This window comes from Drosophila busckii, chromosome 3R (genome assembly GCF_011750605.1).
Source record: "Drosophila busckii strain San Diego stock center, stock number 13000-0081.31 chromosome 3R, ASM1175060v1, whole genome shotgun sequence".
Lineage (NCBI taxonomy): Eukaryota > Metazoa > Arthropoda > Insecta > Diptera > Drosophilidae > Drosophila > Drosophila busckii.
The window spans coordinates 14,893,067-14,963,741 of NC_046607.1; the positions used below are offsets into that span (position 1 = coordinate 14,893,067).

General features: G+C 41.4%; 6 protein-coding genes across 9 annotated transcripts in view; 2 read left to right on the forward strand and 4 right to left on the reverse strand.

Moving 5' to 3' along the window:
• Positions 1-3,362: 3,362 nt before the first annotated feature.
• On the forward strand, positions 3,363-8,065 carry LOC108602302 (V-set and immunoglobulin domain-containing protein 10). The gene is made up of 6 exons (XM_017990384.1): positions 3,363-3,701; positions 4,332-4,450; positions 6,154-6,513; positions 7,219-7,476; positions 7,553-7,767; positions 7,836-8,065. Exons 2-5 carry the CDS (start codon positions 4,366-4,368, stop codon positions 7,708-7,710), a joined length of 861 nt encoding a protein of 286 aa, XP_017845873.1. The 5' UTR covers positions 3,363-3,701; positions 4,332-4,365; the 3' UTR covers positions 7,711-7,767; positions 7,836-8,065.
• A 24,426-nt stretch (positions 8,066-32,491) lies between these two features.
• On the reverse strand, positions 32,492-40,530 carry LOC108604774 (hemicentin-2). Its single transcript, XM_017994371.1, has 6 exons — positions 39,584-40,530; positions 37,841-38,122; positions 37,550-37,704; positions 34,481-34,691; positions 34,081-34,338; positions 32,492-33,724 (listed from the first exon to the last, which is right to left on the reverse strand). Exons 2-6 carry the CDS (start codon positions 37,938-37,940, stop codon positions 33,453-33,455), a joined length of 996 nt encoding a protein of 331 aa, XP_017849860.1. The 5' UTR covers positions 37,941-38,122; positions 39,584-40,530; the 3' UTR covers positions 32,492-33,452.
• Positions 40,531-50,871: 10,341 nt separating this feature from the next.
• On the forward strand, positions 50,872-53,078 carry LOC108604089 (8-oxo-dGDP phosphatase NUDT18). Its single transcript, XM_017993368.1, has 4 exons — positions 50,872-51,113; positions 51,360-51,701; positions 51,772-52,088; positions 52,151-53,078. The coding sequence occupies exons 3-4, from the start codon at positions 51,839-51,841 to the stop codon at positions 52,921-52,923; spliced, it is 1,023 nt and encodes a 340-aa protein (XP_017848857.1). The 5' UTR covers positions 50,872-51,113; positions 51,360-51,701; positions 51,772-51,838; the 3' UTR covers positions 52,924-53,078.
• Positions 53,079-53,160: 82 nt separating this feature from the next.
• LOC108604090 (putative tricarboxylate transport protein, mitochondrial) lies at positions 53,161-56,695 on the reverse strand. 4 transcript variants are annotated; one of them, XM_017993371.1, is made up of 5 exons: positions 56,558-56,695; positions 55,599-55,747; positions 53,997-54,181; positions 53,606-53,933; positions 53,161-53,547 (listed from the first exon to the last, which is right to left on the reverse strand). In XM_017993371.1, the coding sequence occupies exons 2-5, from the start codon at positions 55,737-55,739 to the stop codon at positions 53,248-53,250; spliced, it is 954 nt and encodes a 317-aa protein (XP_017848860.1). In that variant the 5' UTR covers positions 55,740-55,747; positions 56,558-56,695; the 3' UTR covers positions 53,161-53,247. The 4 variants fall into 4 exon arrangements, with proteins under 4 accessions (XP_017848860.1, XP_017848861.1, XP_017848858.1 ...); XM_017993372.2 differs by having other exon boundaries at positions 53,424-53,552; positions 56,558-56,691; XM_017993369.2 differs by lacking the exons at positions 53,161-53,547; positions 53,606-53,933; positions 53,997-54,181 and adding exons at positions 54,392-54,967; positions 55,026-55,353 and having other exon boundaries at positions 55,414-55,747; positions 56,558-56,673.
• A 1,126-nt stretch (positions 56,696-57,821) lies between these two features.
• Positions 57,822-60,265, reverse strand: LOC108601663 (probable fatty acid-binding protein). Its single transcript, XM_017989564.1, has 3 exons — positions 60,129-60,265; positions 58,186-58,457; positions 57,822-58,123 (listed from the first exon to the last, which is right to left on the reverse strand). Exons 1-3 carry the CDS (start codon positions 60,199-60,201, stop codon positions 58,073-58,075), a joined length of 396 nt encoding a protein of 131 aa, XP_017845053.1. The 5' UTR covers positions 60,202-60,265; the 3' UTR covers positions 57,822-58,072.
• An 876-nt stretch (positions 60,266-61,141) lies between these two features.
• Positions 61,142-70,675, reverse strand: part of LOC108602192 (protein hedgehog) — a 13,736-nt gene continuing 4,202 nt past the window's right edge. The window contains exons 2-3 of the mRNA XM_017990240.1: positions 65,849-66,110; positions 61,142-62,168 (exon numbers count right to left, since the gene is read on the reverse strand). Of these exons, the coding sequence (XP_017845729.1) occupies positions 61,465-62,168; positions 65,849-66,110 (966 nt within the window). The 3' untranslated portion in view covers positions 61,142-61,464. The remainder of the gene's footprint in view (positions 62,169-65,848; positions 66,111-70,675) is intronic.

The window sequence follows — 70,675 nt, forward strand, 5'->3', positions numbered from 1 at the left end:
TGAATGACCCTTACAATGCCTTAAAATTGGCGACATACAAAAATAAAAATAGATAAGGTAATTGCAATTTGATACTATACTAAATAAAAATTATATATGAATTTTGACAAAGTAGCAAAGTGTTTTGGCCATGCAATGTTTACGCATACTTGAACATTTTGGTTAAATATTGATTTTAAGGGTGAGGCACAAATAATTGAAAATGTGAAACAAAAGTAAATTTCAACTAATAGCACTAATCAATTAAATTATGTATGCAAAATAATCAATCATTATATAATGAAAATGAATAATTTTGAGTTAGTAATCAGACCGATTACAAATAAATAAATAATAATGCTAAGAATTTTTTGGCACTCGCAATCGCAATCACTTTTAATGCTTAGAGCAGCAGACTAATAAAAAAAAACGGCGATCAGCGATCATGCGACATGCACACAGCTTCAGCTCTACAGATCAACTGAAGTCACCCAGGCTAAGCTGTCGCCTAGCTACGGCCGAAGCTCTCATTTAAACGATGCTTATCGTGTGCGTCGCTGCTTTAGCGCTTGAGCAGCGCAGCTGAGCTAGCGCAAGAACGAGAGAGCCCGCAGGCGTACCTCATGCAGACATAAGAAGATAACGAAGGGCAGCGAAGCTGAGCAAGAGCAAGAGCAAGCATGCAGCCTAACGGAACTTCCGTTTTGACTAAAAAACAAAGGTGACGTGATCGACATTAAGCCAGCAAGCAATACTTTGAATGTTTAACAATTTCAATTTTATTGCAAGTGTTGCTGTTCAATTTTAACAAATTTTACCTAATTAACCGTGAAAGGTCAACCACTCTAATCAGCCGCTTACCCAGGATCACAGCTTTACAGCTAGAGCAGCGCTTCTGAGTGAGCGCAAGTGCGTAATGTTATTGCATATATACATATATGTATGTAAAACTGTATTAGTATACGCAACAGCTGGCAATAATATTGAAATAGTATGTGGAAGTATCGCTTGCCAGCTTAAAGTCGATCACGCCACTTTTGTTGTTTAGTCAAAGCGAACTTCCGTTATCTTGTCATATCTGTAAGCTCGGTTAGCTGCGCTGCTCAAGCGCTAAGGCAGCGACGCACACAATAAGCATCGTTTAGTTGAGAGCTTCGGCCGTAGCTAGGCGACAGCTTAGTGTGGGTGAGTGCAGTTGATAAACAGAGCTAGAGCTGTGCGCATGTCGTGTGATCTCTCGCTGCCTGTTAGTTAAGACTGCATGCGCTCTCGCTCTTGCGCTGCCCTTTCGTTATCTCTTTATATCTGCCTAAGGTCATGTACAATAATATAAAGTAGCGGAGTGCGCTCTTCGATTTGAGTGTTTCGGGTACTTAGCTTTAGTCGCGCTCGCTCACATCGTATACAAAACGAAAAGAGCGAGATTGAGAAAGCAGCAAAAGGGAATAAGAAGCTAAGAAACCCAAGAGCATAATCCGCTACCTTTTATTATTCTACCATGCCTAAGGTGAGCCTCCGTGCTCTCTCGTTCTTAGGCTCGCTCAGCAGCGCTGCTCATTGATTAATAATTGAAAATATTTTACTTGTGCATTATATAATTAAAACAATTATTGCATACATAATTTAATTGATTAGTAATATTGGTTGAAACTTAACAGCTGTGCCTTAAATTGATTTAATCTTTAGCTTTATAAATAACAGTTTTTGTTATAGAAATAAAAAGATTGAGCCTATTTAATTTAATTTGGCTATATAATTGGCTGCTATTGCTCTCATTTGCCACTATTTGTTAATTTAACACTTTGTTTTTAAGTTATTGGCCAAGTTTTTATGCCGCTATAATATTTTATTAAATATTAATTCAACACTAGTTGCAGCCAGCAGGCTTCAAAAATATTTCTGCCCCGCAAAAATTTGTTTTATTTTTCATACTAGGTGTGAGCGAAGAAGTATTTGCATAAAAAAGTCAAAAGTTATTAATAATTGTTGTATAAAAAAGTGCAAACAGATTATGTGCTGACCACATTTATTCTGACCAATAATAAAAAAAAATCCAACTATTTGCGTTGCTAAAATTGTGAATTTTTTCCAAAAAGCTGTGAAACAAATATTTTGTTCATTTGAAAAATGCACGCAACTGATTTGTGTTTGTTTTTTGTAAGTTTAGCCTTTTATTTGGAATTGTTGAGTGAAAATCAAATTACCTTATGGTTGGGCATAGCAAATAATTTAATCAGCAGCTGTGAACAAGTTTATGTTTATTAATTAATCAAATGCAGTTGCATAATCAAATGCAAATCGAATGACTTAATCAGCTGCAAAATGTGATTTGATTTGTTTGAGCATAAACAAAGTTTTTTTGCTGACCCAGCTCTCAGCTCAAGCAAAATGTCGTTAGGAATGTCTTGGCCTTGTTAGCAGCGTAAAATAAAAGCTGCTGCTAAATTGTCAAAGTGGCGTTCGCCTTTAAAGTGCGACCGTCGGCTACGACAAAAACAAAGTGCGATTGAAATTCCAATAAAATTGCATTTGTCTGAAAAATATTTATAATAACTTTGAAATTCAATTTATAAAGAAAATATGTTCCATGAAATTTGCATTGAGGCTAACAAAGTGAGCTGTGTATGTGTGTGTGTGTATTGGTGTCGTTGTCACACTGGCGTTGAGAAATATGTAAGAAAATTAAAATCGACCATATGTTGCCTCATCGATTTTGATAAGTCGCAGCCTGAGCTGAGCTAAAGGCAACACCACTAAGCCGCGAACGCCCGTCCAACCGCCGCCCCCTTTGCCTGACATATGCTTGAACATACTATGGCCGCTTCATATCCGCTTCCGTTGTCATACAATATATTGTCTGCATGTGCTGCTATCTCGCTTGCACGCTGATTCGTGTGTGCGTGTGCTTGCTTGCTAAATTCCTGAACACTTTCCAATTGAGACACCAGCAAGAGCAGCAACTTGTAAAAACGCGTCCTGACATGCATGAATTGTTTGCCTTTTTATTAATATTGAGCCTGTTTCTGCGTCAGTTATTGTTGTTGCCACTGTTGCGTGACACAAATCAAACGACATTGCCAAATGTTTTTCCATATTATGCCCAATGCCTTGTTAAATATTTCATGGGCGACACTCCAGCAACAGCAGCAGCAGCAGCAACTGTCATGAATTTAAAGACAAGTAGATGCTTGGTGGGTGGCAAATGCAGCAGCAGCAGCAGCTCATAGCCCATTGGGTATGTGTTACAATTAAATTAGGTTTCAATAAATGTTGCCGCAACATGTTGCTAGCGCGCCTGCGCTTTAGCAAATGTTGCGCGCTCTGCAGGATTTGCATAGCTTGAACCTATGTTCGGCTAACGTTTCAGTTGTTTACCGCGCCTCAAGCCACACACAACGTGCCGCAATTAAAGCGCAGCTTACAAAAAACACAAACTGCTCACCCAGTGACAAACGTGAACAGTGATAACAAGACAGTGACAGTGACAGTGAAAGTGACTTCATTCGTTTGCGTCCTGCAATTCACTTCGTGCTCGCTATAGAGACATTGCTCGCATTTAATTTGAAATGAACGTGTCGCGTTACGTGATTGCCGTTACGTAAAGTGTTTCAAAAAACGCAACGCGCTCGAGTGCGTTACGTTGCGCATGAAATGGCGGCACGCAGTTCGCGCTACATTGAATCCAAACGCATCACTTACAAATTGTTCTAGCTACGCCAAAGGTACGCCAAGTGGAATGGGAGTGATTGGGATTGGAGTTGGAGTTGGGGCTGGGCGCTTTGCAGCATAAGCACAATTAAGTGTATTAGCAAAACGTGACCAGAGCGAAATTATAGCCAATGGCCATTGAGCAAAGAGTCCAGCTGCTGTTGCTGTTCCCCCACCAACAGCAATTTGCTCAACAGCTTAGTGCGTAATGAAGAAATTGCTCAAGTTTGAAAATGTTCCCCCCATCCCTCAGTACGGCATACATCATTGCTTGTCTCTATTATCCTGCAGGCGGCATGATGATTGAAAACACAACCGCACTGCGGTCCTGTCATCAGTTGGTATAAATGTGTTGTGGTTTGCCGCCACCCCCGCCCCCGCCTTGCTGCCCCACATAGCACAAGCAGCCCAATAAGACTTTGGACTGAAGCACATAATCCGCTGGCGCGGAGTCCACAGTCCCATCCAAGAGCAAAAAACAATATGTATGGCGTTGACTTTATTTAAGTCTTTGTCTCAAGTCTCAAGTCTCGGTAACTTAGGTCTTGAGTTTTTGCGCTTTGCCATCATTTATTTTAATTACTTTTTTGTTTGTCTCTCACTCTCGCTATCTCTCTCTCTCTCTCTCGCTGCTCTGGTTGCAGTTATAATTTAACAGCGTCACAAATTGCGCATGAAATGTTGTTGGAACACTTTATGGCGCTGCTCGTGATCATGGGACTAACCTCAACATTCGACAGCATCCAGCATAAGCAGTACTTTGGTAAGTATCATCAACAGCAACACCCACACACAAGTGCAACACACAACTGCAACCACAACAAGTACAAGAACAAGCATAAATCAACTCAAGGCGATAAGATTTAACGACTATTGCAAGCGCATAAAAAAATAAATAGACAAATAGCAGCGCATGACGCAGAGTCTGAGCGAATCAATAAATTTAAAGTGCATAAGCTTCTACTTTAACAAATTGTTGTTGAGTAAACAGTTTTACTTGTAGATTTTATGTTTGTATCGAAATACAGCGCATAACATTTGCATAATGAGCCGCAGCTGTTAAATATGCAGAAATTGTTGCTGCTGCCACTGGCACATAAAAATAATAATCAAGTGCAGACAACTAAAGAGTTGAGCTGCCAAAAAATTTAACAAGCAACTCAAATAATATACATTAAATTATTTTACATTTGGCTGTTGCTGCTTAACATGCCATTCAAAATGAAATTGAAAATAAAAAGCGAAGCTCAGCTGCTGCCTGAATTTTCGTTGCGGCAGCTTACACGGTTAATTGAAATTATTTTTTTTGGTTTGGCTGCAGTTGCTTATTTATTATTTATGGGCACTGGCTTCGGTTTCGGTTTCAGTTTACTGGGCGTGGCCAATGTGTGTGCTACCATTTTGAAAAACTGAGCAAACAACCAGCAAACTGCTTCACTTTGTATGTAAATACTGTAAAGTTTTATTAAAAATATGCGCGTTGTATATGAGCCGAGCCACACGTGTGTGCATGGATTTTTTTATAGTATGGCCAATGCCAACGCCAACGCGTGAAAAAGCAATTTCATTTGGCAGCAGGACGCTAACACAGGCAGCCAAAAAGGCAAAAGGCAGAGGTAGGGGCGGTGCGTTGGCGGTTGCTGTCAGTTAGCATACGAGCAACAGTTTCAATTAAGTGTTTAACGGCATTTTATTGCTTGATATTTGATAGCAGCACATTTTGATTCATAAGCATGCTCTATTTACACATACACATGTGTTTGTTGTGTGTGTGTGCCGATAAATCAATATTAACACATAAATACTTGCCATACAAGATTCATGGTGTGTGCAGTTGCCTTGTTATTGCTTTTGTATTTCTATTTGTATTTGTATTTGTTTAGGCACTCGTGGATTATTAGCGCATTAGTTGACTAATACGCTCATGTTGATAAAGCATATGTCTGTCTATATAGAAAGCATAACAAGCAAGTTGTTGTGCTAAGCTTATAAATCACTTGCCTCTAGTGCCTCATCGAATGAATTGCCGCCGCAGCAGCAGCAGCAGCAGCTGATGGATCATAATGTTGCTACTGCTGCTGCTGCTGCCAGCAATATGACTGACAGCTTTGGCATAAATTAAGTACGAATACTCGTTAATCAAATAAATGTTGATTTGTCTGGCCACTCACAATTACAGCGCCATAGCATTTCGATTGCTATCAAGACGGACAGCAGCAGCAGCAACATAAAGTTCGTGAGATGTTGAATACAAATGCACATGAATACATTTAGATTGACATTTAGATACAGTTAGTTAATACCCTTTTCAAGTGCTTTCACTTCTGTACGTGTGTGCGTGTGCGTGTGTACATGATTGAGTGTCTGGCTGGCAGCTATGCGTATACTTAATATCTTAGTTGGCAATCATTTAATAGCGCGCGCTCGCTCTAACGTTCTAACTTTTCTCTCCCCCCCACTACGCAGCACTTGCCAGCGAGCTCTCGAACTTAATTCCCGACAACTACGAGGGCTATGAACCGCAGTTCGACAACAGCACAGAGCGTGAAATAATCGCCGCCCTGGGCACCACAGCTCGCATGCACTGCCGCGTGCGCAATCTGGGCGATCGCGCCGTCTCCTGGATACGCCAACGAGATCTGCACATACTCACCATTGGCATCATGACCTACACCAACGATCAGCGCTTTCTTGCCCGCCACATCGACAATTCTGATGAGTGGGTGCTCAAGGTGGTGTCCGTGCAGCCGCGAGACGCGGGCGTCTACGAGTGTCAGGTGTCCACCGAGCCCAAAATCAGTCTGGCCTACAAGCTAATGGTTGTGAGTAAGTATCAAGCAAACAGTCAATAAGTAAATAAATAAATAAACTTTAGACTGCCCTCAGCATAATTCCAATTAATTTATTAATTCACTGCACATTCATTTGGCATCAAATTTCCAATGCTTTCAACGAAATGCCTAACAATTTTGATTTACAATCTTTAGCATTTTTTGCTTCTATTTGCGCAAATTAAACAAAGCTTTGCGTAAACGATAAAGCAATTAGCAACAATATGGCAAGCTAACTGGATTATATTTCCTGCTTACACATTTCTTGCAAAAATCCATTGATACCCAATGTAAAATGCTGATGATGCAAAAATGCACTCGAATAAATTTTCAATTAGTCAAAATACTGAGCTAAAATTTTCTTGCAACCAAAAGTGATTTAATTTCTACTTTGTGTGTGCCAAATTGCAATTTTCAGCAAGCCACGAATACACACAAAAAACTTTTGCGCACATAAAAATAAAGAGATAGAGATAGAGAGTGAGCAAGAGAAAGTAATGCACATGTGTGTGTGCGTGTTTTTATGCCTTTGAGTAAAATTAGGGGACAGCGAGCAAGCGAAACGCTAATGAGTTTATCAAAACATTAGCTTAATGAACCGAACTGTCACCTCCTGATAGGGCGACGAACCATCAACACTAATTCAGCAGCTCAAATTGCTCTAACCATTTGTGACACTCTCTTTTTTTTACTCGCACAGCATCCAAGGCGCAAATTCTGTCCAATCGCGAGCTGTACATTCAAAGTGGCAGTGACATCAATCTGACGTGCATTGCACCTCAGGCGCCCGGTCCTTACACGCACATGCTCTGGCACAAGGACACGGAATTAGTCAGCGACTCGACGCGCGGCGGCATACGCGTCGTATCCGAGCAACAGATGAAGACAAGCAATCTGGTCATATCGCGTGTACTGCACACGGACTCTGGCAATTACACATGCTCGGCGGATAACTCAAGTAAGTGGACACACCCAGCAAACAAGCAAGCAAACTATGCTTAGTCCTTTGCCACTGACGCCATCTCTTATTGCAGACTCCGACAGCGTCTTTGTGCATATCATTAAGAGCGAACAACACGCAGCCATGCAGCATGAGTTGGGCGTGCGACTGGAGCTGCCCAGCCTGTGGCTGCTCATGAGCCTGTTGCTGCTGCTACACGTGGCGCGCCGCCCACTGACGCCGCTGGCATAAGCTGAGCCTGAGTCGCAGCATATGCTCGATGTCCTTTAGTTGCAGCCTTAGCATAAGGTAGACGCCGCCAGCTACTCCACTCCAATTTGTTGCTATTAATTCTGGGATTTCTTTTTTTTTTGCAGCACACGCTGTAGTCGCACTCGAGGCAAATATGTAAATATGTAAATCGATTTGAGCTTTCGTTTAGGCAGCTTTAAGTATTTTTATACGTAATTAAGTGATTAGGACGCATAAGCGACGCGAGCGTTAACTCGATACGAAGCTCCAAATAGTATTCCCAACTGTATTTTAGCATAAGCATTAAGCATCGAAGTAAATCGAAAATCAAACGAATACAACAAGCTGTACATAAATGTTTAAACTTAATTAATAAAAAATAATGTGACAAAAGTTGTAAATGTATTTCGGCTAGCTGTCAGTTGATAAATTGTGGCGCGGGTTGGGGTCGTTTATTTTTACTTATTTTTCCATTTAATGCCAATATGATTAATGACAATATAATACGCCGTGTGCTGCAGCGGGCAAATTGAGAGCACCTCGAGGCGCAGTGCAGGGTCAACCGAGATTATATTGCTTAATTGCAGGTTGGGCTGACAGTAATTGAATAACGATAAAGCAGACAGGCCCAGCCAATGTATGCAATACGCTTTGAGCCATACATAAAACAATAAAGCCCACGTAAACAATAAATATTTGCTGTCAACTTCATGCTTGACTCTAGTAATTGCTTTAATTGTTTAACATAAGCATTGTGCATGCAAATAGTCCTCGCTACTGTGCAAATTTATTTATAACTCAACCATAACTTTACTTAAGCGCGCTTATAAATACTAAAGCGTTTGAAAACTGCGTTGCGCTACAAATTCGGTTTGCTAGCATCAAAGGCGCCGTAAAGTGGCCAAGACAATTGTGCGAAAACTTCTGAAGCGTCCTCTACACTGGATAAATTGCAAGGCAGCCACCACCACCACCACAAACTCAGCCCAAGTCTTCGTTGGTGATAAGCTGAATTTTGCATAAGGTAATACTAATTGAAATAAAAGCCGCCTAGAGCCGTGCTAATGGGACACCAAACAACGCCGAGTCGAGCCGAGCCCGAGCCAAGGAAGCTGCTGCCAACGCGTGTGCTCAACCGCAACAACAGGCAGCAGAGCTGAGGCTGAGGAGGGGCCCATAAAGTAGACAACATCAACAAGAGCAACAACATTCATCATAATAGCTGGCAGACCGAGCTGAAGTATGCAAAAGATATGGCCGACAGTAGGCCCAGTTAACGCAAACGCCGAGCATGCCCCTTGGTATTTGGAATCTTTGGGGAATTTTGCGTATCTCAAGTTATATGCACACACACGCAGACACTCACACGTATAGTCATAACCCATTGGGCAATGCCTTGGCTCAATAATTTGCAAGTCGTTGCGTTGCGGCTCTGGCTCAGGCTCTGGCTCTGGCTCTCAGGCTATAGCTCTTGTTCTTTACTGGTTTTATTATTGTCGTTTGTGTTTCTGTTTGTGTTGTTGTTGTTGTTGTTATTGCTTCACCTTCACTCATAAATTGTACAGCGTGAAATAAATCAAACCCAGCCTCGACAATGGGCTCCAGCTCCGGCTCCTGCCTGAGACGCTGTCAGTAACAAATCATGCTCAGGGCTACAGCTACAACATCCAGCGGCGGAGCAGCGAGCATGCCAGAGCAGCTCAGTTGGAGCCAGAGCCGTAGACTTGTTTACGGGCTTAATACGTACAACCGAAAAAAAATTGCGTATACGCTCTGTGTGTGTGCGCGCGTCAGCAGCAGCAGTAGCAGTAGCTATAGCAGCAGCAGCGTTGCAAGGAGAGTGCGGAAGCTTCGACTGTGCGAACACGACAGCAACAACAGCAACAACAACAACAATGTCAACAGCAGCAGCAACAGCAGCGAGTGCTAAGAAACTACGGGGCGTAGTCGCGTCGGAAAATATTTAATTACTAATGAGTTTTTCGTGCTGCAGCAAAATAAACGTTTTAAATACACGAAGCGATGCGCAGTGAAAAAAACAAAGTTAACATTTTTAATTTACTAATTAGCACGCCAGGGGCAACAACAACAACAACAACCGAAACAGTGACAACGGTAAATATGCAACCAATTTGATTGATAATCACTCTTAGGGGCAAAGCCTGAGCTAACAGCAACAAATGGTGAATGGAACCATTCATTATGCAGGCACTGTTAGTCAATTGATTATCAGGCATTATGCTTGACAAATTCTCTAGTCTGCAGATTCAATTGAATACACGAGGAGGCGGCAGCTTCATGTCAGATATTTGCTGCCTGGCTGCCCACCTGCTACACCAAAGCCATAATAAATTGTATGTTTTGATATATATAAAATATATATAAATGTGTGGCTGTGTGTGTTGCTTACAACATATAAATAAATTATGATTGCCATTCACGCAACTTTGGCAAAAACAATGACATCTAGCAACATCATTCGAAAAGGCCTTAGTCATCGTTGTCGTTAAGCCAACCTAGATAAACAGTGTAGCCAGAAAAAAAAAAAATATATATATACGTATATACGCGTTAAAAAAAAAAAGTAAAAAGTAGCTTGGAAAGTTTATCTACAAATATTATTGGGGCATAACTTTGTGTAGGTCATAAATCAAATTAGATGCTCGCTGACACTCAGAGCAACACATAAGCAATGCAAACGATTTTATTAAATATACAATGCAAGCCAGCCGCACTGTACGTATCAAAATCTCAACAACAAGAATAAGCATAAGCAGAGCAAGTTCAAAATAACAGATTATATCGCACATACCCTACAACGCTTGTCTTGACTTGTTTACTTTTTAGATTTGTTGTTGTTTTTTTTACAAGTTAAATGCTGTCGTGTTGATTTAGTAGCAGCAATAAAATAACAACAATCCAAGCTTACTTAATTGTATTTTATATATAGCTTAATACTTCACAGATGCCGCATTGAACTCTTCAAGTTTTGGCTATTAGCTTCAATTGCAACAATATTTACCTTTGCTGTAGCTACAGAAATTCCATTAAAATAAACAAATAATGCGAACATTCTGGATTGATTAACACAGCTAGACAAAAGTTCAAAGCTACAGCTTAAAATTTAACTCTCTTGTTAATTTAGCCATTGTAAATGTAAATGGATTTAGATTTAAATCATCAATGATAACAGCGCTGAGCTTTAATTATAGTTGTAAACGTTTATGTGGCTTATAAATTTAGCATAAGTTGTTGTGCTTAATGCTATATAATTATTAAAAATTACAATTATTTTGGCGCAGTTGCATATACCCCATTGGCAAAACCAATTTTAGTTAAACACTAAGCGTTGGAAAACATTTATCATGCGATTTGCTCCGCCTGTTAGCTTTAACTTGGCCACGACTTTTGCACAAGAGTTAGCCAGACAGAGAGCGCAATAGCAGCCCCAAAAAGTATGTTGGGGGGGTGGCCAAACTGTGAACTGTGAAGAGCCGCAGAGCAGGAGGATTTAAGTGATTTGCTGACTGGCTTTAAAATCACAGTTTCGGTAATAAATGGCCTGGCACTATTTGAATAGCACACCAAAATGTTGATTTTGGGTGCTTTTTTGGGTTTTTTTTTTTGTGTTTTTTGGATTTGGAGTTTGCTGCTTGCAGTTTAATTTAAGTTTCGTATGTTTGCCAGCGCACAAAAGTGCAAAGTGACTGCATTTTGCAGCAATTTTCAATGTTGTTTGCTACTTTTTTTTTGTGTTTTTCTATTTGGACTCACAATTTATTTCAGTGGTTTTGTTGCACGTTGCTGTCATTTTCTTGCATGCGACACGCGATGGTCTGCCACACAATTTTGTAGGCCGCTTATGCCCACACCAGCCACGGCTAACAACAACGGCCAAAGTGTAAACTGCAATGCTCTATTGGACTCTAACTGAGTCCACACATGTTGTTTAATCTGCAAACAAAATCGTTTGATCCATATCGCACCGACTGGCCCAAAGAGTAAAGTGTTTGCTGCTGGCAGCTAATGGAAGGTGTGAGCGCTGGAGCGCTGAGCTGTAAGCGGGCTAAAGGTTACAATTGTACCCCCGGCAAGAGGTTAATTTCCCCCAGGAAGCGCTCAAAACTCAATAACCAGAGCACTGAAAGCCCGAAATAGCGCGCGCGTTAAGTAAACCTCAACATTAACAGGACTTGAAGCAAAATAAAAGGCGTTAGCCCCCACCTGGCCAACCAAGCCATAGCAGGCTGCCTGCCAAACTGGCGACTAGCCTGGCAAAAAAGTATGAAACTTAACGCACAAAGAAATATGAACACCCGCTGAGATTTTATAGCAGTTAACTTTGAATTATTAAATATGTATTACGAGCAAACGCCAAAAGCAGCAGCCAAGACCGCAACAACGGCAATTTCAAATGTGCCAAATAGTAGTAGCCAATACTACTATTTAACAAAAAAGTACCAAAAGTACTTTTCTTCGCTAACCATAAACTTTGCTATAAAATGTCTGCAAGCTTTTGGTGGTGTTGTGCTTAAAAGCTGCAACAAGGCGCAAAAAGCTTTGAGCATAAGCTTTGGGGGGCGCACATAATGAGCTGCTGACAGAAGCTTTGGCATGTAAGTTTGGGCTTAATGAGCTGCCGTTTAACTTTGGGCCAGCTGACAAGCTGGACAAGCTTAGGCCTCCGGACAAATGATGGCCCATTAGCCAGTTATTGCGACAGCCTGACAGCCAAAGTCGCCCCACTGGGTTTTTCACAGCCAACTCACGCTTACATAAATACTAGCACGTTAGGCATTCATCATCAGTTAGGCAGGAGCACAACGGGCAGAGCAAAAGCAAAAGCATAGCTCAAAACACTTACGTAAACATAAATTTTCATTTATGTTGCACTTCCTCGATAGTTGGCGTTGCTGGCTTTATGCGTTGGCTGCAGCGTTTTCGGCAATTCACACTTAAATATATACACACACACATTTTATTTATGCAGACACTTTCCTATGCAAACTTATGCTGCACTGTACGAAAATTGTATTTGTATTGTTTATTAAAGCGCAGCTGGCGCTTGATTTATTTAATGTGCACATTATCTTGTTAAACTCAAAATGCGGCTATCAATAAACTTGCTCATATTTGGGGCCTGACTCTACAGTTTAATAATAAATTTGAAGCGTTGCAGAAAAATGTAGCAAATTTATATTTTAGCATACGTGACCTAGTCACCAGTTTAAGATATGTCTGAGCTCACAAGTCAGCTGCACATTTATAAATTTTGAATATTCTAGCGCACATTGGGACAGTCGTAAGTAAAGCTGAGCGTAACTTTTTTGGGTTTATGTTATGTTTTTATCGTTGCTAAAACTTACTTGATCAACAAAGCATATACAACAATCTTCATACTTTCAAGCAGACCGAATCGACCCTTTTATATAAATTTATGAATTAAGCAGCGAACAGTAAATTTGGCTGCAGGCAGCTACTTAATATACTTTTAACAAAGTAACTGGCGTTGTAACTGTTGCTGCTATAGATTAAATAGCAAGCGTCTTAGTTGCTCTTGTTGATCAAGCATATAGTACAGATAATAGCTGCTGCCTGTTGCTAAGCTGCCCTTTTCGTTTGCTTATACAAAGCCAAAGTGTATACTCAATTTTAATTAAAATTTCAGCACATTGAATACATACAAACTTTCAACTATGCTTTGTTTAATAAATTATTAAAGCACACACTTTTTGTTAACAATGCCTCCAACTCTTATTGTTAGACATATCGTGCCAGCATAAGTAAAGAGTGTTTGGGTATAGCGCTGACCAGTTGGCCATGGCCATGGCGTGCCAGCATCAAGTTTATTGTGTATTTAAAAAGTTTTTTAATTTTCATCTAACTGCACGAAAATTTGATTAATTTGCTGTGGCTGCTATTAAGTAAATTATCTTTGCGTTTCTTACGGTGCATGTAAGCCGACGTCGCTGCCGTCGCTGCCGCCGTCGCTGCTTGCAAGTGGCTCGTTCCATTAACGCAGTTACTCTTATTGTTGTTGTAAGCAGTCGCCTTTTTTTCATTTGCAGCTTCGGGGTTGCCATAATTTTTTCTCGTTTCTTGCGCTGTATTTTCATTTTGTTTGTATGTGTGTGTGTGTGTGTGCGTTTTTTAAGTTTGCACAGTTTGCACGCATCGGTCCGTAAATTTATGCATTTGGCTATGCGAGCGTAATAAACAAGACCTTCAACCAACGTCGCTGCTGCTGCTGCTGCTGCTCAGCTTGGCCGCCTGCTATTGTCGCAGTAGCTTCGTTTGGTCACTTCGCCAGACTTTTATTTTTATGCGTAGATATTAAATGTGTTTCCTGGCACTTTATTCTGTTGCTGCTGCTGTTGCTGCTGCTGTTGCTGCTGCTTTTGTTTTTGTTGCTTATTTCTGCATTGCTTGCTATTGTTGCTGCTGCTGCTGTTGGTGCTGCTGCTGCTGTTGTTGTTGCTGGCGTATTGTGCCATTTTACACCAACATGACGTGAACGTCGACGCCGGCACATTGGCGCAAATGTGCGGATATCACTTTGAAAACAAAAAAGAAGTAAAAAGAGAAAAAGCGCGCAGCAAAAAATGAGGCAACGCGCAAAGCTCAAAACGCATAAATAGGCAAACGACTTTCGAGGCAAATGGTCTAAACTGGGCTATGGGCTATGGGCTATGGGCTATGGCTCTATATTGGAGCAGCAAGTCATGGCCACATTTCTATGTAAAAACTACGAGCGCGCATAAAACTTTGCCAATTTCAATAACAACATTTCATTTTCAGCTCGCAGTTCGCAGTTTGCCGGCTGCTGCTGCTGCTTGCTGCTTGCCGCTTGCCCCCGCCAGCAAAAACGCTCGCTGGGGAGTCTCTGATGCGCTGCTGCTTGTTGTGTAGATACGGATATGTATATAGATATAGCGTACAGCTATATTTGGCAGCGCCTTGGCATCAGTGTGCGTTCGGATTGTGGCTGCTTGCAACGCTAACTGTTACCGCACTGCGCGTTCTTTCCTGCGCCACCCTTTGGCGACACCACACAATGCGCGCCGCTGAAAGGAAATTCATAAAAATGTTAATTTTTCCGGCGGAAATATAATTTATGTAAAGCGCAGCGGGTGACCCCTAGGTATATATATGCAACACACACTCACACACACACACACACACACACATATAAATGTGAGCCTGCAACAACTGCAACGATTGCAGTTGAAAATTACTGGAAAATATATATCCGGTGCGAATTACAAATACAGCTGCAGCTGCATGCACAACAAATGCAATACAATGCATTTTAATTTACATAACTTAAAACCCTTAACGGCTATGCTGCTGCTGTTTTTATTTTATACACTCTCCCACCTCAAGGGCATGCCGAGTGGCTGAGCCGGCATGCCAGGCATGCATTAAATAAAATAAAAAATTGATGGCCTACAAGTCAAGCGATTGAATCGCGCAGCTTACAAAACGACAATTTAAATGACAAGTAAACGCAGGTCTAGGCGCGACAGCTGAATATAGAAATTCTCTAGGGTAGTTCGATTTGATAGCTGCCAATTCCGCAAAAGGTTACAGCATTGCTAAAATTAGAAGCACAATTTGTTGTGCAGATTTAATTACAATAATTTAAATGTTATGCTAAAGATCAGACGATTTTAATTGCTTTATTGCGCTGAGCTGCGTTGCAGCAAGAGCATATTGAATACAAAATGATTATTATAAAGCGCTTAGGGTTTGCTTTGGTAGCAGCGTTGCTATGCTAAATATTCTTAGAATTTATTGTAAATTATAATGCAGCTTTAGAATACGTAGGATGTGCCTGTGAGTTTGCTATAGCTTCGGTATTAACAAATGCTAACTGTAGCAGCAGCAGCATTAACAGAGAATTGAGGCAAGTGAAATGAGAGAAGTTGAACACAAGAAGTTGAGTGAGTCGGTCATACATGAGGATCTTTTAAGTTTAAGGCATTACATACATTACTAAATATTAAGTAGGGTTTTGTTAATGCTTACAAATATATATTTATTGTTTATTGCATGTGGTTAGCTGATTATATTATATATTATTGTAGGATAGAGATGACATTGTGTTTGTCTAACAGCTGAGCAGACGGGGAAAGAGACGAGTAAAGTAAGAAGGAGCGAGTCGACACAGTCGTAGAAGAGAGTGTAGAAGTGAAGAATTCTGCGTCAAAGCCAACACCAACACCAAAGTTACTTTAATATAACATAATATAATATTACTAAATATCACCATAATCAATATCCGTTAAATTAAAATACACATTGGTAGTACATCAAGCCCTACATTATATTAAAGTTACTTTGTTGCTGGTGTTGGTTTTAACTCTAAACTCTTCTTATGTTTCAACTCTTTGACATTTCTGTTCGCGCTGCACTCAATTGTTCAACTGTATCGACTGCACCCTTGTCTTACCCCTCTGCTCACAGCTGTTTCCTACGCACAATGTCAGCCGTCATACTATCGTATATAGAAAAGAACATAAAATAAGTTTAATACAAATAATATAAAAATATTTCCACAACTAAACCGTACAGCTTTGCATAGTTTTCTTGCAGCTCACTCGTATGGACATCATTGTTCTCTTAATTATTTGTTAATATAAATACTAACTAAAATTAATAAATAATAATAGCTTTATGCACTATAGTCTAGCGTTTAAAGCTTGCTGCCTGGTCTCAGATAATTTTTGTTTTCTTTGCACATGACATTCCACGAAAATGTTTGCATGAAAAACGGCCGTGCCCACAATTATCTAATTAATGCAACACGCCCAGACACACACACACACACACACACACACACACACTGTTGTTGGCTTAAGAACACACTGTGTGCGTGTGTTGTTGCTTGTGGGGTCATTGTTAGCATTGCGGCAACATTTTCAAGTTGTTGCCATGACCATTAATCTTTGCAAGAAGGTAATTGCTTAGCAATTACCCTTTTGCAACTCTCTGGCAAGCTCAAGCAGCAATGCAATGCGCCCCAATTCCCCTAGAACAATTTTTGGGCCGCCGCCCGCTCTAACGAACGAACGGAGTTAGCTTGCAAATTCGCTACTCGCCACTCGCCTCTGACCCAAGCAGCCCAGCGTTAGAGCTTATAGTATCTCTCCTGCTGCTGCTGCTGTCGCTTTAGCTGTTGCTGTTGCTGTTGCTGTTGCTGTTTTCGTTGCTGTTTTGCCGCCAGCTCTGCTCTGCTGTGGTTACATTTCAGCGGAAGTCCCACGCAATGCCCGCCGGCAACAGCTGCAAGTGCAACCCCAGAGCTTACGCCCGCCCCGCTGCCGCCCGCACTGGCCGCCAGCTTTATGTACGACAATGTCGGTACATAACACGACCCGCGAAGGCTCCAGCTCCAGTATCTCACTCATACTCGCTCTCTTTCTCACTGCTATTGTCACTCATAGCGCTCTCTTTCGTTTTCTCTCTCTGTATGTGTGTGTGTGTGTGCATGTCCTGTGCCCTCGTCATGCTGCGCCTGCATTGTGTTAATGCTTTTTGTTAAGTTGCAAGACTAACGCGCTGCGGCGCAACGTGAAGCGTGCAATGAGGAGCAATGAGGAAAATGTGGAGTTCCATTGTGCAGTTTTGCAGCGCGTGTGTGTCGCTTTTTGCTAATGTTTGCAACACACACACACACACACATACACACAACAGCAATACGATTGCGCGGCAATACTTATGTTGGTAGTTTAAATTTAGCAACGCTGCATTTAGAATTCCAGCTGCCCAAAGCGTCGCTTACATAAATAATTTAAAGCTAACTACTTCGCTAACTAGATTTACTAATGCTGCACATTTTGTCAATTGTTTGCCTCCCACACTCTCTTGCGCTCTTCTCTTTCATTTCGTTTGACAAGTTGTTGATGGCCACATTTGTAGAGATTGACCCAAAATACGTTTGCGACTGCTGCAAATAGCTCTAACATCAAAAGTTTGTTTTGAGTGCGCTGTTTATTTCACTTAAAATTCGAAAACAAAAATTGCCAAAAATTGCTGAGATACAAACACTTATGTGGGCTACGGCTTTCACAACAGTTTCATTGCTCTAAGAGGCTCTTACTCAACCAAATAAAGTTTAGATTTGTATGAGCAATTTAAAAATTATAAAATGCCAGCAAGACAAGTCGGTCATGGGCGTAGGCAGCCTAGAAACATCAGCGATACACCTGGATAACTAACCCTGCTTAACTTTATGCTATCGACAACAACTAAGCAAAGCATCGAGCACTTTGTGTACAAAGCACTTAGTTAGTTGACTTAACTCAGCTTAGCAGTAAATAGTAAATTCTTCATAAATTCCTAATCGCATTTCTTTCATCGGAAATGTTATTATTTTTAACTGACTAGCAATTAGCATACATAGCATATATACACACTTATCGCAATATTCCATGGAATCATCTCATACTCGTTGCCTCTTGACTTTGTTTATATAGAATTCTGTGAGAGGTTGCCAAGCCTGGAGCGCAATTTAATTTAATTATCTGTGCTGCCACAGAATTTCAAATCAAATACATGCTACGAGTTGGTTTAAGTGAATATAGATTTGTTTTGTTGCAGGCGAACAGAGATATATATTAAGACATTTTTTATGATTGTTAGATAGGCCATAACATTAGTCTTGATACTACTGTGTGTGATAATCGCATAATATTAATAAATTAATAAACAAGTATGAGTTTGTTTTAGTAACAACACAAACTTAAGCTAAGTTATTTCGTCTAAGCTAAAACAAAAGTATTCACATTTGTCTCTCATTGTTGCTCTAATTGCTTAAAATATAAACCTAATGAAGTGCGCTCTCCACATGTTTCAAATTGTCGAAATAAAACTATTTTAGCTCTCGCTAAAACGCTGAGGAACGCACTTGGGCTGCTGCTGCCTCAGTAATCGTCGTTTAACAATCTGTTGATAAATGTAATTAGATTGTAGTTGGGCGTTGTCGGAGCCATCAATCTTGGCAACGTGCACATAACTGCGTCCAATGTAATTAAGTTTTTCACGCCGAACAGTGAAGCAGCCAAAGCCAAAGCTTTAATTGCAAAGATTTTTGTTTAATTGCAAAACGCATTAATTAATTTTACACTCTTGAAGCCAGAACAAAAAAAACTATTTAAGCTTAAACTAACTTAATTTAAATCCAAGCCATTCATGCGTATATAAAAACATATTAACTGCTGCATTAGCTGCCAACTGCTTTTTATGATTTTAGTAAATTTAAATGAAGCTCGGACCTTTCTGCAAGCTGGTTAAAGCTTTTGCACACGCTTGTTCATATCAACATTAAGACCTTTACTTTTAATGAAATTACACTGGCTGACAGTTGAATATGCACACTTTTTGTTTGGGTCACTGGGCAAATGCGCCATTTGAGAGATGAAAAAATAAAAAAAAAATACAATTTGCAGCATTAACCAATATTAAAGAGGGCAAGATCTGAGATTACGCGCACAAATTACAATTGAAGTCATTAAAACAAAAACTGAAGTGTCATTGCCGGGCAGCACTTAAAGTTAGACTTAACATTGTCTGCCTTTTGTTTTATTTGCTTGGGAATTCGACGCACAGAGCGGAGATTCTTAAACCTTTTTTTGAACTGCTTTTTGATAATTTTTAATTGAGAATTTCAACGTGAATTGTTTGTAAAAGCAGAAAACGCTGCAAAACTCATGCGCTTTGTTCCATTTGATTTTGTAGACAAAAGAGCGCATTTGTTTGCTAATGCAAAGGTGTGTGTGTGTGCGTAGTTATGTAACTCAAACAAAAATCTGCTTGGGTAAATACCTATGCGAAAACTAAAGTTTGTGCCTGTCAGAAAGTTTTTAGCCAGCGCCACCTAGTGTGCATATCTTTTAATATTGCTGTTGTTGTTTTTGTTGATAATGTTGTTGTTGTTGATGTTGCTGCTGCAGACAAACTCTCGCACACACACACACACGCAAACTTGCAATTTTCCAATAAGAAAAGGCAAAGGTAACACCGAAAAATTGTTCAAGCACAAACAAACGCACGTTATAATATTATAAAACGGCAGCGGCAACTTACTGAAGCGATAAAGCCAGTTTCACTCTGTGGGCCCCTGAAAAGGGGGCGCGGCCCTGGCTGCTGTGTGGATAACAGTTAAAGCAGACAGGCAACATCAAGAACTAAAACAGCTGCTCTTTGGACAATGCTTTGGCTATAGAGTCTGCTGATGTTGAAGCTGCTGCTGCTGCTGATGCTGATGCTGATGCTGGTTCTGCTCTTAGTCGCTGTCGCTGTTTCGGATACAGCTTCTGGTTCTTGTCGTGCGCCTGCTAGGGCTGCTGGCCCTGGCAACAAATCGTTGAAATAAATGAAGCGCACTGGGCGAAATCAGCAAAAGTTTTCTACAATTTTTCTTCACTTTGCAGCAGGCAGTTTCTCTTCATGGGCCCCCTACCCACGCCCATGCCCAATTCCATACTCAATAGCACTCTCATTCTTATGCTTGGCTACAAGTTTGGTTTTACTTTGCGCTCTGCGACATTTTCGGCTAACTCTTAAGATCCTCTGCCCCTGCACCACCTGAGCCAGAGCCACCAAACAATTGCCGCAGCCCACTCGCAGCCCCTCCGGCCATTGTTGACTTACAAATTTAGGTTACTTGACGCAAAAGTTTGTTTTGAATTGTAAGTAATTTTTGATACCTTACATACTTACAGTCGGAATAGGTAAAACTGCGTCTAGCGCAGCAGCAACTGAGCGGGGGCGCTGCAAGGGGCAGTTAGTCAATCAATTAAAGCTAAAGCTGTCACGTCGAAGCAGCGCACAGCCAGCCCACGCCACTTGAGTACTACAGCCTGTACAGCATTAACTCTCATAAATTTATACATAACTGTCAAAAGCAATTGCCCTTAGCTCTCTGGCTGCAGTTTAAACTTTGATGATATATTTGTGTAGCGTATATACAATATGCAGAGACAGCGACGCAGGCAGAGACGGCGACAGCGACAGCGACAGAGAAGTAAAGTATATGCAGTGTGAATGCGGTGAAATTGAAAAGTTTACTTACAGTTGGAGCAAATAGAAATATAAAATTGTTAAATTACCTGCCATTAAAATAAACTAATAGCTGTCAATGCAAACAAATTAGTTTTAGCTTCCGGCTGTCTTTTAAATAATTTATGCGGCTATTACACGATTTATAAATTTCTAATGCACGCTGCGCGCACTGGGGAAATTAAAAATTGTTCAACTATTACAAAACAATTTGGAAATTCATTTGAAATGCGCATTTTATTAGCTCGAGAGAGCTGCATAAATTGAAGCCAAAGTGTGCCTGCCTGCCTGCCAGGCCGTCGTAAACTTCTTAAGCTTACCTCGAGTGTAATGCAAATCGGCATTTTGTGCGCTGACAATAGCAGATATCGTGATATTATTGTTGTTGCTGTCGGTTGTAGCTGCTGTTGCTGCCTTTGTTGTTGTTGTTGTTGTTGTGGTCTGGCGTTCTCGTTGCTCTCTATTGTCTGGTCTTCAACATGGCAGGCCTTTGCGTATATACACCCATGTCTGTATGTGTGTGTGTGTGCGCGCGTGTGTGGCACTCAACATGCCAGTCAATTTATACTAATTGTAAGTGTCAGATACATTTGTCAAAATTTAAGTTATGGTTGTTGCGGCTCTGGCTCAAACCGCTCGCCCTCTCGCTCTCTCACACGCTAACCAACTGCCCGTTTTTCCATCTCTTGCTCTGCTCTGCCGACTGCTGCTGCTGACTGGTGTTTTGCGGTTTTCCCTAAAGCGCATTGTTGTGTGTGTGTGTGTGTGTGTGTGTTTGTGTGTTCTGTTGTGTTGTTTGTGTCATGAAAAATTGTTTATTGTAATGTGCTGTTAAGGAACTTCTTGACAAAAGATACACTCACTTACTCACGCACGCACGCCCAAGCACCAAGCAGCAAAGCATTGCGTCCACCACTTGTGGTGACAAATATTCTATGACATTTCTTAAACTATAGACGTACTTTGCAGCTGTTTCTTAACTTCCAACGCCCAGAGTCTGCTCCACCACTCATTTCCACTGCGTTTTCTACTACTAAAAAACAAGTTTCGTAAGCTGCTTAGCTGCACACAGAATTTCACAGCAGCTTGTGGTTGCAACGCAACGCGGCACTCATTAAAAAAAAAGGCGCACACACAACCAACAAACAGCGCATGCCACACCAGCGTTGAAAATATATATATATAGCTACTAACTACCAATAAAAAAAAAATATATATATGCTGTAAACAAGTTGCACAAAGCCGAAGCCTAAATACTCGCATAAAAATAACTATAGCAATAGTTCGAAGAACTAGCTCGCCTACAACAAAAATCATAGCATACTTATGAGCGTTCAATTTGCCACTTTGCTCACCCGTGCGCATTATTTATCTACAATTAATCATGCGCGCTTAAAAACAAATTTTCTTACAAGTATTTCAAACATTTCGGGGCTGCAGCACATACATAAATTTGATGGAGTTAAGATTTGCGCTTGCAGCGCATTTAGTTTAACAAAGTTATAATGCTCGATGTTTTAGTATTAGCATATGGCATAAAGTTTGCTGTTTTTATTTAGGCAGCAAACTGCTGCTGCTTTTCGGTGTGTTTTTTTTTCTGTTGTTGTTGCAGCTCTGTGGGCGGATTGCCTGGTTAGCAGTCGTTTTTTTCGGTCCCGCCGCTGCCAGGCTGGCAAATTTAAATGTTTTTAGTTAAAGCGGATTAAAAGTTCGCTGCACGCCGCACACACATACATAACCCATGGCCGGTTACGCCGCAGCAGCAGCAACACCCACCCTCACATACAAATGTTCATCCGCGCAGTTGTACAGAGGCATGTGGCCTACTTTGCCACTGACTGCGCTCAGCTAACCCGCTGCATAATTAACGTGGCCCTGGGCTGGCCTCTGGTTCTGGTTCTGGTTCTCTGTGCTGCCAGCAGCGCCTGTCAGCGTCAACGCAATTTCTCGCTTTTAGCCAAGAAATTGATGGCCGATGCCGCTGTCGATGCCGCTGCGGATGCGGCCGCGTATCTTTTATTGGCCCGAGCATAAATTATGTGCGAAAACCTCCAAAAACTTATAAGCCGTTGGCAAAATTTTTGATTGTCTTTTAAGAACTATGCAACGCTCAGCGCTGAGCAAGCCCCAAGCAGCTGCCTCAGCTCAGCTGAGTGCGAGTGTGAGAAAGTGTTTGGGGTTCATAAATTGCGTTGCTTTTCAATTGAAAATTAAATAGTGCCATGGATTATGCATGCTGACAGCCTGGACAGGCGCTGATTTAAGGGAATAACTTGCATTTACAATTGATTTTAAAATCCCCAACAAAAGCTCTTGCGCTCGTTCGCTGCTGACGCTGACGTTGTCGCTGCTGCTGCTGACGCGTCGCTTTTAGCGTTGCGCATTGTCAGGATGTCATTTGAACCAAATGGCCCATCCACCTGCCATATCCTACGCCCTCAATTCCCCACGCTCGACACATGATGCACTCCCACCCCGCGCTCTTGTCTAACTGCAGCGATAACCGACACACTGCCAAAGTGTGAACGCTAGCTTGCTGTTGTTGTTGTTATTGTTTTCATTGCTGCTGCAGCAACAACAAAAATCGCAATTCTCTGTGCCGCGAGCGAGGTATCGAGTTGCAGTAGGCAACGAAAGCAAATGGGCTAGCAAAAGAGCAGCAGGGGTGAGCAGACTGCTGGCACTGACTGCTGCTAACGGTAACAGTTTTCAATAAATAGTTTCGCCTATGTGTGTGTGATTGTGTTTGTGTGTGTGTGTGTGTGTGCAAACCAAAAAGTTTTTCACTGCTCGCTTGACTGTTTCTCAGTTGTACACTTGTTGTGGCCAACACATTTAGCTTTATCACGATATTTGTAGCACTGAAAGCACCAATTATAACTTATACTATATACTAACACACACACACAAACACTTACAAACCAAATTTTTGTTTATTATATAGCGTACTCGGTACTTGCAACGCTGCAATTAACACATGCATACGAAAACTTTTCTACAAACTAATTATATTTAATAATTTAAAATATGTACGTAGCTGCCGCTAATTGCTTCACGCTTAACAAACTCAATCGATGGCTGTCGTTAATCTAATGAGCACTTACTATTGCGTCGGCAACTTAATTAATTAATTAAACATTGATATACACAAACTTTAGCACTTGACGCTGCTAGACACTTTCATTTGAATATCCATGCATAGCATTAGTTGGCTCTGAACTTTTTCCGCAACTCTTCATAAAAAAGCACAAACCACAACGACATATAGAAAAAAAAAATGGAAAAACTCATTGTGCGCTGCTTTTTCTGGCAGCATCAGAAATCTAAGAGCATGTCTGATTCGTTGGCAGTCGAATTGATTTTCTTTTTTTCTCCTACTTTGTTGTTTTATTTTGCAACATTCTTTACCGACGACTGCTCATTTCCATGACGCGCAGTTGGCATTGTGCAAGGCGTTGGGGCGGGGGCTGTAGGCGTGGCGTGTGCTGAAAACTTTACGCTTTGTAATTGTGTAATTATGGGAAATTAAAACTGTTGGCAAAACTTTCTGCACACGTGGGCTACGCCAGCGAATGAACAAGAGAATGAGAGCGACATGGCAGAGCGACAGCAAGCCATTGGGGCATTGGACTATGTGTGTGTGTGTGTGTGGCAAGCAGCAAGTGGCAAGTGGCAAGTGTGAGTTGAACGGAAAGTTAGTGGCTGCGCTTTCGCATGTGCGGAAATCTGCATAGATAATGTTTTGGCTAGAAATCGATAACTGTTGGTAAATGCAACACACAGAGAGTTGCAGCTGCAGCTGGCAGAGTGGCAAGTTGGCAGTAGTTGGGCAGGCTAGTTACGACTAGCTACAGATATAAATATACACTACATGGTATATATAGTTTGGAGTTTTTTGTAAGGGTTGTGCTCGTTGTGCTATGCGAATTTTCTATTCGTTTTTATGCAAGTGCTTTGAATGAGTGAGCGATTTATGTTAAGTACGCATGTTCTCATTGGATTCCATTGCACATACTAACACATACACACACAAGCACTCTAACACACACACACACACACACACACAGCAGAGACATCTGCAGAAAATGAGTGTCGCAAACACGCAAACAGATACAAGGACAACAAGAAGAACGTGTGTGCCCCATAACAATAAAAATTTATTTTCAACTTTTTATCTTAGCACAGACGGCTCGGCACGGCAAGGCACAGCACAGCCACGGCGCCCAACCCTTGCCTCAAGTCCAGTCCACTTGTCCCGGACAGCGCTATATATGCATACGTATACATATTATTAAAACGCATTCGCCTAGGTGTACCGGAGACATTCTCACACAGCCGAGCGCTCAGCTCAACCAAACAGCACAGCACAGCTCGGAGCTCAACAGCACAGAACAAACTTAAACAGTGCTGGCCAGGCATAACATCAGCAGCAGCAACAACGAACAGACAGACAGACAGACATGGTAATGTTGTACTCGGGCACGCCCACACCCAGAGGCGAGAGCGCGTCTCCCATTTTTGTTGCCCATAACCCCATGTCCATGAGCTGTATTTAACTGTTTTATGCTTGCTAGCGAACATGTGTGCGTATAAATATGCCAGTGACTGTATGCCCAGTGATTGTTGTAGCTGCAGCTACAGCCTGCAAGCTCAGAGGCAGCAGGACTATCAAATTGTATTTGTAGCCAATACAAATGAGCATACGCTCGCCCATTTGCCAAGTCATTTGGGCCAGTCAGTCGCACATTAAGGCTGTCAAGCGACGCCCAGCCCTGCGTCCGTCCCTGTCCTGCCGACATTCATGCAGCCATGCGATGCGTCCATTCTCAACTGTCCAAACGAAATGAAGTGATTTCGACAGACAGTTAACCCATTAACTATACTCATATATATATATTTTTCGGCATTGACAATGTTGTATAAATAGCCTGACCTAATTTTCACCCATTACACAACGCCGCCCGCTCTACGGAGCTAAACTACAATATTCAGGCGGACCAACCAGTCCAAAATCTATAAAGCTTAGTCCATGTTCAATTATGCATATTATTGTGGGCGCACCAGCTTTTATTTTATTATTGCATAATAACTAAATAATTACTACACTCTGCTCTCACTCACTGGCGACAGTTTACAAAAGTTGGCACTTAGCTTGTCAATCGATTAGCCTTAAAGTATAATTAAACAACAGCAGCAGCAGCAAATTGCATTAATAATGCCAACGCTCTGCGCATTATCTACTGGCACTTTGAAATTAAACTAAGCGTAAGCTCAACGCTCGGTAGATTTTTTATTTTCTACCTGCCTGGCTCATTAGTATAGCTGGCATCTCTATTACTATTCTGCATAGTAATTGGGCTTAAGTTGCAACATGCACAATACACAAGAATTTGCTTCAAAGTTTTGCCATCTCTCACATTTGCTATGTGTGGGACTCATAAATTTGCTTACTTTGCACTATAATTTTTTTTAAACACTTTTTTCGGCAAAATTGAAAAAGTTTATTACTTTGCATACAAGCATGTTGTCTCTTTTTAAATAATAAATATAGTTTTATTTATATGCGCATGCATATAAACTTTTTATACAGTTCTTAAACAGAATATATACAAATACTATAAATCATTTTATAACAAGTTTATTACTCTACAAGGCGCATAATATTTTGCTTTTGAACAAGTTTATGTTAAACAGCTAAATTAAAATTATGAAACTTTAATAAGATTAATGCCGTTCTAATCAGTCGTATAATAATAATAATTTAATTACGTTAAAATATCATTTTCATTTTTATTAATAAACTTATGTGCTGAGTTATTATTAATTTTGATGTTAGCAAGTCGCTGCTTTAATCCCGACAATAATTAATTGCTTATTAAATAATAACTGTAGGCGCTCATAATTATCATGAACAGCATAATTTACATTTAAAGTGCGCGTGTGATTATTTGTTTTAGAGAATTATGTACAAGCAAAAAAAACAAATAAATTAAAATTATTTTTATTTTAAGGGTATTTATTATGAAGCAAATTTGTTTGTCATTAACGATAATTACTTTGTCACGTTTACGGAAACAATGCCATAATTTAATGCCAGCCAATACATAGTTAGTTGCATGGGCGTGCAGTTGTGTAGCTGAATTAATTAGTGTTAGTGTGCGTATACGTAATATATGTGCAGGCATATTGGATGTGCTACTTAAGCGCGCGCTTATATCAATTTTATTGGGTTAAGCTGCTTGACAATTCAATCGTGTGCGAGCAGCTGTCAATGCCACATTGCTCAACCACCACGTCCCGCCCCGCCCACCTGAAACTCAAACTAATGCTGACTCAATTTAGAGAATGCAGTTACCTCCCAGCTTGAGTTACAGCGAAAGCTAATGCTGCACTGCTGCTGCTCATCATAGTGCGGCAGCTTCGTTGCCATCTTGTGGCAGCTTCCCCTTCCTGCTTCGCCTCGCTGTTGCTGTTGCTGTTGTTGTCGTGGCAAGTTCCTGCAATTTGCTGCTATGTTGCATGTCAGCTTTCCAGCGAGGCACTTTTATTGTAACAGCGTATTACAGCCACGCTTCAACTGAAGACAATTTGCTGCTGTTGCGCGCTAATTGCAGTTGGGGTTAAATCCAGCCGAAATAAAAAAAAACTAGAGCGCTTTAAAGCCAAAGCTTGTCATTTGGGCTGTGGTTCATAAATTGCGAATGCGGCTTCTAGTATTTTTTTGCCAAGTTAACGAGTTATGCCACCTGCAGTGTCGTGCCAATGCGCACGGCTTTATGCGCCTGGCCACTTTGCTGACCGCATGCAGACACCCACACACAAGCACACACACACACACACACACACGCATACAGTGAGTGACTAAAATCTATAGACGCATTTACGCACACCGCAATAATCCCCGGCATAAACAGTGGCAAATCCGTTTGCGTTTTGTACAAACATGGTTAAAACGTATTGGCAACAAAATGGCAAACGCACAAAGCCCGCACATGGCTAAGAGGACGTATAGAGGGTGGGGAGGGGAACTTTGAGAGCTGCTGCACAATGAGCCGAGTCGACAGAAAGTCAGACGATTATTTTGGCACGTGGGCGCGTTTGTTAGCATTAAGTCATAAAAACGTGTCCCATGGACACACAGATACACGCACACACACACACACATATACACATACATATAGACTTACTGGCTGGCTGGCTGGCAACATAAGCCTATAAATGTGTATAAAGAGTGTACAAATGAGCTATGTGGGGTGTAAGGCATTTGGCCCATTTGCTATGCAACCCAAAATGGCCAAAAAGTAGAAACAAGCTCGGGGATGCTGCTGCTGCTGCTGCTGCTGCTGCTGCTGCCGGTTGCCGTCGCCCGTTGCCAGGTGTATTGGCATTTTATCGCCGTGCACAATTCGACAAGTCGAGAAGTTCCACACACAGTTTTCGCACAAAAGGCACAAACCGTGCCGTGCTGCCTGCCACTGAAGCGAAGCCACAGGCTCGCCACTCAGCACTGAGTGAGAGCGAGTGAGCATAACACAAACAATGCCTAGCTGCGGTTGCTAACGCTTCTAGAAGAAGCAACTATAGTGTGGCAGCTGAAAGGCTGCCTGCCTGGCTATGCTAAGCAGCAACTGTTTGCATGTGTCTGTCTGCCTGTGTGTGTGTGTGTGTGTGCAAATGACGCCTGCAGGTAAGCTGGCATTTGTATTTGTTTTGTTTTCTCCGCTTTTGCTAGTCGGCAGGCCCGCCCGCTCGCTCTTCAGATCTATTATCTCATTATCGTGGCCTGTTGTTCCTTTTATTCAGCTTCATTGCGTAATGCCATCAATTTGTACTTTTGCATTGCTTTCTTGCACTTTTTTATCGCATTCTCGCCTGCATTTCAATTAAAACACACACACAGTGAAAGAAGAAAGAAAGCAAGCGACTCAAAGTTTTCGAATACGTAATTACAAACTCTGACATAAGTTGCCGTAATTTGCTTCATGCAGTTGATAAACAAAAACACACAGAGAGAGAGAGAGAAACCAATTTGTAAAGGATTTAAGGCTCAAGGCTCAGTCAGAGCTTTAAGTGTGCTGAGCGCGATGAAGCGTAACAGATTTGCCGCCAAGGCCAATCATTTCGTTAGGCGATGCGTATTAGCCAGTCACAGATGTTGCCACTGCAGATAATTGCTGCGTATTTACATAGTAAGTGCCTCGTAGCCTTTTTAATCTCATCCCACCACTACTACTACACTCACACTTGTGAGTCGTGTAGTCGCGCATCTTGTGTCTCTCTAGTTGATGCATAACTTTAGTGTAGGCAAAGCTTATTGTTGAAGCGGCTTAAGCATTGGCTTATAATATAAACTTTGGGGCAAAGAAATAAATTAGAATTCTGTCTTGCACTCATTTCTTTATTTCAAAGCAGCGGGCGAACGAGCGAGCGCAATTATGATGTCTAGCAATGCGATGAATTCTTTTGGCAAATGCCACTTTTGGCGTATAAGTTGATATGCCAAGCGTAATCTGATTTCTGGCTTGTTCAACTTTAGCTGGCTGGCTGGCTGGCTGGCATGTCCTTGTCTGTCTAAGCCTTGTTAACTGTCTCAACGGCTTTCGGCACATCCTTTGCTCACTTTCCAGGCAATTGGCTTAAGCAATTTACGTTTTTGGTTGTGGTCTTGGCTACAACTAAGTTTTAGGCGACACATGGGCGGCGCCTACGCCTAGCATAAGCTCATAAAAATGTTTGAAAAAAATGTTAATAATTAATACGCAGCCAGCATGTTAAATTTGCTAGCCCCTGCTAACTCAATTGCTGCCTACGCCCATGGCTGCCTGCTCGTTTCTTTTATCTCTATGTATGTCTTTGGGCTCTGTCTATTGGCGTCTGTGCTCTTCACAGCATTATTCGCACATCCGATTAACAATTTCCATGCACTTGAGCAATTTTAGTTTTAGCCTTTTATTTTTCGCATTCGTTGTTGTTGTTGTTGTTGTTGTCGAAGGGTTGTTGTCTTAGCTAAGGCTCAGATCACACTCCAGTGCCAAGGCAACACCCATTTAAGTAGCTCGAAAACACGGATGTGCACAACCCACAAGCACTTTCCATGCGTTTAAGCAATTTTCATTTCATTTTGCAAAATATATTTTGCCCTTTATCAAGCCAGGTAACAAGACTGAGAGCGAATATGGAGATATGCAGCCCAGCCACAGAGCAAACAGCATTTATAGTATATTGTTTTTATGTGCCCTAGAGTGTTTGCAATGCGTTGTATTATTATTGACAACAAACACACACACGCACGTACACACACACACACACACACACGCACACGCACTATATAAAAGCAAGGCTGCATTTTATATAACATAAGTATTTATGGGTCTCGATGCTGGATTTGCTCTTGCTGCATTCTTATTGGCTTTTGAAAAATGATGATGAAAATTTCATAAATATGCCGTTGCCGTTGCGTTTCATTCGTTTATTCGTTTCTAAGCCATTAACTTGGCCAGTCCCATGCTATAACTACAGGTTCAGCTCCAGCTACAGCTCCGGCTCCAGTTTACTCTCTATGGATGAGACCTTACATATATCGTAAAATATTTAATGGCTTTAAGTGTTTGCCGCTTGTTTACGTCTCGCCCTCAAACGTCTGCACAATCCCTTAGTTGCAAAAAACGCACTGAATAGCCGTATTTTTTATTTTTATAACCAAGGCAACGCAACTGGCCAGCCAGCCAGCCAGCCAGCCAGTGAACCACTGAGCATTGTGTGGTTCATTTATCTACGTCTCTGAACGCATTTTTATTAAATTTTATAAAAATGATGAGAAATAAAGTGTAAAAAAATGCCAATATATGAATACTGTGACCTTTACTCAATAAATTTCGTTGGCAATGCATTGAATAAGACGTGATTTTCAGCTCACGCACAAGCTCGCACCACTACCAGCCACACCTAAACAAGGGCTGAGTGTGTATGTGTGCATGTGTGTGTGTGGGTCCTGGACAGGCCAAAGGTTGGTCGCCAAGGAGTCAACATGGTGCTGTTTACTACTGCATGGCACGTATTTTGGATTTCTGCTACATTTGAACTTAATATTTCGATGTGTGTCCATGTGTGCGTTCATTCGTGTGTGTGTGTGTGTGTTTGGAAAATTTGCTCTCTTTTTCAGTTGAGCAGCAGCTCAGTCTTAGCCAGGGGAATTTTGCTTTGGCGTGTTAATGCCTTTTGGCTATCAATTGGCCATTATGCGTTAGATTCTTGAGCGGGTCGCCAGTTCCGACGCCTCATCCGCTACATAACCATTACCAGTCTGTAATTCCGTTGTGATTTGGGGATTAGGTTCCGTCCTGTAGCCGTTACCGTTACCGTAGCGCCGGGCGTAGTCTTAGCCATAGTCCTGGCACATGAACACGCTATAAAAATATCTTGGGCCAAGGCAATTGAATAAATTGTGACCTTTACATTGATTCCAGGCGCAATTCCGTTCAATCTCTGACTCTCTTCGTTAGCTCGCCGCTGTCTCTCTGTCTCTTGAGTAAATAAGAGTTGAAAAACCATTTATTTCTCCTTCGTTTTTTTTTTTTTTTGACTTTGGCAAACCTTTTTTTTTATATTTTTTCCATGTTTGCTGTTGTTGTTGTTTTTATTTGGTTGGTAACCAGCTTTGGCTTTGGCCCCCGCGGCACCAGCACGTAAGCTGGTCGAGAGTTTTATAAGTCCATTTGTGTGTTTGCTATTTTTAAATCGAAACATAAATAAATGGCTGCAGCGACTGACACAGCTGTTGTTGTTATAGCGCACACACGCAGAAATAAACACACACACACATATACACGAGCAATGCGCACACACAGCCAAACATGTTGACCGCAAGTTGGTCTATTAATACGTGAAAATAAGCCGCTTAATTAGTCTTTCATTTTGGGTGCAATGAGGCCACAAAAACTGTCGGATTTTAGGGCCCAGGGCCAACATGGCGTATGCATAATGAACTAAGATTCCATAGGCAAACGTTAATTAAATATTGACATAATAGGATAAACGTTGCGCAGATTTTGCTCTTTTTTTGCTCGTTAACCGGCGATCATTATTTTGGCCGCCTGCTATTTTGGCCCCACTTTGGCAATTTGGTAAGCCGCAACCCGCAACCCGAAAATAAAACAGCAAACGCTTGAATATATTTTAACCATAACCATTCTTTTTATTATGGAGAAACATTTTATCATTTTGTTTGTTTTTAAAACAGAAAACAATTTTTTGTTGATTTTTTACTTGTAAGTTTAATTTCAGTTTTTAGTTTTTTTTTTTTGTGGTTTTTCTTTTTTGTGATTTGAAAGTTGTCAACTGGGCGTTCAGCTTATCGCCTAAAAGTCTTATCAAGACCGCTTAAAACCGAGCGCTTTATACATAAAGTATTATATGTTTATATATAGTATAGTATATATATATATAGTTATGTTTATCAATAATTTACACATTAAGTAGATGATGGACTACTCTACAGAATTTGACATCAGACAACCAGATAAGAACCTAATACATACATATATGATACACAGAACATTTTATGAATTATTTTTACTCGTTTTTGCTGTAGAGAGATTACACATATTATTGTATGGCGTGTGTGTGTTTATTAAAAATAATGTTGATGTTGTATAAATTAATAATCAGTGCAGGGCAACAAAAACCAAAACAAAATAAAAACAAATATTTATATGTATATAGTATATTTTACAGTGGCAGGCCGCACATTTTATTATTTAATTATTAGCCTAAAAGTACGTACATGAACTGAAAAAGCAAGTGAAACAAACAATACGTTTGGCTGGACTTGCTGCGGCGCTTTATAGATTTAAAATCGTATATACTATAGTCATGTGTATGCTTGTTGAATTTTAAGCGGAAAGAATTACAAATGAGTTTGTCAACAAAGCGTGACAAAGGACGCAGGACGCAGGCCGCTCCCACTCTACGCTCAAACGTTTAGTGTGTCTTTTACTTTTTATGCCACAAAGCGCTTTTCCACTCAATTCGCAAAAACTTTTTTCATTGCATACTTTTTTGGGAGCGTATGCTTGATAAACTTTGCCTGCATTGAAGAGAATTTTCTATGATAAATAAACTTGACATGCAAACGCAACATTGTCATTTATTAATTTTAAGCAACGCAGCACACAAACGAAAATAAATTAAAGACTTGGTAGCTTGGCAAATGAAGTTTCAGAGTTTATGCTAGTGTCTCTATAAGTAACTTGACTTGCTTGCTAGCATACATATATGTATTTGATTATGTTATAGAGAGAGCCTAGCTTATGTATTTTTTGTTTTGGTTTTGTGTGTGTTAAAAAGTTTTCTCTTAATACTTTTTTTAGTCAGCAAGGCTGTAATATTTTTTGCGTTTTCTTTTCAAATTCTTATAGATAATACTCGTGTGTTTAAAGGACTCTGCTTGCTATTTACACTGCATACAGTTCTCAGTTGATTAACCGTCTACATTTTGCCTACATTCAAAACACGCACAGCACACGACCACACCAGACAAACATTAAATGCATCATCATTAACACTACTACACACAAGTTAAGTGCAACCCCAACTAGGCCGGGGCGCCTGTCATTCAGCTTGCTGTGACTGCCACGAGTGTTGCTGCTGCTGCTGCTGCTGCTGCTACTGCTGCATCTTCATCAGCTCCAGCTCCAACTAGAATGCCATTTTATGCTGCGGCCCAGGCGACGACTCCAGCTCAAGCAGTTGGCAAACGCCGCTGGCAACAGCCACCCGCTGCTCCAGTTCCAGTTCCAAGTGACAGCAACCGCAGCTGTCGTTGTCAGCGTTGTCGTAATGGCAAGTAAAGGCACTGGGCTGCTGCAGCGCAGGCAGTTGGCGCTGCTGTTGCCGTGTTGCATGGCAGCCGGATGCTCGCCATTTATGACATGCACCACCACCGAGGCAGAGTCTGCATTGGATGAGCATTAAAATGAAAAACACACACAAAGATAAAGGCAATGGCCAAGAAGAAGAAGAAATGAGAATGAAAATGAAGATGAAGATGAAGATATGCGCGCATAAAAGCAAAAGCAGCAAAAGCTAAAAGAGCGCTGAATGAGCAAGAGACAGGCAAAAGACATGAGACAAAAGCCACTACCAGTTGCCGTTGCTGCTGCTCAGATGTTGCGACTGCCGCTGGCAAGAAATGTCACATTAATTGCCAGCGGGCACACAGACGTTGCACTCAGACTTGAGCAGCGCAGAGCAGATGCGGTTGCAAACATAAAGCGCAAACGAAGCACCAGCGAGACATAAGAGACATACCTGAGCTGCTTGGCGAGCACGTGTAGTTGCCCGAATCCGCTGGCGTGGCCTTGGCTATCAGCAGCTTGCTGGTGCGCGTTGAGCGTTCTGTGATGACATTAATGCCGCCGCGCTGGGAATAATTCATGACCCGCTTACCCTTGTACCAGTAGATAAACGACGGTGGCACTGGCGACTGCATTGCCAGGCAGGTGAGATTAATGTCGCTGCCGCTCTTGATGAACAGCTCGGCGTTGCCAAGTATTTTAGCACGCGAGACTGCAATAGACAACAAGCAACAACAAGAACTTAAGACTTGAGAGCGCCAGCAACCGCCAAGCAAATAATTGCTTAACATAAACTACAGCTAACTTATTGTGATAACAGACAGCGGCGCTTGAGCCATCAAATTCGGACTTACCCACAACATTCAAGCGGAAGCCTTGGCTGATTTTCGGCTCCGTGGACACCTGGCACTCATAGGTGCCCGAATCTCGCGGCTGTGGCGACGATATGCGCAACGTCCACTCATCGGAGCCCTCCGAGTGCAGCGACTGGAAGCGCTGATCATTGGTATAGGTCAGTATGCCCACTGTGAGTATATGCAGATCCCGCTTGCGTATCCACGATACCTACGCAGCCAAAAAGTCAACAGTTCAAATACATTAGAGTCCAAAAATAATAATTGGCAATCATAAACATAGCTAATTAGCTTCATTAAAGCAAAAAAAAAGATTAATTGCGAACGTTTATAAATAATCAAAAACATAAAAATAGATTGTTTTTGATTATTGTTGGCAATTTGTCATTCATCAATTGTCATGGGAGCTCAAATTGATTACTCTGGTTCGTAAATTGAGTTGAGTGCTTGCTCTTCAGCCATTTAATATTTATATTTATGCAGTCAGTTTTTATTTTGTTGCTTCTTTACATTAATAAAAAGTATAGCTGTCCATTAGCTCAGCAGTATTTGAGCCTAATTCAAATATATATGCTTTTGTTTATTTGAAAGAAAAAACATGAACCTTTTGAGCTGCTAACGCTATAGCGCTATGCCATAAAGTTTGAATCCATTGGCCTGTGTTTTTATTTCCATAATTTAATTTAGATGCGCGCTTTTGTAGCTGTGATTGATTTAAAAAATGCTGCAATCGAATTTCCAATCCAATTGACTGATGAACAAATAAATTTATCAGTTAAAAATATGCAAACTTTAACTGCATACAAATAGCCTAAACGAAATATAAGCGCATACAAAAGGCCAAACATGACTGTTAGATAAACTACCAAAACGGGGTTATAGTTCATCGTTAACTTTTGTGCATAGTTCGCTGGAACTTTGAAACTTTAGCCATGCGCAGTTAATATGCACAGCTGTTAGCAATTTTTCATATGTATCCACTCAACTGTCACAGAAGAAATTAAATAAATTAAGATTGAGATGAGGAAGCCTATTTGTCAATCAGTTGAGCTTCAGCTCTTGTTGTGTCAGTTTTGTTTATGAATTAAATTGGGTTAAATGAATCCAATTTTCGCATGATATGTAAATTGAGCCATGAATCATTTAGCAGAACATTTACTTTTAACCTCACTGTACAAAGCTATTAGTGTAATCAATTTAATAATTATTATGACAAATTTTGAAAACATATTTAATAGCTGCAAAAGTTCTGCTTAAAATGTTGAATATAAATCTTTTTTGCTCATTTTCGCATTAAAATGTAAGCCCAAAAATTTAGCCAATTAATATCTTTAATCTGATTGCTTGTAGTTGAGATGCAAACCCAAAAGTATTTAATTGTTATTAATGGTTATTATACATGCGCTGCCGTGCTCTTGTGTCTGCCTCATTAGTAGGCTAATGTGTGTCTGCACATTTTAAATCAAATAATAAATGTGGCAAAATTTAATGCAATCAAAAATATATAACTTTTATTTAAAAATTAATAAACTGTGTGCGCGCATATAAACCACAGTGTACACACACACATATGCAAAATATATTTATAGAAATTGAATTCAATTTGATTGCATTTACTTGAATTTCAATCAGACTATAACAAACCCAATTAAGTTTTTCAAACAATGTAGAGTTTTGATTGGCTTCATAACAAAGTTCCTAAAAATTTGATTAGCCCTAAAACTAGCCAAATCAACAAGCTAAGCAAGCTTTAGTTGCAGTTTTCGTTTATATATATTTAAATGTTAATTATTTAATTTGTACTAGTGCAAACAGGTAGTGCAGCTAAAGCTCACATTTATCTATGATAACTATGTTGAAATAATTTTAACAGAGCCTGTCAAAATGGATTGCATTTTGATTGCAACGCATTGAATATTTATTATTTTCTCTGTGTGCTTGTGTGTGTGCACTACAAAATGGATTAAACTTGTAGCTGTAGTTTTTATTTGATGTGTGAAGCGCATTGCATATGCACAATCTCTTTTTGAATAATTAACTACACAAGCTGTCAGAATGGATTTCATTGAAAATGTGGACTTTTGCTGTGGCAAGCATTTTCACAGCTTGTCGCACACACACACACACAGAGTCTTTGATTGACGTGCCATTGTGAGACATCGCCCCAATTAGCTGAATATAACACGAGACAATGCGTTTGGCTTGACTCGGGATTAGAGCACATCGTCAACAACATTGGTTCTCTGACATGGCCTGACTCTTGGCTGCCTTTGCTTGGGCCAGTCGCTTGCTCGCACTGGGCGTTAATTACTCAATTCAACTGTCTCACAGTTCAACACAAAAAGTTGGCGTAGTCGTTGTCGCTGACATCGTTTGTCGTTTGCTGTTTTAGTTTCAGAGCTCCACGGCAAGCAGCAAGCAGCAAGACAGTGTGAGGAGACACACAGCTCGGCAGTTTTACTGGCAGAGGGCAGAGGACAACGACAGTAAGACACACAGACACACGGACAGCACGAGAATTTATTACACCGCATAATTGCACAGCCACAGCGCTTTTGAGGTAGGAATCAACGTGGCCAACAATAACAAAAACAGCAGCAGCAGCACCAACAGCAACAGCAACGTCAGCAGGAAGGGAAGAAGGAAGCGCCTGTTGTTGCATTGCTAACAAATCGCTGGGAGCGGAAGCGAAGCCGTGTTACAAATGCGCGAACCAGAACCCAAGAACAAACGGAAGAAATAGAGAGCAGCATGTATGTGTATGTGTGTTGGTGTGTGTGTGTGTGTGTTAGTACGTGAGCCTGGCGCTTTAACCGCCAACTTTATGGCGTAATCTTTTAAAAGTAATCTACAAATCTGCCACGGCGGTCGCCGCAGGTCGTTTGTGTTTGTCCATACAGCATATGCCGTATGCCTCATGCCTTATGCCGTATGCCGTATGCGAAAATAATGCTTAAGGGTCATGGTGGTCATGTACGGCGAGGGCTGCGGCGTGCACATTTTAATTGCGACATCGACCCCTAGTAGCCGAACTCTGAATGAACTCTGAAGCTAACACGTTACACTTACCGCCCGATCGCCCAGATTGCGCACGCGGCAATGCAGTAGGGCCGCCTGGCCCACCGTAGCCGTAACCTCGCGCCGGGATGAGTTATCAAAGTAGGGCTGGGAGTACGGTGTTTCCCAATAATGTGGAGGCACTTCGCTGATGACCACGCCGCATTCTGCAAATAAATAAAACACACAAAAAGCAACAAATAAAACAATTTGAGGTCATGACTACAGCTCCAAGTCAGCGTGTGTTCGTCTGTGTGTGTCGATTATTATCGCCATGTCATTGCATCTTGATCCTGAACTTACCAAATAGCAGCAGTAGCCACAGTTGTGTTAGCCAAAGCACTTTTATGAGCGGGTGCCTGAAGGAGGGTCGCAGGCTGCTTGAATTGTATTCCGTCGACATATTTCACGTTGATCGATGTACCAGTAGCAGTAGCAGCAGTTTATTCTTTGTTTATGCTTGTTTGCTTTGCTTCTTGTGTGCGTGTGTGTGTGTTTCTTTGTGTGGCGCAGCCACACACAGCAAAGATGAAGACACCCTGGGCGCTTTGTGCTCTCTCAAGTGCTGGGCAACAGTTTAGCATGCTGCAAAGTAAAAATAAGACAATAGCAGTGAGCAAAGCAGGTCATAACATTAAGTACTCTGCTCGCTTGCAGTTTGCAATGTACAAATATACAAATGGCGTTTATTACGCATACGCACAATTAGTTGAACTATCATAATGCACTACTTATTATAATGAATAACTTATCGGCAATCAATAGCATTACATGCTCACACTTTGGTAAGTGCTTTATTAATATCATTGATTTTTCATTAGATACGCATATGGGCATGCAATTCATTTGCCTAGAAAGTAAAACACAAAACAATGATTTCATTATGTTGCATAACTAATGCTACTTTTTTTTCATTGCTTAAATGCACAAATTAGCGCGCACTAACAAAAGGGAAAATTATTAATTGCGCAAAAAAGTGTGATATATAATTTTTTCGTTTTTGTTCTGAATGAATTTCCGGTTAAAGTGTCAACGTACACAAGACTAATTAGCCCATTTCTATAGCCTAATTGCAGTTTATTATTGAATATTAAGCTGAAATAACATCATTAATCATGCTGGCTTTAACTGAATCCAAGAAATATTACACAAATTCCTTGTGTCTTGTGTCCGCACGTACAATTTGACAGTCATTAAGGCAAAACGCTTTGGGTTTTGGGCTTTGGGCTTTAGGCATGCGAAATTTTTGTCAATAAGTTAGCTGAAATATTAAGCAGCGTGCTGTGTAGCTGTTGGTCAAGTACTTGATAAAATGAATTATAAGAGCGAGTGCGTAATTACTTGCGGGAATTTATGTGTGCTTAGCCTGCAGATAAACGATCAGTGCTTTATCAAGAAAATGCGAAACTGCTTATGCAGACCCAACAGCGATTTGCTAGACTTGCTACAGCGACAGAGAGCGAGAGATCCAGTGCAGTGCGTTATAAATTACACAGAAATTTATTACGCCCACTTATTACTAGTATGTATGGCTCTTTCATGGTTAAGCTGGACGGATGGGGTCAACGAAAAATTCCATGGAAACGCATTTAGCACGGGAAAAATATTCATAATCCCGAGCCATTACTCAAAATACATACATATATATATATATATATGGTTATATATATGCATATACGTTGTCAGTCCAATTAGCTGCGTGACTCGGGTCAAGGGGTTCGTGTGGGCCGCTATTTGTTTTGGTCATTCCCCACTGTGCCTTTGCTTGTGTGTGTGTGTGTGTGTGTGTTTGTTTGTTTATTCATCCCGCTAACCGCTGTGCCTTTTGCATGTAAATTTTCGTTTCTTTTTTTTTGTTATTGTTGCCTGGCTATTACAATAGAATTATCGCCTGGTCAGCAGTATAAGCACGAGAATCAAACAAAAGTCAAGCCGCAAAATAAATTGCATTTAACATTTGAAAAGCCCCAGACATTCGTCAAAAGCCGCCCGCAACTTTTCATTTTCTGTTTTCATTTCTTTCATTACGCTCACATTTGCACCTACCAAGCTCTTTTCCCAACAGGCAGCTGTCATTTAGCGCTCTTTGTGTATTCCATGCACACGGCTTGTGTCCTGGCGCCATCTTGAGCGTCATGCCCCCTTACAAATACAATGGATGTGCGTTATTTTTGGCTATAGCTGGTGCTGCTGTTGCTCCTGCTGATCCGTGCGCTCCCTGCGCTTGTTAATGTATGTCAAGTCGATTTATTTAACAAACGATTGCGCAATGGCGTATAATTAGTGTAAATTCTATATTTATGAGCGCACACCACACAATTCACAATTCAATTGCAGCTCTGGCTTGATTTCATTGGTGCGAACGCAAACACACACACACACACAGTTGCGAACACGCGCGCACATGCATAGATTTCAATTTTGCTTGCAACTTAGTGCTTAGCAAATATTGTATGTCCGTTTAGCACTCGAGCAATGACAATGGGCACGGCATTGGTAGAAGCAACGGACATAATCATAGACACAGTCACACGCGCGACAGTCACTGCGACTGCGACTGCGACTGCGACGAGCGTTGCCGTTGCCGTTTGCCTTTTGTATTATATTATTTTATTGCTATATATGTGTTTTGTTTGTTGGTGTGTATGTGTGTGTGGGGCACATTAGGTACGGCTTAGCTATAGGTATGGCCACCAAAAAAACACAGCTACACTCAGACACGCTCACACTTACACTCACACTCACTTACACACACACAAATACAAACGAGCGCGTCGCATTTTTGTGTATTCGTCTCGAACGTGACCAACGCAGCTCACCGAGATTCAGTTATTAAATAGCTTCAGCTTTTTGCTTTTTCCCTTTTACGTTTTCTTTTCTTTTTGCTTTACTTTTTTCTTTGCTGCTGCTGCTTTATTTTTTAAATGTGACACAATGTAAAGTCATGAAATGCAATGCGAGAGCGCGTGAACACGTGCATCCTTGCTGCAGGATTCGCGTACTAGTACTGAACTCGCAGCCAAGCAGCGGGCACAGTACATACCGATGGTGTCTACCTTTGGACAAGATACGAAGCCGTTGCGCTCTCTCGTTTGCGCTCACTGCGCAGTCGTCAGTCGTCGCTAGCGAGCGCCAACATAAAAGTTTAATTTGTGTTGCTTTTTCTTTGCATTTTTAATAAGCAGCAGCGGCAGCGACATCAGCAACAGCAGCAGCAGGCGCAGCGTGAGTGATTTTTTTTTTCGCATGCTTTAAAGCTTGAAGCGTGGCGAAGGGTTTCGTTTCGTGTATGGGTAAGCCGAGCATAACTGCTTGAGTGCTTGAGAGTGAGAGTGCGCTCTATCTAGGTTATTAGCACAACCTGCCTCAACTCAACTCAACTCAATTCGTATGGCAGACTCAACTCAACTCAATTTGGCGAGAGCCGAACCGAGCGAGCGTTAAATGTGCTCAATAGTCACGTACAAATGAGTATACGCCATATAGCACGCCTTCGTTTTGGCATATTAATATAGTCTACAATTCGGGGCGCTTGGTGTATTGCACATGAATGATTTACGTTTGGTTGGCCTACAGAAATCTGATTTTTACCGCAATATGTAGGTAGGCGACGAATGTACGAATGAACATGCATGCAGCATAGACTATAGACACCCCACTCCCCGCATAGCTGGGCCCCTCGTGTGCGACAAAAACAATTGAACAGACAGTTATAGGCCAATTTCAGTTTATGTACACGCGTCGCAGTCGTGAAAGATTTGTGTATGCCGCCCAGTCGGGCAGTCGGGCAGTCGAGGCGCCCACAATGAACACCTGTATACCTGTACGATATATATGCCACACAGCTGTGGCCCCCCAAAGTGGCAGTGGCTCGACGACTCGACTCAGCCGTACGCTCTCTCAACTGTGAGCTCTGGTTCTGGCTCTGGCCTGATGCGGTCTTCATGGCCGGCCGTGTCAAATGTTGCGTGTTATGGGCCGCAAATGTTGCTGTCGAAAGCATATCCGCACACTCAGCCCGCTTCAGGCTCCCACTTGCCTACTCAACGCCATTCCGCACGCCGCACGCCGGACAGCCAGCGGAACGTGCTGGGGGACCTGGTGCCGCATCGAAGCCGGAGCTGTAGCCGGAGCATTTCAACGCGCGGCTTACAAGCTAATAAATAAACTGCCAAATTTTTTCTGGCCTGCCTTTTGTGCTGCGACCAAAAGCCAACGCTCGCTCTATAGGCAATGTGTATGTAAATTTGGCCGAGCAACAAACAACAACGAAACACACAGAACTAGAGTACAAAGCATGAATACAATTGCAGCAGCAACAGCAGCAGCAGCTAGAGGTTGAGTGTGAGTACTTAAACGATTACACTGTGCATGTTGCTATTCAAAATCCAACAGATTTTAGCATAAAACACAGAGTAGACCGATTATGCATACGAAAATATATAAAACACGAACTCAATTAAAATGTTAAAACAAACACACAACCTGGGGCCTCTTACAACATTTATTTGGAATTCATTTAGTTGTAGTAGCACTCTCCAGAACAAAGACAAACAAATTGCAGCAAACAAACATATAAAGCGTAGTTAAAGCTAAAATGGAATTAGAGCGCCTCGACGCAATTGCTGCTGCTGCTGCTGCTGCTGCTATTATTCCCAACTGTCTAATAGAAATACACATTGAGTTTGCTATTTAGTGCTGGGTATGCGGAATATATTAGCTTTGTAACGCGCTGCTTAAGCGTCTGTCATTGAACGAATCAAATTAGTGGCACAATCTATGGGCCATAGCCCCAACTGAAACACACACACACATACACAGAGAGACAGAAGGGAAGCGATGCTATCTGCACACCTCTTTGCAAGCAAAATTTATTGTTGCCAATTAATTTGTTAAAATTAGTGGAGAAAGCTCAGACGCCTATGCCGTGAGCCGAGCGTCTGCCACCTTGTGGTAGTTTCAATTGCCTCAACTGCTTATCGATAAGGCGGCGGCAGCAAACGAGGACAAGCAATTGGGGCAGCAGGCAGCTTTATAGTCCTACTCCTAGTCGTCTTGCATTGTGTCTAAATGTATGCCACGTACACGTATTTATCCATTGCTTAGCTGCCGCTCAGCGCTGCCGCCATATATATTGCCAGCCACGCGCCCCAGCCACCCAACCCCATTATGAGCTTGCCACCGCTGTTGCTGTTGCTGTTGCTGCTGCTACTGCTGCTGCTGATGTTGCGTCTCCTGCGGCCGACGTCTCGTGCCTTGAATGAATGCTAAATTAATTTCAAATGAATACAAATGGCTTTTCGCTTTTAAGACCAGCAAGCACACAACACCGACACCGACACTGGCACACACACACACGCACATATATAGAAAGACAGGCCTTGCAGCGCTGTCTGTTTTACATTCGCAGTTTCAACATTTGAAATAACTCTTCGGCCTGCGCTGCTGCTCAGTAAGTTGGCTCGAGCCTTTTTACGGCCCGCATGTCGGCACGGCTACGTTTATCAGATGCACCGCTGAAATTTACAGCTAGCGCTACAGCTACAGCCCGTTAATTCAATTCAGCATAAAGCTTTTCGTACCCCCCGCGCACCCCCACCACTCTGCACCCTGAGCACTGCCTGATGGCTATTACCCAATAACTAGAAAACGCGGCTAATCGCGCGAATAGTTTGGGCGGCGCGTAATTGATGTTTACGGCTAAGCAGCGTCACTTCCCCCTCGCGTGCAAATTTTTGTTGCCTACATTTCGGCGCAGCTGTCCAGCAGCCAATTGTTATTGCTACTGCTGCTCCCGTTGAAAGGGGGTGGGGGCGAGACCAGAAGTTGCTTTCAACGATACCTTGATTTAATGCATTTCATTGAGCAACGATTGCACTGGGCGTCTACTCTAAGCCACTTTGCATTCATTATTCAATTTCGTGGTGTATTTAGATGTGCAAACTGATTTGGCAACAGCAACGGATACGGACAACGATACGGGCACGGGCACGGACACGGACACGGACTGCTAATGTGAATGCTTCAACCAGTGCAGCACTCCAAATAGCTAACTAGTGTTGTTTAGTTATATGGAGACAGAGCTTGCCAAAGAGCATAACAAACGTGTGTGTCCGTTTTACCTTTTCAGGGCATACAAATAAAGCATTCCTTTTGATTTCAGCATCGGTATCTTAAAATGCCACTGCGTATAGCAATCTGTGTGTGTGTGTTTGTCACAGAATGTGAGCGTGTATTGATTGGCAATTGAACTCACCTGTGTTTAGTAGTTTCGTTTTTTGGCATCGATTTTCATTGCTAGGCTAATGACAAGCAGGCTAAGTTGATTGCGACAAGCTGGCTAATGACTTAATGTTTAGTAGCTAACAAACATATTTTAGTTTTCAGCTCTAGAGAGTACAAGCAAGTTGCGAAACAATGTGAAATTTAAATTTTTACCACACCCGGGTGCTTGTTGACAAGCATTTTGTATGCTTGCTCGGCTTATTTGTCTTGACTTATAATTTTTTATTTGATTTTGTTGCAATCTTGCCTTGAACGTCAGCAAAATTTGCAGATTATTTGATTTATATTCGACACAACTAGCCTGCACTTGCAGACAGAGAGAGAGACAGACGTACAGACATACAGACAGACATGCTATGTATTTATATATCTCTTGAAATGTCATACGGTCAGTTAAGCTTATGCATTGACTTTCCGCTTTAACATGATTTATGTTCATGAGCCGCAACAAAGAAAATTGCATACAATGTGCGTATATTGCTTTAATAAGTATATGCTATATACATAATAATTAATTACTTTTGCTATATTTTATGCATGTGTGTGTGTGTGCATGCGAAATAAAGGCATTATATGCATATATGCATGCTATATAAATTTCCATTTGAATCTCAGCACTACGCAACGCATTCTTATTCCACTTAAGCTTAGCTGAGATACAACACTATTCAATTCCCCAGGAATGTCTGCAAACGCTTTAACCCCGCAGGAGCATTTACATGCCATACATGTGTGTGTGCTCAAGACTTTTGTCTGTTGTTCGTTTTTAGGATTGGACATTGAGCATCTGATATGCATCAAATATAACTCAATTGCCGGACTGCTTGGGCTCTTAGGAGCCTGTGTAACCAGGAAATACTTTGACTAGAATTTCTGCTGCTGCTGCTGCTGGTTTTAAGCTCACTCTACATCTCGCTCACTCTTCCATTCTCTTTGCTTTGGCTTTGTGTGTATCTAGCTGTGTGTGTGTGTGTGTGTGGTTCTTTGTCAGAGTAAAATTCTTGCGCCATTCATTTTCGCAAGTGGCTACAGTTTGGCTTTTTATATTGCCTTGACTGGCGTGTGTCGCCCAAGTAAACTCTTTTGCTTTGCCCCCAAACACAACACAACACAAACAAAATGTGGCATTTGTTTATTTATATAAGCATTGCCATAGCATAAGGGCAGACATTTTATATACTTATCCATACATGTGGCATATACCTTTGGCTATATAAGAGTACATAACATATAAATATGCACATGGCTGTCTGTCAGCCAGCTAGTCAGTCAGCCAGTCAGTCATTCAGTCTTGTCATTTGGTATTGCCATTTGAAGCGCACAGTGTCTCTTGAAGATATTTGGCTAAAGGCTTTTAGGGCCCGCCTGTCGTTAGTTGCCGCTTCAAGCGTACATAAAAATGCCCTTAAAAGCCGACAAACAGTCGGACAAACAGAGCGGACGAGCGGTACGGACAGACATATAGAGACAACAACACATAAAATAAGAATAAGCAAAAACCGAGCACAAATATAAAACTTATACCAAAAAGGGATTGACGGATATAAATGGTGATATGACCTAGGGTCATTTGTATAAAATTAAGTTGAACATCATAAAAACGAGACTACCCCACAAAAGACGCACCAAACAAACGACAAAAAAGAAAACTACAACTACAACTGCGACGAAATAACAAAAGCCGATACAGAATTCAGTCTAACTACGCCCCAAAGTTGTTTTTACTTTCTTTCTTTTTTTGGTTTAATCAAAACTTCAAATCGATTTACAATAAAAAGCGTAACACAACTAAAAATCTGTAATACACTAACACTTGAGCACTGGGCGTGCGCTTTTCATTTTCCGCGTCGCGTTGCTTTCATCTTTAATAAATTTTTATGCCGTATGCTAATAAAGATTTTGCACAGCGCTCGGCGGGCTCTCGTGCCGTGCCCCCAAGCCATTTTCAGGGCTACACACTACAAATGGGCTACGTTCAGTTGTTCTGGGGGGCTGCGCTGCTTGCTACGTTTTAATATCCAGCCACGTATGTCATGGCACAGAACCATTAAGCACCAGCAGCAGCAGAACCAGCGACTACAAAAGTAACGTTAAGTAAAAAAAAACAAAAAGCAGCATACAAAATAATAAGCGAAGCAAAGCAGCTCAGCTCAGCTCTCAGTCAGCTCTAGCGCTCTATATGGGTAGAAAAGAAAGAAAAACCAGGAAAAAAATTATGCCCCAGACGCCGCTGAATTTTAAATGAGCCTTTATGGGCTTCATTTCAGCGTGTAAATTATCTCATTTGTCAGCAATTGCGCTATGTACGCTATAAATATGTGTGTGAGTGTGTGTGTGTGTGTAACATAGACTCAAGTGCTCGCCTCAGAATGTAGCGTTACGTCCATAGAGTTGCGGGCTTGGCCATTTAAGTTCTACACACTCACCACACCACACCACCCACTCAGCTGAGCCTCACCCCTATGCTCATATTCATATGCGACATGTACTCAGCCATTTGTAAAATGATTCAATGGCGTCTCCTGGCATTTAATGAGATAAGCGCACGCTTTGTACGATAAGAGATTGTGAAACACATACACACACACAAACATGGCTTTGGCAGAGGCCAAGCGGATCATATCTGCTTGGCGTTCTCTAATGTACGAGGCACTTGTATATGCATAACTCATAACACAGGAGGGTAGCTTAATTCATTCGCAAGTGCGTTAGCACATCAGAATGCGGTTACAGCATTGGAATTCGTAGCTTGCCTTGCTCGCAGCTTGGCTCACAGCTTGGCTTGCCATAAATCTGCATTGCACCATAAGATTAGCTGCAAATCCTTAACGCACAACATAACACACTTTGTTTTCCTTTGTATTAAATGCAGCCGTTCAGAAAAGCTTTCGTTCCGCTTTTAAATATAAATAATCATTCAATTTCCTAATTTTTTTGATGTTGCCAAACGAGCTGCTAATGTCTCAATGCTGAGCACGTGTTTCGAAATTCTCTTATAAGGCAATAAACATATTTCATTCATAAACAAACTGTGCTTGCATGCAAAACATGCGACACTTTGATACCAAAATATGTTTTTAAATTTATTCATACACTTTTATTCTATTAAATTAAATTTGGACATGGGAAAAGCCATTCTCAAAAATAAAATTAGTTTCACATATTGAGCATAAAGCTTGAAATTTTACGAGCAATATAAGCTATCGCCTATAAAAATCGGTCAACAAAATAACAAAATTATGCACATACTAAACTATCATCAATGTTTGGCTCATACTATAACAAATAGCTTAATTATATTTGTATGCGAATTCACAATATTAGAAGCATCAACTTTTAGTATGGCAATTATATGAATAAGAATTAGGAGGTATTTATATTTATGTTATGCTCATCATTAATTTTTGAAATATCTCAAATGTTTACAAAGTTTGATAAACCTGTGCCCAATTTTGTTTTATTGTATAAAATATTTCTGAGCTTAAACATTTATCTATCAAATTTGCATGATTGTGTTATATCCAATAAATTTCCAATTACGCTCAGCCACTGTTAATGATTTAATTAGAATTTTTATGAAATGTTCCTAATTATTTCACACACATACACAGCATGGCACATAAATTTTAATTTGGCTTTTCGCCTCTTTCTTTTGGAATAAATAAAATGACATTTATGCATTAAAATTTGATGAATGGGGCTACAGCTCTAGTTTCATTGTTTACATTTTAGTTTCTTATATACACATAGCATTGCGAATAAACCAACTCTTATATGAGAAACGAACACAGGCAAAATTTCTTTCAGAGCAAAAATACACAATGTGACATTGACTTCCATTTATAACTCAAAAATTGATGAATTCACAAATCTTGTGCTGTGTTTGTTTTGCTTTTTTTTTGTTTTCGTTATAAGAGAGAGACTCGTACATAGTTGTGTGGACAACCTCGACTGTTCATAGACACACACACATAGATTATTTATATGCTTGTGTGTGTGTGTGTATTATACAACATACGTACATAACTAGATGCGGACAACAAAAGCAGCGCTGCGCTTGGCTAGCAGAAAATGGTGAACAGGCCCGCAGCCCACCTTTTGACAAGGGCATAATTAAAGCATAACAGCAGCAACAGCAACGCCCCGTTCCGAATCCAGACCCGCACCCAATTCTCGAACTAACAGTGCACTGCGAGAAAAGTGTTAGCAAACTTTGCTCATTCAAAAAAAAGAAACTTTGCTCAAATGTAACTAATTTGCATACATATGGTAATTAGTTGAAAAGTTATGCACATCATTTGTTTTGTTTTTTTTTCTTAGAGTGTAGCAGCAGTCTACTAGCTAAGGCGTTGTGAATTTGAGGCGTGGCAAGCGGGACGCACGCAAAAAGGAGAAAACCCACTACATGGGGTGAAAACAGGTTGTTACTTCCTTGCAAACAAGGTTCCGTTACCGTTATGCCCGCTATATACATATGTATATGTATGTATGTATGCTTGCCTTCCTGCCTTTGTGTGTGTGTATTTGTGTGTGGCTGGCGTATAAAAGAAAAGCACGTTATTGCCAATTTAACTTACATTGTGCATGTGTCTTTAAACAAAGATTTATGTACCCACTTGCATGCATACTCATAGCTACCCAAGCAACCGCTATACTTATGCATGTAACGAGTGTGTCTGTGTGTGTGTGTGTGAGAGGCAGTGTGTGTGTGTGTGGGCGAGGGTCAGGTGCGCGAGTAATAACTTGCTGTAAGTTGCGGTGTGTTTGTGTGTGTGTGTGTGTGTGTACGTGCCGAGTTGCCACTTAAATCAGCATAATGATATGCACTTATTATTGTTGTGGCAAATTTGTTAACGGAAATGCTGCGAGAACTAACCGCATGCTCAAGAATCAACCAACCACCCCACTCTAAGTTGCTCTTTTCTCAGCCCTGTCTGCATATCCCAAACTTACCGCAATGTCGATGTCGATTTCTTCATTTGCCTAATTCCAGTTGACGCCATCATTAATCTAAAATATGGCAAAGACACACGCACTCACACTCACACTCACACCCACACACTCGTAGTCAGACCAACGTCAACTTGGCTTGTAATTATGCTAAGGCACACACACACAAACACACACACACAAGCTGACAAACATACATTTGCGTAAGCCTTGTTAATCGTGACAAAAGCTTATTGCGGGTTATTTCGACTACTTGTTTCACATCCGGCGTCAATGTCGCCAAAACACAAACACACACACAAGCGAGCAAAAACGTATGTGTTGCTATGTAATACAGCTATATAGGCGTGAGTTTGTGTGTGTGTCTGGTCTGTTTGGTGGGTAGACTACGCGTCACTCACACTAATACAGATATACACATAATAAACATTTTAAACATTATGCTCGTGTTTAGCAGCAGCAGCTTCTTGTCTTGCTTGCGCTGCTCCTGCTCCTGGCTGCTGTTCGTTTTTCTGAAAATTTACGGGTTTTGAACGAATAATGTTGCTTGTGGGAAATGAACGTTTTGTGTTTTCGCTTCTGCTTGTCATCGCATCGCACATTCGCAACGCATTCCTCAGTCGCGCAAACAGACATATACGCACAACATTCGCCACTTTATTCAGCAATTTTACTTTAGCCGTTATTACCCAAGCCCACTCTCAGTACATTAGCGGCAAACACACACATGCACACACATCAGCGTATATATACGTCAAAATACGCGCACACACACACACACACACACACAGACATCATCATACACATGAACAAGCACGCATCTACGGAGTTTGCGACTCTCCAAGGAAATTAAAAAACAACTAAAACAAATTAACAATGTAATGACAAAGTCATATACCAACAAGCACAGCCACACGCACACACACACACGTACATAACATATACGCATAGCATACACGCACACACACACTGACGTACATATGTTTGAGCTGTGGCTTCTTAAGAGCATAAGCAAGATTTCTCAAGGATAACACAGCCTGCAAGCTAATAACGCATTAAGCATTTACCCCAGAAATTGAATTGCCTACAAAATTCCTCCCAGCTTACAACCCCAGCCTCAATCCCCCAGCCCGCGTCCCCTTAGACCAGCTGGTATATGTTCGTTAAGTACACGCCATGGATTCGAGCCATTCGCACTTGCAAATGGCAAACGGCAAACTGCTGTTAATGATGATCGATTTGGGTAAACAATGAAATTTCCGCATTCAAATTTTATTGCCAGCAATCAGAGACGCTTTCTTTGCCCACACACATGCACACACACCCACTCAGCAAATTTGTTCGCTTGTATATGTGTTTTGAGATCAAGTGTGTGTATATGTTTGTCCACGTGTGTGTGCACTGTATTCGTATTATCTACTTAAATTGCATTTATCTATTGGAGGGTGGCATACTCACCGCCTTTTCCTTGTTTGTCAGCTAAATTTAAACTCATATTGACTGATTGGTAATGCCAATTGCTAACAACAGGATTAGTTTATTGTTGCACAGCAGGGGAGAAAAGTCATAAAAGCTTAAAGCTAGCTTAATACACAAAGCTTTTAAGTCCATCGCTTGTGGCTACTTTAAATCAATTTGGTCAATTGGCGTCTCAATGATGTCTTCACATATTGATTTTGCAGCCGCCCATTAAATGCCTAACAACAATTTAGTGTAGACATTGGCTACATAATCTGCTTAATACAGTTGTTTGTTATTTCAGAGATTTTGTAAAGTCGATTGAATGATTATGCGGAAAATTACGAGTCTATTAATTCATTAGCACACGTTTTCATGCTAATCATTACATATTGCATTTTTAAATTAGCGCGCATTCAAAAGTGCTGCCCAACGTAGAAATAAATGGAAAAGGTGGCAACACAACTTAACAGTAATATGCATATTTCTTAAATCTATAATTTCAGCTAATCGTCGCTGAAGTAGGCTTTAAAAGCTATATTTGACGGGAAAGCGCTAAGTTGGCATCTCTGCATACACTAACAGAGAGTCAACATTGCCATAACAGAGCGTTAACCGTCACAGCTGTTTTCATGTTGAGTGGCAAGAAGAATAATAACAATTGTGGTTTAACAATAAAAAACTTTGTGCCTGTTTTAAGACATTCTCTGCAGTTTCAGAGATATGCACCTATATTAAAGTTTATAAATAAATCGCATCCTACTAAATTAATATTGTGGAGGATGCAAACCAGTCCCATATACTTTCTCCGACTGGTGTAAAACCAGTCTTGCGGCTTTGCATACACTTTGAATTGCAGAAAGTAGCTTAAAGCTAAACAAAAGTATGTAACAGTGAGTAAAGAACAAATCTTGATATATTTATTATTGATCAGAAAAACATAACAATTCAATTGATGCACATCAAATCTGACTGTAGAAGTTAGTGTTGTGCAATTTTTAAGTTTGCATTTGTTTGTTTACATATGTTTGTGACAACGCTTGCTAGTGAAAGGGTGTAAGCACGTTGGAAACCGCCAAGTTTAACTGAATGCTTGTGTGTTTTTTTGAATCTAATGCCATATCAATAGAAATAAACAGGCCAAATACAAGCTGGCCACAGCCGCGACTGCGTCGTTAGCAGACTACTAAGCACCTGTGTATGTTATTTGAGCGACAACAACAACTAGTTGATTGCCTTCTTGGCGTTTTATATGCCGCAGCAACAACGACAATGGAGCAAAGACAGTCACATCTTGCCCACACCTGAGCTCGTTTCGTTACTCTCGCGCTAACGCAAAAAGAAAACAAAAAAAGTAGTAATAAAAAAAAAAAATTTGCATAAAGCTACTATATGCATAGTCCAATAATTTAAGCATGTTTGTCGCATTGAATCATTTGCTGGGCAAACGCAAAGGAATTTGAAGCTAAACGTACGTACATAACTTTATAAACTGAGCTCTGAATGTCACACAATGTTTCTAAAATAAACTTTCACAATAGGTTAAGTGCATTAGACGAGAGCACACATATATTGCTTAGTCAAGTTGCTACGTTCTATGTGAAGAAGATGACTTCAATTGAGGAGAAAGTGCGCTGCATCTTGGACGCCAAGGGTCTGGGCGATATAACTACAGAACTTTGTGATTTTTCGCTCAAAGAGCAGAATGCCACGGCGGAGGCACAAGGTGTGCAGCCATCATCGGCATCGGATTTCGTGCCCAAAGTGGGCAAGAGTGTCACCTACATTGTGGCCTGTGTAATGTTTAATGAAAACGACGAGCTGCTTATGATCGAGGAGGCAAAGGCGAGCTGTGCAGGTAAGTGACATAGATTCTTGCGCTCAATTGCAATTGCTAAATGGCTTGTTATATTCTTCCAGGCAAGTGGTATTTGCCCGCGGGTCGCATGGAGCGCGGCGAGTCTATAACTGAGGCCGCTGTGCGTGAGCTGTTCGAAGAGACTGGTCTGAATGCAGAGATAACAACGCTGCTGGCCGTGGAAACAGCCGGTGGTTCGTGGTTTCGCTTTGTGCTAACTGGCCGCATTACTGGCGGCAGTCTTAAAACGCCAGCCGATGCGGATGCCGAGTCCATACAAGCGCTCTGGTTGCGCAATCCCAAAGAGGTGCCGCTGCGCTGCAGTGACATACTGAACATCATAGACATCGGACGGCAGCATCATCAACAACAGCAACAGAAAGCCACAAACGCAGCTACAATCTGGCACAGCAATATTCTGCCCACGCGCCACCCACATATACGAAACTATCTGCGCGTCTTGGCTGTGGCACGCAAGCGTACGACAAACTCGATGAACATACTCATCAGCGAGAAGAACGCCCATCACTTTCCCACTGTGGAGCTGCATCCGAATCGCAGCTTGCATTCGACTCTGCGTAAATTTATGATTGAAATCTTTGGCGCAGAGCTGCCGCAGCATCGACCGCATGGTCTGCTTAGCGTCGAGCATGCCGGCAATGATGACTCCGATGGACTCTGCCTAAACGTGCTCGTTGCCTTTAGGCCTGCGCTGGAGGAAATCTCACTAATTGGCAAATGCATATGGCAGGAGCTAACTTCGCCACTGGACGATACGCTGGCGCGTATTTTAAGCAGCAAAAATGCCACAATACCACTCAACGTGATACGCTAGCTGTTTAGTATTGTTCTAGCCTCTAAACTTAATCAATGGTGCAAGCTAATTTACTCTATTATCTACTAGTTACAATCTTAAGCAAATTGTCAAAAGCATTATATGAAATTCATATTGTGAAATGCAACTGAGAGAAGTTACTTCAACATCTGTGTTTTTATTGCAGACAGCCCCAAAGAAAATTGCTTATAATTTTCATATTTGTATAGTTTCATTTCACATTTATCGTTGCTAATACAAGCAAATGTATTTATTATAAACAATTTAAATTGGCTTTTCGTTGATTTAAAATACAAAATAACGGTAACTAAGTATCTACTATTCCTATTTCCACACCTTGTTGAACAAATCCATAAATGAGTCGTAGATCATGAATGTAATGCCCACATCCAGGCACACTCGTCCCAATCTTGGCACTGTACCCTTATAGAAGGCACCCAAGCCCTCGTTGTGCATTATTTGCAAAGCACAATCCGCAGTGTTCTTGTACTTGGCTGCCTCTAGGCCCTGCATGCGCGTCTTGACCACATCCAGCGGCGTATTGCCAAACACTGAAGCGGCACCAGCAACAGCACCAAATGCGCCTACCAGCAGCTTGGGCACAGGTTTGTTATGATCATCGCCCTAAACTTAAATATTATAAATAATTTTTTATTAATTTTAGAGTTACTGCAATGCAAACCTTGTATAAATCCTTCAGTGACTCCATCACAAAGAAGCGTATGGCCTGATTGGAGCCCTGCTTCATTATTGTTGCTGTTAAGCCCTTATAAATGCCACTGATGCCTTCGGATTTGACAATGGCGGCAACACCATGTACAAAGCCCTTGAATTTGGGATTCGCACTACGCTGATCGTTGATGAATTTGACTTTGATCGTTTCCATGGGCGTGACAGCCAGAATAGCTTCGCAGACACCTGCGCCCAGACCACAGAGCAGCTTGCCAGAAGTGCTGAGCTGACCTTTGGAATCCACAGCGAGTCCACGAAAATACTCAAAAGCGCCGAATCTACAAGGAAGCCAAATGCATTACGCATAAAGAGCCATATAAATGCTATGAGCAACTCCTCACCTGGTTGCTGACTTAGGTATGCTGCCGTAGATCAGAACACTCAAGCCACGATAGAGACCGAAGAATCCGCGCTCCTGCACTGTCTTCTTGACACAATCGGCTATGCCGTTATAGCGCTTATTGGCGCCCTTCTCGTCCAGCTGCAGTTGTGTCTTTACGTATTCGGTGGGATATGTTATGCAGATTTCAATGCCGCCGGTGATGCCGCCAGCCACAATGCCCTTCAAGCCCTTAGATCTGCTATATGCAGAGTCCACTATTTTAAACATGTTTGTCGCATTTATTTTTCTTAGCTGAGCTTTGAATGTCACATGAATGTTTCTAAAATAAACTTTCACAATAGTTTAAATGTGTACAGTGCACAGCCCCAAAGAAAATTCGTTTCTTATAATTTTCATATTTGTATAATTTCATTTCTCATTTATCGGTTCTAACACAAGCAAATGCATTTATTATATACAATTTAAATTGGCTTTTCGTTGATTTCAAATACACTACAAAAAATTCGTGATACGCAATAGGCGTAACAATAAAATGCCTGCATGGAATTAATGGTCATTTGTATACAGTTATCAACTATTGCAACAGTTGACTAGGTAAAAATTATATCAAAGTAACATGCACACTGTAACGGTAACTAAGTAACACTATCGTTGCACTATCTACTATTCCTACTTCCACACCTTGTTGAACAAATCCATAAACGAGTCGTAGATCATGAATGTAATGGCCACATCCAGACACACGCGTCCCAATCGTGGGACTGTGCCCTTATAGAAGGCACCCAAGCCCTCGTTGCGCATTATTTGCAAAGCACAATCCGCAGTGTTCTTGTACTTGGCTGCCTCTAGGCCCTGCATGCGCGTCTTGACCACATCCAATGGCGTGTTGCCAAACACTGAAGCGGCACCAGCAACAGCGCCAAATGCGCCGACCAGCAGCTTGGGCACAGGTTTGTTATGATCATCGCCCTAAAAATATGCATTAAATATAATTTTTTATTCATTTTAGAGTTACTGCAAACCAAACCTTGTACAAATCCTTTAGTGATTCAAGCACAAAGAAGCGTATGGCCTGATTGGAGCCCTGCTTCAGTATTGTTGCTGTTAATCCCTTATAGACGCCACTGATGCCTTCGGATTTGACAATGCAGCCAACACCATGAGCAAAGCCCTTGAATTTGGGATTCGCACTACGCTGATCGTTGATGAATTTGACTTTAATCGTCTCCATGGGCGTGACAGCCAGAATAGCTTCGCAGACACCCGCGCCCAGACCACAGAGCAGCTTGCCAGAAGTGCTGAGCTGACCTTTGGAATCCACAGCGTGTCCACGCAGATACTCAAAAGCGCCAAATCTACAAGCAAATCAAAGGCATTAGGGCTGAAGCCATATAAATGCTATGAGAGCAACTCACCTGGCTGCTGACTTTGGTATGCTGCCGTAGAGCAGAACACTCAAGCCACGATAAAGACCGAAGAATCCGCGCTGCTGCACTGTCTTCTTAACACAATCGGCAATGCCATTGTAGCGCTTATTGGCGCCCTTCTCGTCCAGCTGCAGCTGTGTCTTTACGTATTCGGTGGGATATGTTATGCAGATTTCAATGCCGCCGGTGATGCCGCCAGCCACGATGCCCTTCAAGCCCTTGCCGCCACCACTGGGCGCAGCAGCTCCGCTATTCGCCATCCAGGGACGGCATTTGAATGGGCTCACGAATGTGGCAAGACTTTGACGATCCATAATGCAAGCTATGGAGATTCATTTCTAATTTTAGTATCAAGCAATGCAGTGGGTGGTGTTGTGCTTAAAAATAGACAACATGTGCCTGTGGCTATTCCAAAAGTTTCAATTGATTTCTTTACTCTTCTCAAAGTCTGTGTCGCCGCATACAAATTATAACCTTAATTGAAGCTTATGCAAGTTCTGGAATGCATAACGAGACTCGAGTGTACATTTGTTTAAATGCCATTAATTTTACAAAAGAGGCAGTGTATGTTGGTTAGGTTTGTTGCTAATCTAAAAATGCTAAGTGTTTGTTTTGCGACAACAAAAAATTTTTATCGCCGAACCGTTGTTCACCCTTCAAAGCAAAGTTCAAGCAAAAACTATGCCTCGTTATATATTATAAGGCTAGACAAACGGAACATCTTCATATGTGCGATTACTTCTGATCGTATGATAGTGGCTATGTCTACATTTTAGTTAACTTCATTAGCAGCAACCGAATGAAAGCTTAATCAGCATTCAAATTGAATTGTCGAATCCAGGCATACATATTTATTAAACTCGATTATATAATTGTTTTGCAGATTGACAGATATCAATAAGAATTGTTAGCATATAATATATGTGCGTGTGTATACATTTTTGAAATGTTATAAATTTAGAAAATGTTTGAGCACAATACGCTTCGATTGCAGCGTAGATAAACAAAAGTTTGTAATAATTATTCCAGTGCACGCACACACACACTCGCTCTCTCAATCAATTTGTCGCTAATCAGTTACAACAAAAATTCATTACAGTTGCTGCTTGTTGCTAATATTTGCACTACTCACTTAATTAAGCTAAACAAATGCAGTCACTAAAGCACTTGAATATTTCTTTGGTTGCTTTAAACGAGCTGATTAGAGGCAGTGCGTCTGCAGCACGATCGCGGCTAGGGCAGAATTTGAACTGGCTTGAACAACAAAAAAACAAAAATTCCAATTTCCAATCGCAGAGAAAGCTACAAAAACTCAAATAAGCATTGTAAACAAGCAGCAAACCAGACAGACTGTTGCGCTCTCGCATAAGATCAGCAAAGAGTGCGGCTGAGAGCACAAGAGAGCGCTTACAAGTAACGGCGATGGCGTGATAGCACCGGGTTTTGAACTTTTATGACGACGCAGCAGAAAGAAAAAATATATTTATGCAAAGATCTCTGACAGCAAAACCCGTTTGCTTGGCATGGCAAAGCTTTGTCAAAGCTTTTGTAGCTGGAAAGCTTACGCGCTCGCTTAGTTAAAGGCAATACGAATATAGTAGCTGTTTTTTTTTTTTTCATTTCAAATTGAACTGTGACGCAGTAACAGCCACAAAGTATGCAGCACTTTTCATAGTTGAATTTTTTATAAACTGCGATTACACAATATGCAATACAACCGAACATCCGCCCACCCAGCACACTAAAACACTTATTGTTTATAGACACGCAGCATTTAATTTACGATACGATATCCTTTTGCAGCGCAGCTATCAAATTTTTATCATTTAGTTGCCATAAACTAACCAATTGATGTGTATTTATTTAACAAACGTGCATGAGTCTAAATATCTCGAACCGGCAAATAGCAAATGATAACTGAACCCACACAATAGTATTCGTCAAAATGTTGCCAACTGCTGAACCTTTAGCAGCTGCTCTGCGCATGCTCCAGGTTCAGTCCACCCACATAAGCATAAGCTGTTTATATTTACTTCAACCTGTGTGTGTGTGTGAGCGAAAGTACACGCCATCGTTTGACTACAGGAAATGCGTGGGCGGCACAGCTGACAGCTGTTACCATGGGCTGCAATTGCTGCAAAATTTCGCAAAAATTCTTATAAATACAGTAGAGTAGTTTTAAGTACTTGTAACTCTGTAGTGCATTCAATAATCCACACATTAAAGATAGCCGCTATCGCTTTGTTTATTTTAGCACTCCTCAAGAAAAGCCGAGATTGCGTTGCAAGTAAATTGATACGCTTGCAGGCCATAAGCTTCGGTATCAACAAGCAGCATGTATATAGTATTGATTCTACCTATATGTACATATGTATAAATATTTACAGCAGTTGCAATTTTAAAGCAAATAATATACGCCTTTATTCAAATTCATTTTGAAATAGTTAATATGTCATGTTACATGCATTATATCATTCGCATGTGTGTTTATAATTAAACAATAAGGTGCAGTTCCGTTAATTACTGTTAATCAATAACAATAGAAACATTGGGAGAAAGGGGCTTTAGTTGTATATAGTTAATGCAAATATATAGTTTAGACAGTTTTAGAATTCAGTCACTGAGTTTGGTCCCCATCCAAGAATGTTCAGACAGCCTTGTAGGTGCGCACGCACTTCACGTTGCCAATAGTAAGGGTCTGCAATAAAAAAAATGAGTGTCTTAATTTATGCAAATTTATGTTATTTATATAGAACTTACAGTAATGAGCTCGCTGTCGGAGAATTCGCGCACAATGGTCGAGGGCTTGTCGCCTTTCTGCTCCTGCGTCAGCTTGTTGCCATCCAGACTGATGATGCTCTTGACCTTGCGGCCATCCTGAGTCTCCTCATCGAACTCCTCGCCCAGCTTGAAGCTAATCGCCGAGGTCTTGAATGTGGATGTTGTGGTCATGGTATATGTATCACCATCCTGGGTCACCTCCACGGTGGGGCTAACTGAGTTGCCCATTTTGCGCATCACCATGCCAACGCCTGTAAAATTAATAAATACATATATATAGCACAATTTAAATTATAAGATATGTATATATGCATGTCGTTAAGATGAGTGCAGATTTGGGTGTGCAGCCAACTAATTGAATTAGCCAGTCAAAGTTGAAGAGACCTGCACACAATGCATGTCAGATTGTATTTAATTGAAATAATAAAGCTGAATTATGAAGTTCCCGACAAAGTTAAGTTTCACAGACCATTGAGAACGGTCCCGCTACCAGTACCAGTCCCAGTCAAAAGTCGCGCTCAAGGTTAACAATGCGGGCCAGCCTCCGTAACTTATCAATTGCTGCGCCTAAATATAGCAAACGGATCGAGACAGCAAATGCAAGCAAGCTTGCCTTATCTCGCTCTATATATATATACACATGTCTACATGAAATATATATAACCTCGTCACCTCGCTAAATATCCATCAAACAAACAGACAAATCAATTATGTTCAATTTAAGTCTCACTATAATGCTCATGGACGGCCAGACGACAAGTGCTTATGGTTCGATATGTTCCCAGCTAAAAACTACATTGACTTTGTGAATCCATTCAGCTGTCTGCCATACAAATTTAATTTCATTTTGAATAGATTAACACGCCTTTTTTATTTCCAGTCGATTATAGTCCACAACTTTTATGTACAAGTATAAATAGTATATAGTAGATAAGGTGTAAGGTGCAAATTTTGCCATCGCCCCAAAAGTTTATTATCAATATTATATATGGCTAGAATATTTATCATTTTTGCAACTTTGAAATGGTGTAAAGCACATGAGTTTCAATCGATTACGCATACATATACATTTAGCACTAGTTGCATTTACAGTTGGTGCCCGATTTATTACATCCTATGCATGTGTAAATATTTCCTTAAAAATCTAACCACAATATCTCAACTGAAAGCTGACACTACAAGAGAACTGTGTACGTATTTGATATAAACCGCAAATAATAAATAATAAATGTATACCACACGTCAGAATTAAGCGAATCAAATTGCAAAAATTCTGCGAGTACGTCTAGACTTCCGAGGCTGATGTTACTTTAGATTTGGTGCCTGACTGTACGCCCACCACGCATATTCTCAAATGCACATGCATTTTTTTCGTGATTTGCCATAGCAAAGTTCAGAATTAAAGTCCACAATCAAATTTACAGTTTTACAAAATAGCGGGCACTACAAATGGAACAATTACCAATTCATATGTACACACACACATACAGCATTTATATGTACTTGTAAAACGGCAAAGTAAACCAAAATTTAGCGCAGACCAAAGTACAACTTCAATTAAATTTAATTAGTTTTTAAGTTTATTATACCTGCGCCACCCGATAAGCTCTCGTTTATGTTTATTACTTTTATGCGCTTTGCACTTTAATTGTGGGCGAAAGTGGATCAGCAGCAACTAACGGTGCTTTCATAATTTTTGCAATAAAACACGTTTATTCATTCTTCTCCTCCCTATTGATTTTCATTCCTATTCTCACACATCTGCAAAAAATGCCGGCCGGCCAGCTTGCAGCATTTTTTTCTCGTTTGCTTTTTGGCAAAAGTGAGTTTTGCTCTTCTTTTCCAACTCGTTGCACAACTTCTGGGACACGTGTTTTTAAAGCAACGAATTTTATAAACCCGGTTATTAAATCCTGACTCACCCAGTTCCTTCATGTACTCATCGAAGTTCTCGGACTTTTCCAGTTTGTACTTCTTGCCAATGAAAGATGCCATTTTAATAAATTCTCACGTCTGCTTTTCTTCTTGACAACACAAAAAACTCTCGGCAACTTGTGAAAGCTCACACAAACGAAGGCTTTTATATAAAATCAAACAAAGCTTTTTTCGCAGAATTTTATAGCTCGCGACTTAGAGGTGGCAGATCATCGATAGTAGGCACCATACATTGTGCTTTCTATTGGCGTTGCCACTATGTGAAAAACTGAGCAGCGGCATCTATTGTTTGTAATCACATTTCGATAACATCAGCTCAGATACAAACCCATTTAATTAAAGTCACAAGTATTTGTTTGTGTTTATTTCTATGGTATGTTCATTATTCATTATACACATTATTTCAAATGAAGATATTATATCGTTAATTTCACTGTGATTATCCAAAAAAAAAGTGATTTTCAAAGTAACACTATGGTTGCCATAGTGTTGCCGCTAAAATTCACATGCACGAATTTAAACAGTAGTTTAAAATTTTTAATTTGCGCGGAAGATGGTCAAGCACAAGGGCTGCCAGAAATCTTATATATAAGAGATTATAGAGATGGACATTTTATGTTTTTGTTATTCGTTCCTTTTCTAGTATTTTTATGGGCAATGATTAATACTGGTCTGGAGTAAGTGTAGCGATAGTTTTCAAGTAATCGACTTAAGTCGATTTCATAGCGCAAGTTTTGAAAAATATCAGCAGTGAATTCCCATTTTAGCTATCAGATTTGAAATAAAATATTAAAATGTTGTATTTGTAAAACAATTTTGTTATAATTCATTAAATATTAAGTATAAATATGCAGTTAACTATCAAATATTATATACACAATAATAATAATAAAATATTCAGTCACTATAATGCTTTCTATATACACAATATATAATTTATATTTATAAAATACAAGGATATATATAAATATATCTAATAATTTGAACTCACTTTCGCACTTTAATAAATATATGTATTGATTTGAGTTTGAAAATAGACAACAGTCGCCGTGTATTTCGCTTTCAAAAATTGGTTCATGGGCACTTTGAATATCTGCCTGTGATTGCCTACTTAATAGCTAAATTGTTTGCTCACAATAAATCAAAGGTTGTCTCAACAGCTTTGCATGTGTCGCTCTCTCGTTCGCATTAAATAAATAGTATAGTTCAGCATTAATCATAATTAACATTGAAATACAAGAAATTTTAGGCATATACATAACTACAAATATATATTACAATTAGCATTTATCGCGGGATCGCGTCCAGTCCGGACCTCTAACTTTAGTCGTGTTGCCAGCTCCGCGGCAGCACATAGTCCTTAATTGTGTATAGAGCATCAGCATACCAATGCAAACCATTCTGCAGCTGAGCTGTGCTTGTATTTGTGGCTTTGCCCACAGGCGTCGACGTGGACGCCGTCGGTGTGCGCAACTGATGCTTGGCCGGCATCCAGGACTGCAGCGTATACCACAGGCGCATGGGTATGAAGCCCCAATGCGCCAACGATTGGCTGTTGACCAGTGCATAACACGAGGCGGCCACAGAGTTCACCACAATGGTGCCCTCGCGTGTAAGTGGCGCCACAACGCCGCGACTGCGCTCGCTGCTTACGCGCAACACGCGCTGTGGACGCAGCTCACCCCGCGCATCGTAGACCAGCACAAAGGTTTGAAGCTCCACGCGATCGGCAAACACAAAATCCAGCGTTTGCTGCTCCGGGTGCCAAACTGTGATTAGATGTGCAGGCGTAACTGTTAGCACGGCTCCGCCAGCGGTGTGCAGCTGCACAAAAGTCTCCTCCTGCTGCAGATTGCGGTCCATGAAGAGTATGATATCGCTGTAGACTGCCTGGCCCTTGGAGTCCATGCTGAGCACACGATCCCCAATGACGAGCTCATCCAGCGGCTTGTCAATGCCACTCTCCAAGCGAGCCGTGCTCTTTGGTGTGAAACAGCCATGAACATGCGAAATGGCAGGCGAGGAATCTGCAAATATGAAGATAAGATGTAACGATAAGTAAATGTTGGTTTTTAAATAAAAACAAAAAACAAGCGAAATGCAAACAGACTTAGTGCTTAGGGATGTGCGAGGGGAGTTGTGTGCGGTCAGGTAATAGCATTAGTGAGCCTAATCTAATTTGGCGTTAATAATACCGGCCCAGGCCCAGCAAGCAATTTGGCAAGCCCTACAAGTCAAAAAGGTTTTCACAGTTAGAACGCTCAGCGCTGAGCATAATCGTAATCGTAACCCTAGACCCTATACTGGTCTTAGCCAGAGCCCAACAGCAGCAGCGGCAGCCAAACAATAGCAACTGCCTTTTTGCGGCTTTCAAACAAAAACCGCCGCCAAACTCACAAAATGCGATCTGCCAACTGATAGCCCATGCATATCAATAACATGCGCAAGAGCAACAGCAACAGCAGCAACAGCAATGAGAACAACAAAGAGCGAGCATGTTTTTGTTACGAGTTTAGCAAAAATTGTGATCTTGTTTTTGCTTAAAGATTAGCCCTGAGATCAAGCCCGCAACGAATGCAACGAGCTCGAGCCAAAGCAGCTTAGCTAGTCACACACACACGCATAGCCATAGCTGGTGCCAAAGGACTTGCAGGTAGCAGGTCCTGGTGGCTGCAACCGCAACCTGCAACCTGTTGTCTGCAATTGCAATTTCAAATTACAAAACATGTTGCAACCCACAATAACTACAGCATTAATCATTATTAATAGCTATTGGGTTACACTGCAAGGGGAGAGAGAGTGGAAAAGAGATGGAGAGAGTAGCAATTGGGCCACCCAGCTGCAATTGGCAGCCATTTTGTTAGGCCAGTGAGAACTTTTCTATATGCATATTTCACACTCGTTGGCCGAAGCGCCGCCCGCCCCCCACCATAACTCCAAGCGCTGCAGCTTGTAAAAATTCAAATTAAAAATGAAAATAGAATTTGTGGCGACCACTAACCGTGCGCTTTATTATAATGAGTGGCCATAAAGTGGCATTGTTGCTGCGCTTGCCGTAACCAAAAATTCCATTGAAAATGCACCAACCATTTCCCATTGATCTTGGACACACGCACACGTATACAGAGGCCAGAGGCAGTCAGACAGACAGACAAAAGTGTAGAAACAATAAAAAGCGGATTAAATACAAGACAGCGCGGTCTATAAAACAGACCATAATCGATGCTCAGACGGCAGCAAATGGTAACGGTAGACAACAAGAACAACAACAACAACAACAACAACAACGGCCGCTAAGGAAGTGAACTAAAAGCAGGCAACAAGCAATAGCTAGAAAATTTGGTGTGAAACCTACAACAAAATAGGCTTGAAAAAAAATCAAATAAAAACCAAAACTAAATGCATGTGTATAGGTGTGTGTGTGTGTGTGAGTAAACGGTGAGCAACAGAAAACGAGAAAAATCTCAAGCCTTGTTGTCGTTGTCGTTGTCGGCGGCGGCGAGTGGAAAGTGAAGAACTTGAAGGGTCATAAATTAATAAACCATTAAAGTGGTTAAAATTATCGTTATTTTATCTTTGTTGTGAAGACTAAACTGATAAATTATTACAAAACAGAGAGACACTGGGGGAAAGAGAGAGAGAGAGAGAGAGAGAGAGAGGCAGAGCGGGATAGCGAGTAGTTGCTGTTGTTGGCTGGTGACTGATCGCTTGGACAGCATTAACATGAACATGCACACGGCTACAACAGCAACACGGATAAGCGCAACAACAACAACAACAACGCTTTAGGGGCAACTTTAATGCGCGCGCGCGCGACATACAACAACAACAACAACAACAAGTTACAAGCCGAAAAAAAGAGCGAGAAAAAAAATTAGTGTCGACAAAAAGGTTTACAGCCATTACTCTTGGCTGTTGTAGCTGCTGCTGCTGCTGCTGCTGTTTTAGGCGGCCAACAAAAGACTTAGGCAACGAACTGAGCGCGCTGTGCCAAAACTGTCATAAGCGTGTGGTTTATGTGCGTCCAGCCTATCAGCAATCAATCGCAGCATAATTTATTGATACGAATGCCAGCGCTAGACTGCTGCAAGCAACTGTTGCTGCAACACACATGGTGGGCCATTTGACACTAGGACCACACACACACACAACAACAACAGCAGCATTAACAGCAGCAGGACTCTGTCCATTGGCCACTTGTTCAGCATTTGTTGTTTGTCGGCTTATTGTCTGACCTTTGATATTTATGCTGCCTCCTTTTTGTGTCGCTGTTGTTGTTGTGTGCAACAGGACCTTTTCTGTAACTGTGCGTCGGTTCCTTTCATGTGCAATTAGAATCAATGCAACTGACAGCAAGGACACTCGCTTAGCGCTTTGATCTTTTAGCAGCCGCAGCCAAAAAGTCAAAATATTGTGACGCATTGCCTCGTGTGTGGCTAAATATTATTATTTTTGTCTTGCTCTTGCTGTTTGTGTGGGAAATTCTTGTGTTTTTCGTAGCAAGTCGAGAAAATTCTGACTGCACTGTCAGCGTACATCATATTTTATGTAAAATATGGCAAAAAGGCGCAAGTTGCACAAGCCTGTGACTGTGTCTCTTTCGCACTCGCAGTCGGCTGAGAAAACTTAATTGTTTTGGCCTTTTTGGTTGGCTGGAGCTCTAAGAGCATTTTCTCTCGACTCTTCTGGCAGTTTCGTTATGTTTCGGGGAAAACTGGTTGCTTGCCATAATGGCAGCAACACACACACAAACAAACACACATACATATATACTAAGTATATATCTCGAGTGATGCTAACTTGTTGGCCGTTTCAGTTTTTCAATTAGGCCCGCGCTCAGGTTTTAACTCGGCATTTAATTCATCTCTGCCTGGGCCTGAGAAACGCTTTGGGTGTCGTATCATCAATTCGTTTAATTTGACAGGCGCAAACCTAAACATGTCAAAACAACAGCAACAACAATCAAACAACATGCGGTTAGTCGCCGCTCCGAACTGGCCACTGGCACTGCCTGCCTGACTGCCTGACTGGCCTCGGCTTCAGCTTCAGCTTCGGCAACGTCTTCTCAGACATTGCCTGCTGCTCTGGGGCCGGTTTCGACAATGTTGCCGCTGCCTGCTACCCATTTCTTATTATTATTATTTTTATACTCTTACTCAGAGCTATTTTCAATTGATGCTCAAGTTCTCAATAAAGTATAAAGTTAATCAATTTAGTTTATGGCAATAAACAGAAAGAGTGCTGGGGTCATAAGAAAAAACAGCGCCTAAGTTTATTTATTATAATTGCTAAATAATAATAATAGCAATGATTTGTTGAGTTCTATAAAAGTTAATTTATCTATAACAATTCTGTAATTTTATTAAAGAGTATCTAAGCTTCTTATAAACTTCTTATATACGAAGCAGACTGTTTGTATGTGTGTGTGTGTGTTTGCGTGTGTAACGCTTGCAGCTTGGCTAATTTGGCCGGGCTTGCTAAAAATTTGCCAACGCCTGTCAGCTTAGGCGGCCGCAGTTGTAAGTTGAGGAACATGCGAAATTACGCTTGTTAGTGTCACTTCTGGCTAACTGGTTGTTGCAGCAGCAGCAGTGGTAGTTGCTGCCTCCCAGCGTTAAGCATTGGCACATTTGGCATTTTGCATGCACACTAACTTGGTTTAAATGACAAGTCATATGCTTATGTATACGTTTGGTTGGTGGCTTACCTGACTTGACGGAGCAATAGATGTGCCGACGACTGACGTAGGATACCCAATCGAAGCCAGCCTCGACGGCTAGACGCGCCAGCATGCCGTACTTGGCCTGATCGCGATCGGAGGTGGCAATGGTGACGGCACGGCCCTCGTAATGCAGCGACTCCTGGCCATGCTGATGATCCTCGTCCCAGCTTTCGGTAACCAGCAGGCGCACGCCAGGCCATTCGTTCATAACCGAGTAGGCGAGCATGTTGAGTTTCTCTTTGCAGCGCTAAAGTGAAAAACAAATGGGAAAAACGCAATGAAAATCAATTAAAAGCATTTTAATAAGGCGGGCTCTTTAACGACCATCAGCGGTTGTAAAGGTGCCCATTGTTGTTATTGTTCTTGTTGTTGTTGTTGTTGTGGCTGCTGCTTGTTGTAAATAAAACAGCGGCCTAAAAACGCCATGTTTAACACACACACAGAGACGTACACACACACATGCACAGCCGCACGCACAAGCGAGCGCGATAGAGAGCGCAAAAGCAAGAGCGAGAAGCCAAGTGCGCCCAAGAGCGTAAAAGAGAGAGCGCCCAAGCGTATGTGTGTGTGTGTGTGTTAGTGAGAGGCGTGGTATTTAGGCATTCATTTCTTGTGCTGCCCAAAAGGGCAACGCGTTCATTTTTCATCATCTTGAAAATTGTATTTTTATTTGATTTTTGCTGCATTGCAAACTAAAGACTTAGGCAACGAACTTTATTTTTTATTGACGCTGCTTAATTTTGAATTGCCTATGGCAGGCGCATCCTTTGAACCTGACCTCAACAAATAAATGAGTCTGACTATTTTATGTGCCTGTGTATGTGTGTGTGTGTGTGTATGCAAAGGCGAGGGCGCAGGCACAGCAGAGGGCAAAGGCTTATTTTTGTTGCACTATTTGCCCAAGCGCTGCTCAAACACTGACCCAAAGCCTGAGCCGCTGGTGCTCGTCTACTCAATATACATCTGTATATATAGTATAAATGCTATATAGTACTATATGCATGATTGCGCGCGCTGTTTTCATGTGTAAATATTCAAGATTAAGCATTGTTCGACCTTTTTTTCTTATTTCTTATTTTTGGCTTTCTTTATTTTCTTTCTTTGCACTTGTCTTGTTTGCCAATGCGGTAAATGCTGCATATTTCCTTTTTTCTTACACTTGCTGCTTTTAACATGCGCATACAAGAACCAAAGGCAAACAAGATGCAGCAGAAAAAGGATTCGGCGGCTATGCAAATATTGAAATTGAAATAAAACAACAGACGAAAAAATTGGTTGCCCAAAAAATAAAGTTTGTCAATGCCGCTGGCCGCTTATGCTTGTTGTTGTTGTTAATATTGTTGTTGCCTGTTGTGCGTGATACGCAATCGCCAGCCACAAAAATCAATTATCAACGGCTACAGCGCTCTGGGCCTTGAGGCAGGCAACAGGCACAGGATGTGCTGCTGCTGCTGCTGCTGTTGTTGTTGCCATTGTCATTGTCATTGTTGTGTGTGTTGTGCCTTTTGTGTGCAAACATTTGGCACGCAGCTCTGTCTCTAGCTTGGCGTAAAATCAATTTGTACGATCCTTTTTAACAAGCCACAAAATCAGCTTGCCCCAGCGTTCGCATATTGTTTTGATTTTGGGTGTGCCGCATTGACATTATGCTGCTGCTGCTTCTTCTTCGTGTTTGTTGCTGTTGCTGTTGATGCAACAAAATCGGTTTTTAATTTGTCACAGGCAATGTATTTGGACTTGGCTCTGTGTGGCGAATTGGACAGCAGCCTCCAGCGCATTCCAAGAAAAGTTCAATGCTATTTACATGCACAGATATTGAGTGTGTGTGTGTGTGTGTGTGTGTGTGCAGCTTTGCTTTATTAAAAGGCTTAACAAGTCGAGTTGCTGCAGCTGCTGCTGCTAATGAGCACAAAAGCGTAACGCTAAACACAGCGCAGCGTAGGGCCTTTGTCTTAGCCAGGCCAACAATGTTTACCCAACATGCTAATGCATTTCCAACTCAACCAACTCACTCAATGCTCGATTGAAGCGGCCAGTTCAATGAGCAAACAACAAGCCAACAGACGACTCCAAATGCCGACGGGTGCGTAAGGTAAACAAGCGCATCAACTACGGCGGCATCTCGGCATCTCGGCATTGCCATCGTTCCAAAAAGATGGCTAAATAATGTGTTTGCATTGTAAGTGGCATGGCCGTTAGACAACATCATTTAAGACCCCACACCACACCACACCCCACCCTCTCTCTCTCTCTCTTTCTCACTGTCTTTGTTTCAAGTGTAAATAAGACAGTGCATGCCAGCGCTATGCACACACACAGGCATAGGCATTGCCCAAAAATCTCTTGAACATCCCCCAATAACCTGGTACGAAATCCCATGAAAAGCTGCTGGCTGCATTAATTAGACATTAAAACAAGGTGTGAACTTTGGCAGCTACACGGCTGCCACGCCCCAAAGCCAAATGTGTTTTTTTTTTTTTCGTGTGTGTGTGTGTGTTGTTTACGCTTTGCATTTTTTACTGTAAATGCTAACAATGCACTGAGAAAAATCATGCACTAATGCTTGGCACACATAGCGCGCGACAACTCTTACTTTTCTTGAAGTGCAGCAGCAGCTTTGGCCTGATGCGTTTTTAATTGCCCGCTGGCTGTTTGGCTTATTGATTTAAATCGTCTGCTAGCTGCCAATTTGTTGCGCCTAATGGCACGCATGTTGCAAGGTCCAAGCCCGAAAATGATCATTGGCAGTCATTATTGGGCGGCTCATCATCATTAGGCCAAGTCAAGTTTAAGACAAAAGCCAAAGCAGGCTATTAAACTGATGCGAAGCTTCAAGCTTTTGTTTGCTTAGCTGTAAGCTGCAGCTGTGGCCGTGTTGCAAGCTTGCAGTTGTGGCAAGTTTCGTATTACAATGGCGCAAACGATTAGGAAACGACACAATTTAACGACATAATTCAAGAGCGCATCAGGTTACAGAAATCACAGTACAGAGGCACCCTCTCTTGCGATTTTTTTTTATACAGCATTGCTAACCCTTTTTAAGGACACACTGACACACGCTGTCTGTAAGCAGATATGGCATATCCTTTGGCTGATTGCGATCGCAGGCGCAGAGGAAGCGAAAACTTACAAATGAGGAAGCGCACAGCGCACAGGATATGAACGCATATCACCCACAAGCATTGCCCAAGTGCATGTTGCAGGCCACTTGAGCGTGCGCCTTAGCTCTTCGTGGCAACTTAAGTTGCTTTTTGTCAAATCAATCAGCGCTTAAGGTGCTCGCTCGTTCGTTCATTCGCCTGTGTGTGTGTGTGGCCCACTTGAGCGCCAGTTTTCCTCACTTAATTGGCGAGCAAAGAGCAAAGCTTCTGATTGATTCAAGTAGCTTCAGCTTCAACTTGCATTACAATTTGTTCAATATTTACTGTAACTGCGCCGCCTTGTCTTCTGGCTCACAGACATTTTTCTCTTTTGTTTATTTGTGTTGCAAATCTATTCACAGCTTGGCTTTGCCTTTGTCTGCGTGTGTGTGTGTGTGTATATTTTTTCATTAGAATAGTGGAATTTACTGTTTATACTTTAGGTTTTTTGTTTGTTTATGCCGCGCATGCAGCGCAATTTTCTGCCTTTCATTAATTAAGCGCACTTAATTTGCAAAACGAAACTGTCAAGCGCACTACTTTATTATTTATGCGATTTATTGTTTACGTATACGTATACGCAATATTTCTGCAGCATTGATTGAGTATCGCCAAATACACAAAACAAAAGCAGAGCACAGCCAACTGAGTCCATTTGTCTGTCTGTCCATCTGTCTGTCGACTGTTTTGTTATTGTTATTGTTTCAATATAAATTGATACTCATTAAGAAATACAGGCCAGACTGTCAGCCTGGCTTTATTTTGTTTCGGGCATTCGCATTGGCAGCTTATTGGATTAATGCCAGCGCTTCTGTTGCCTCTGACTTGAGTCTGCTTGAGATTGCATCTTGTCAGTCTGTGTCGTGCTCAACAGAAACCCCAAAAAAACCAACAGAAAAAAAACATTCTGGCTCTTTCCACCTTCTTTTTCGAGCAACTTGTTGGGGCCATGCAAGGCTCTCAGCTCTCAGCTCTCAGCTTTCAGCTCTTTGGCTTATTTTTATTATTAATTATGCACAGCATTTATAGTATTTGTTGCTAGAACTGACTGCTGATGTAACGCTTAATGTCTTTGCAGCTTGTGCAGTCAGTCAGTCAGTCAGTCAGTTGGGCAATTTTAATGCCGTTGTGTGCATAAATCTGTTGTCAAATAAATGTCCATAAAAAAGGCGTCATTTTATTGTTATTAATTGAACGCTATTAATTTGCAGAAATCGTAAATTAAATCGCAGCGCACACACACACACACTAATACACACTTAAAGTCATTTGCAGGTAAGAGAGTCTGAGTCTGCGCCAGAGCGAGCGAGCGCGAGCGCAACTTAAATGATAAGCGCCATAATCCCTGATGTGTGATTAACTTTGATGATGAGTTATGAGCCGCACACATTGGCACTGATGTCTTGTCTACCCCTTGTCTCCTAACCCAGCCTCAGCCTCCGCAGCTGCCCCCCCTCGCGGCTGCGTGTTTGCGGGTCTGTCCTACCTCAAGATGACTTGCAGGAATCCGCCTTTGGAGCCCCAATGTGAAATGTGAGTCAGTCGCGTCAACGTAATGTGATAGCCGCGACGCGATCCCAAACCCAGTTCTCGCAGTTCCCAGTTCCCAGTTCCCAGTTGCCCAATTCGAAGGCAGCTCGCGCTACTCTGTGGCCTGCAGTTCATAAAACTT

Excerpts from the sequence above, each read along its gene's own strand:
- LOC108602302 (XM_017990384.1), top strand. The coding sequence starts at position 4,366 with ATGTTGTTGGAACACTTTATGGCGCTGCTCGTGATCATGGGACTAACC. Across the intron at positions 4,451-6,153 it reads CCAGCATAAGCAGTACTTTG|CACTTGCCAGCGAGCTCTCG; the intron begins GTAAGTATCATC and ends CCCACTACGCAG. Across the intron at positions 6,514-7,218 it reads CTACAAGCTAATGGTTGTGA|CATCCAAGGCGCAAATTCTG; the intron begins GTAAGTATCAAG and ends TTACTCGCACAG.
- LOC108604774 (XM_017994371.1), bottom strand. The coding sequence starts at position 37,940 with ATGTCGACGGAATACAATTCAAGCAGCCTGCGACCCTCCTTCAGGCAC. Across the intron at positions 37,705-37,840 it reads GTGGCTACTGCTGCTATTTG|AATGCGGCGTGGTCATCAGC; the intron begins GTAAGTTCAGGA and ends ATTTATTTGCAG. Across the intron at positions 34,692-37,549 it reads GCAATCTGGGCGATCGGGCG|GTATCGTGGATACGCAAGCG; the intron begins GTAAGTGTAACG and ends TTGGCTGCGTAG.
- LOC108604089 (XM_017993368.1), top strand. The coding sequence starts at position 51,839 with ATGACTTCAATTGAGGAGAAAGTGCGCTGCATCTTGGACGCCAAGGGT. Across the intron at positions 52,089-52,150 it reads GGCAAAGGCGAGCTGTGCAG|GCAAGTGGTATTTGCCCGCG; the intron begins GTAAGTGACATA and ends ATATTCTTCCAG.
- LOC108604090 (XM_017993371.1), bottom strand. The coding sequence starts at position 55,739 with ATGGATCGTCAAAGTCTTGCCACATTCGTGAGCCCATTCAAATGCCGT. Across the intron at positions 54,182-55,598 it reads GCATCACCGGCGGCATTGAA|ATCTGCATAACATATCCCAC; the intron begins ATCTGCATAACA and ends GGCGGCATTGAA. Across the intron at positions 53,934-53,996 it reads ATACCTAAGTCAGCAACCAG|ATTCGGCGCTTTTGAGTATT; the intron begins GTGAGGAGTTGC and ends GCTTCCTTGTAG.
- LOC108601663 (XM_017989564.1), bottom strand. The coding sequence starts at position 60,201 with ATGGCATCTTTCATTGGCAAGAAGTACAAACTGGAAAAGTCCGAGAAC. Across the intron at positions 58,458-60,128 it reads TGAGTACATGAAGGAACTGG|GCGTTGGCATGGTGATGCGC; the intron begins GTGAGTCAGGAT and ends TTAATTTTACAG. Across the intron at positions 58,124-58,185 it reads CCGACAGCGAGCTCATTACT|ACCCTTACTATTGGCAACGT; the intron begins GTAAGTTCTATA and ends TTTTTATTGCAG.